Here is a 72,089-nt window from a genome sequence, read left to right as displayed (position 1 = left end):
CTGAAACTTCCAAATTCAATAAAACTCTGCTGGAATTGACAAATTCAGATACATCTTTCTGTATTGGAGCACAGAGAAAGAAACATGTGAAATCTTTCAATGAGAACTTGGTTAGCATGGCATAAGAGAGTACTCTGGATAAATACAGCATGCCTGGCTTCCTAGCCTACATGAGTGGGTGCATTTACATACACAAATGCTTCCTAGAAGGCTCCTCAACTTTTTATTTATTTACAGCTAATATATGTTGCATATGCCCTTTTCAGAAACAAATTTCTCTTCCAAAATCCTTTCTGAGTGTAAAAATATATTAATATTCTGCTATATTAGCACAGCTGTGACCACTGGTAAGCCAAATATATGATACAAGTCCTTTTTTTTTTTTCTTTTTTTTTTTTCTGCTATATACTTGAAGCTCTGAAGAAGCAATTTTTACTCAAAGAAAAGAATTTTTAAATAACTATTGCCAAAGAGAGTGAGTCCTGTGAGAATAATGCTAAGTGCTAAAACTTGTTTCGCATGACTAATACCACAAACAGTACAGAGATCTCTTAATCATGCAGTCATATTGTTGGTGCTGTCCAGAGGAAAAAAAAAAGAAGCCACAGTAATATTATCCTGATCGTTTTGAAACCCTGCAGCTTGAATACATTGATTAGTAAGTGTGAGCAGTAACTCCTGAAAACGAACATTGTGCCTCTCTGGCTTTCTGAATGTTTGCTCCTACCTGACGGAGAAAAAAGGAAAGCCCAACAATTTTCTTTGCAGTGGAAATCAATGTATTCAACAAATAAAAGCGGTTACACCAGAAGATTTGCACCACACTGCCGGACACGCGGGCTTAGTTTGGCTTCGCCTCTGCGGCAGTCCCTCTGTTTCAGAGCTCATCCTGCAGACTGGCTGGTGACATCTGAGGAAATTTGTTACTAGACCATCATAGTGCCAATACCCATCTGCCATCACTCTGGTTTCCACATGACTAAAACCACAGTGGACTGAAGTGAGTAATGTCCACTTGTTAGAGGTTAATGCAGCTGATGTGATCGTAATTATCCTGATAGATTCTCATCAGAGTAGCACTAGCATGTGAGTTGTACCAAATAGACCTACAGAGATCAATATGAAAATCTTAACAAACATTATATAGTTGCCTCATTCCATTGCAGTACAGTGTAAGGATTCGTCTGCTCTTATAATATAAATATATATTGTCCTTTTTTCTTACAATAGTAAAACACATTGATTGGCTCAGTTGGAGCTGCCGTACAGTATCCAGTATTGTAAATATTTAAGGAAAGACTGGAAAGATTAATCAACCTGTCAATATTGACACATTTATAGTTGATATTGCCTGGAAGAATAAAAGGAGACTTACTGAGATCTCTACCAGTCCTTTTTTTTTGTGTGTGTGATTCTAGGGCATTTCTTAAATCAATTAGTTTCCTGATAATTTGTTTGAAATGTAACACTGAAAAATATCTTAAAGGCATGATACAAGAGTGTGTAAACAAAAAGTCTAAGAGATTAAGGAGCACATAGCTCAGTTTCAAAAGTGTTTTCTCTTATCCAGGGACTACGGATTTTCAGGAGGACATGAGAAATTGAAATGTAACTCCCCCTCTATTTAAATAAAAAAATGCATAAAATCCTTTCAGGTTTTCTACTGCCTGTATAGGTAATGGAAATGCAAGAGGGCAAAAAGACCTAACAGACTTTTCTCCTCTCCCATATAACCATAGAATAGTTTGAGTTGGAAGGGACCTTTCAAAGGTCATCTAGTCCAACCCTCCTGCAGTGAGCAGGGGCATCTTCAACTAGATCATGTGGCTGAAAGCCTCATCCAACCTGACTTTGAATGTTCCCAGGTATGGGGCATCTACCGCCTCTCCTTGCAACCTGTGCCAGTGTTTCACCACCCTCAGTGGGAAAAATCTCGTCCTTATATCTAGTCTAAATCTGCCCTCTTTCACTTTAAAACCATTACCCCTTGTCCTGTTACTACAGGCCCAGCTAAAAAGTCTGTCCCCCCTCTTTAGTACTGGAAGGCTGCAGTAGGGTCCCTCTGGAGCCTTCTCTTCTCCAGGCTGAACAACCCCAACTGTCTCTGCCTGTCCCCATAGGAGAGGTAATTCCATCCCTCTGATCTTTTTTGTGGCCTCCTCTGACCCTCTCCAACAGGTCCATGTCTTTCCTGTGCTGAGGGCTCCAGAGCTGGATGCAGGACTCCAGGTCGGGTCTCACCAGAGCGGAGTAGAGAGGCAGAATCACCTCCCTTGACCTGCTGGCCATGCTTCTTTGGATGCAGCCCAGGATATGTTTGGCCTTCTGGGCTGCAAGCGCATGTTGCCGGCTCATGCCCAGCTTTTCATCCAGCAGTACCCACAAGTCCTCCTTGGCAGGGCTGCTCTTGAGCCCTTCATCCCCAGCCTGTACTGATACCAGGGGTTGCCCCGACCCAGGTGCAGGACCCTGCACTTGGCCTTGTTGAACTTCATGGGGTTCACATGGGCCCATTCCTCGAGCTTGTCCAGGTCCCTGTGGATGGCATCCCATCCCTCAGGCTTGTCAACCTAGCTAAGCAGAACATAACTCAAACTAAGTTTATTATAAGTAAATTTAAATGAGACTTTTTTGTTTGTCGAAGGAAGATAACCTTTCTGGAAATTGTAAATTTTTTCTCTGAAGTCTTCTTTTTTAAATCTTATACACTAAAAAGCAGTTGTCTCTTAATATAAATTGCGGTCTTGGTTTATAAACAATATTGCTCAATAGTGAAGTATTTTTAAAACATGATTTAAGAAACAATCCAAACTATAGTGGCACATAATTCATCGCAACTTTCCAAAGCAGTCTAGCAGTTCTCTATATGGGGAGGGAATCTTCCTGCAACAGAATTTCTCCACTTTTTAGAAATTTTTTTTCTACATCCTTTTCCTCATTTTTATACTGTTAAGACCTGACATCTGTCCCTGTTGCTGTCTCCTTACATTTGGAGTTTTGCATGCTGCCACAGGGAAATTCCATTCCAGGTGATGCCCCCTTTCATGTTACATGATATGCAGAAGCTACATACTTTGTTCCTGTAATTTCATTGCTGAAATAAAAACCCTGCAAGGTTCTGCCTGCAGTATGTTTTTTCCCCTATCATGAGTAACACAGAATCAATATATCATCTATAGCTAGTGACACAGCTCCAGGTTGGCATTGTGTTGCAATCAGCATGTTGTATTACATTTTCATGTATTACAGGAAGAGTAATTTGCCTGGAATATTTAATTCAGCCAAACAAGGATGCTGTGCAAGTCTTCACAAAGGCTGAGCTTGATCTTCATTTCTCTTTTCATTTAATTTTTGAAAATCCACATAATAATCGGTGATGGCTACCTGAAATAAATTTGACATCTAAAACGCTCTGAATATTTAATTTTTTATGATGGGTATGTTTAGCAATTTCTTAGCTTTTCTGACAGCATAACAGTGAAAAAAACAAAATGAGGAATCGTATACAAATATTTCAGTGTCTCGATAAGCCTTAAATGTAGAGGCAAATGTTTAGCAAAATAAAGCATCTTTCTTACTTCTTTCATAAACATCTCTCCACATTTTTCTCAATTACTATTCCCCCTTCTGTAGCTGTTTCTGTGCCTCTGAGCGGTGCTTTCCTGGCACACACACACGCGCTACCAAGGAACTACATTGTCCACTGATGTAAACTTGCCTTGCTCCACTGATTTTAGTAGCACAAGGCTGATTTACACCATTTGATGAGCTTACCCGTAGATCCTTACCTTTTTTTACTACTGCATGCCAGATAGTTTTTCTTTGCACTGTTATTTTTTGACAGTACAGTCTGACTTAATTGCTTCAGTTTCATACCTGAGGAATCTTTAATATGAGAACATTTTTATTAAAATAGTATCAAACATGTTTAGCACACCCTCTCCTCCTGTTAGTAGCTCACACTACCAAAATGGTAGTCATTCATCCCACTTTAGAACACAGGCACTTAATTATTATTTTACTTGGAAAATTAAAAATTGAATGTCCTGTCATGTTTGCTTGTTAATGATGTTAACACTGGTAGAAATGTAAATCCCCGTGGTTTTATTGTTTTTTTTTCCAGATTGTGAACAGTGACCACTATTATTGTTACAACTTGAAGATGTTGCACACTGTCCTGCTAATGTAGAAGAAACACAGTGTTGGTAAGATTCAGGTTTCAAAACTGAACCACAGGAGAACTAAAAGGACAAAAATTGTACAAGGCCCAGTTGCACCACTTGTAACTCAAACTGCAATCCAGACAGTGAGGCAGACTTAAAGTTTTCTCTAACTTTTCTCTTGCTTTACACACTTTTTCTCCTGTTCCATCACCCAATGATTTATACAGGATATATGAACAAGGAATTGATTCCAAATCAATTGATATTTAGACTGGATGCCTCCACAAGTATATTACTTTCATGAATTAAATTATAGAACTCCATGATTGATTTTTTTAGGGACACAATGAATATGGATAAATCAGAATATGGGTCCTCGGTTCAGGTTAGGCAAGTTCATTATATCATGAGAAAATGGATCCTAGTTTCATAATATGTAAAGAAACAGTCTCATATTTAAGTCTGTTGTCTATTTTTTGTGAGAACAAGGTACGAACTTTGTCCTTAATGAAGGCCCACAGTAACAATCACAGTCATGAAATGTTTCCTGGCCACTCAAAAGCATATAGAAAAAGACAGAAGTCTTTAGATACAAGTTTTCATTGTAAAAAACCACTGAGAGCAGAGCAGGAAGAAAAACATCTTATTTAATGGCCGTTTGGGAGCCAGCTTACTCATATTAAGATTATGAGCTCTTCACTGGTTTCTTTACCTGATTCATTGGCACCCTAAGTATTTCACAACTCTTTTCTTATCAGTATCTCAGAAGATGTCACAAATTCACCAGGTAATTTGTCTCAGATCTGTAACTGATTTTGGAACTCATCCCATTTGAAAATGAAAGGACAATGAACTCAGCTTTGTTTCTTGACTTAACAGAAAGCAGTTTTCAAAGGTTGCGTTTATGCCTTTTGACCAGACAAATTAGCCATTATATCTTAAACAATTCATTAGTTACTAATGGCTGCAGTGACATCTGCTGATGACAGTGAAGCTGATCAAGTAATGCTTTCAGTGCTGTTAAATTCATCCACTCATAAACTCCTGGGTTTGCAAAGAGCATAGAGGAGCAGGCAGAGATTTAGTCTTGAACAATTATTTATTTATCCAGAGTTGAAACCTCTAACTGTTTTACCACAACTTGAATCCAGCCGTGTACATGCATGTGAGCTCTGTGGCCAACAGCTAAAGGGGAAGGAGAATTTAATTTGCATTGCCCACTTATCTTTATATACTCCATTGATGTTTGAGAAGTCACTCTTTCCATTAAAATTTGTGGACGCTGAGAGACCAGAAAAGCGGACAGTCTGTTTGGACAGTTAGTTCTTCTCCACAGGGCAAGGACTCTGCTCAAGTATTGCAACCACCCAAAAGCCTGAAAGACACTAGCCACATCTATACAGCTTTGTTAGATTGCCCTTATGTTTATTTTTTAACCTACACATGCAAATCCCTACACCACAATCAGAACCCTAGGTAAGAAACATTGCCTAATTCTCTAAAAGCTGACCAGTACTGAGCCTTCCCCTCTGGAGAGAAGGGTGAGCAACCTGCTTGCATGACACATGCTGTCCCAGCCTGGGTATGTCTGGGAAATGGCTAGTAGCGAGGGGCCAGAAATACGCTGGGCAGATTGCTAGTCATGAAAGCTCATGGAAGAGTGCTCTGACCCTGTTTAACTAACAGAGGCACGAGTACCACTGGGGACAGCGTGGTGAACCATTCAAGGTGTACATGTTCATAAAATAACCCTAACATTATAGGCCTGGTCTCTGCTGTACAAACAGGGTAGGAGCCAAGAGCAGGTCTGAGCGTTCATACTGTTTTACAAGATTCACACAAATTATTTCTTTACCACTGGTGACAGTTCTGGTAAGAAATTGTTATTAACTTCTATTGTTTCTTAGGACTCCAAGCCACCATACTAGCTTATCCTGATCTACAGGACCTTCTGCAAATGATGGAAAAACTTGCTTCTGAAAAAAAATACTGGAAGGTGAGGGAAGATATTTTTTCTTGTAACATGTAAATGTATATTTGCATGTAAAGCCAATAGCTGCATCCTGTTGCTTTGTTTCCCAAGTTCATGACCATTCCCACTCCTCTAATAAAGCTTTTTTTGTTTGTTTGCAGATGGCCTCAGAGTACTTGAGAGTGTCAAACTTCTGACTGTAACAGGTACTGGGACAGACTATGTTTAGTTTCTGTATGCTTCAAGCTGGTAAAGTTATGTTTCAGGAGAGAACTGAGACATACTGAAACCAGCCCTTTTGCTGCCATTAACCAACTGGCAGAAGGGCTATGGGTAGATTGCAGACCCATGCAGAGATTCTCTGAGCATCCTGAAAGGATAGCACATAATTTACCGTGTCCAGCAAAGGCACAGTGGACCAAATATAGCTTTTAGGTATATCTAAGCAAACCAACTGATTCTGGGTTTATTTATAGTAGGATTACTTCACTCCTAACTGGTAAAACACAACCATATACCCTCAAATTATCAGAGGGATAAAACAGTCTTTGTGCCCTCTGTGAACAAGGAGATTGCATTTTCAAGACAATAATCCAGCATATGCCATTCTGGGAACTTTTTATTGCAGCATTTTATATTTATGTGAACAATTTAGTCTGTGTTCCCAACTCCAAGAATTTGTTCACATGTAAATATAGAGATGGAAATGGAGCACAATTACAGGCCCAGATCCTGACATCTGTCCTGCACAAGCATCACTTTGTCTTCTATAATTTGAGCCTCATGCCAAAGTGTCTGTGATCTCAGTGCTTTGGGTCTCCTGATACAGTCATTAACACTTCAAACATTCATAATTTTCAATCATTTTACGTAAATGTTTAAAAAAATTTAAATTTAATTTTATTTTAAGGTGTTTTATTAAAATAAAAACATCAGTGGTCAAGTCCAATATCTACATCAGGAAAAACTTGCATGAAAGATCTTGATAAAACCCTGCTTTAGCATTTCCAGGAACTGAGGGGTTTTATTCCTTGAAAGTACTTTCAAAAAGTAAATTTCTGTTTTCAAACAGAAATTCATGAGCATTGTGGAAATTTCAATATTTTAAAACTTTTTTTCAACCTGTGCAAATTCTCATGAAATAGAAAATCATCTCCCATTCAGCTGAATTACAAAGTATTCATAGGATAATTCCACTAAGAAAATGATTGAAAACACAGTAAGTGACCTCAGAGAATCACTCAGCATACTGAATTTCCTCTTGATATAGCAGAGAGCAATTAGATTTTTAGAAGAAAGAAAATATCTATTACCTGTTCATGCTGTTAATAGTCACATCCACAATCCAATGCATTTAAACAGTTCCTAGTGATTTAATAATTGCCATTCTCTTACAAAAATAGCAATTTTCTCATACCTCTACGATACAGAAGTAGTTTTCTAGTGTGAATGTCTGCATCTGCAATTATTCATATTCAGTGACTTGAATTTTTATAAAAGGTTTTTCTGGCAAATCATTTTAACTCAGCTTGTAATCCTGCTTTGCAATTTAAAAGTTGAATCAATGTCTCTAAACTCCATTTATAACATGGGAATTACAACGGGAATTACTTCCTAGCCCACTGAATTTAGTAGTAGATTTTTCCTTTGCTTGTCTGTGTCTAAACTCCTAGTCCACAGTGCTGGATTAACCTTTCTTCATGAAAATCGCTCTGGTATGGAGACAGCCTTCACACACAAGGGAGTGCCACACGTCCCTGTGGCAGCCTATTACGTACACAACCGTGTTGCCAAACTACCACCTCTTTGCACGTTCTTTGAAGTTAGAACAACACCAAGTGACTCAGCTCCAGAACAGCTGATTTTGTATTTTCTTTCTATATTCTGACAAAAAGAAACTGCATTATCCTGTTTTCAGCTCAAGTGCAGGCATGAGGGCAAATCCTTAATTGCAGACACAGCTGTTGCGTTGCTCATAAAACACTTTTTCACAGAAATCTCTACGCATGTGGGATTTTACTGTGGCCACATAATACACTTCACTTAAAGAAGGTGACTTAAAGTCAGCATTTTTTATATCTGAGTGACAGCGGCAGAAAATCAGCTGTTGTTCGAAATACATAATGATACATATTTCATTCACTTCACTTTATCAAATATTCAAATTATCCTATTCTGATCCTGGTTTAGTCCTGATTAACTCATTATTTTAAAATCCAGTAGCCTCATTTTGCCTAAAATCCCACTCATCTTGCTCTCCGTTTTGGATTCCCAATTCCAAATCCTATTCATGAACTGGAATTACTATTATCATGTGTCCTGCAGATTCTGTAGGGATGGAAAACCGGGATCAGGAAGAGTTCCTGATCTCCCTCTCCCACAGACGGCAATGCTTGATGCACTGCTGTAATCGCCTTCCTGGCATGTCCCTTGGGACAAGATTCCCCTTGCCCAAGCGCTCCGCAAGACCGGCGTTTGGCTCAGTAGCGTTCCTGCACAGGAGGAGGCTCTTAGCTTGCCTACGCAGCACTATTTGTGGCTGTTTAAGGGCAAAATCATTCTGTTTGTTAGATTTGTGCACTGATCTAGACAGATAAACAGAGCCCGTGGTACTGAGGCTGTCGCCGTCCCAGCGCAGTCCCTACGGCCCTCGGTAGCCGAGCAAGGTCAAACCAGCAAACTGAAACTGTGTCAGGATCAGGTTTTAAGCTATCCCTAAGGCACAAGCTTCATCCATCTCTTCCATCCACTGAAAAAGTAGGTGAAACACATAGAGGATGTTGCTGAGGGTTGCTTGAGAGAAAAGAGCATTTGTTTTTGTATTGCTGAAGGTTGAAACATTTCAGTATTTCCGGTCTTATTAAAGAAGATAATCAGAAACGCTTACTGTTACACTAATGCTAATCATATGTTTCCTTTTGATTCTGTTGAGCTTTGGATGATTTTTGTAATACCTTAAGTAATACAGTATGTGTTGTTTGATTGTATTTTAAGATTATAGTGTTTACAATACTTTATACAAACACACAGCTGTCTCATTTATGTTTTAATGTCTAGATCTCATACCAAACTAGCTATCTCATAACGCGTGCAATATTTTGGAACAGTTCTTGGTCCTGGGCTATTTAAGGAGGAAAAAAAAATAATCATTGCAAGTAAGGAGGAGAAAGTGTCTCTGGTGCAGAATGACCCGGATCACTTGCTAAGCTGGACATGAGTAAACGGTGTGTGTTGGAACATATGAAAATGCAGCATTCAGGAGAGTGACAATTCTGGAAGTGCTTTGGAATCGTGCTCACTAATGGGCTGAACACGAGCTTGTTGTCTGATCTCCTGACCGTATGACCACAGTCATCTTTAAGTGAGTAAGCAACAGAGTGAGAGAATAATTAATGTTCATATTTGATCAGAAGTGTATGTTAGAAAAACAAGGTTCATTTTATGATAACCTGAAGGATCCACACAGAGAACAGAAACCTGATAAATAACAAACTGCTCAGTCTAGTTGGTAAAAATAACTGAAAGTTGAAGCAAAATAAATTCAGACATTTTTATGTATCTTGATTAGCAAGAGTAATCAGCTTACTGATGACTGTGAAGTAGTTTCTCTCAAAAATTTGTAAGTTAGCACTGGTAGCTTACTTTATAAAATTTGGGTTCTACTTCAGATACAAATTAAGAGAATCTTGTAGCCTCAGGTTTATAGGAAACCAGGAAAAAGGATTAGTCAACTCTCCTGTTCTTGAATTTTAGAATCTAAAGCTTCTCCCATTGAAATCAACAGGAAGCGTGCCATAGACTCTAGTAGGCACAAGATGAGGCACCATGGCTCACTGATGTTTGTGCTAAAATGTTTCTTTCAAAGGGAAGCTTTTATCAGTTTCCTTTTTTTTTCCCCCCCTTTTTTAATTGATGGGGAAAAAAGAAGCGCTAAATTCTCAACTGGTGTAAACTGGCCTGTTGACTTTATTGGAGCTCTACCAAGTTATACCTACTGATCATTTGGCCCTTGAGTCTTAAGCTGTGGGATAAAACAGGAATTCTCAAAATGTAGAGGTAAACAAAATCATTTTTAGTTAGTAATTAGCCTTCTAAACTTCAAGAACCTTAATGAGATACAAGCAACTGAACTTTCCTTCATTTCAATGTGTTGCTTCTCATGTTTCATGGTACTTTATTAGATTAGCTTGCAAATTACCTTTACATTAATGAAAAATGATTAAACTTAAACCAATGGAAATTAAATGGCTTAACTGTAAAGACATTTGAAATTGCTTTTAAAATTAACAACGAGTCTATTCATTGATCTTTCCATGTTTAAAGTTTAGCAACAACTTCTTTCTGTGGATGGATTCTGTCTACAAAGCAGTTAAGGGCACCTTTGTAAAGTGACATCTCAAGTCTCCTCTCTCCAGGATTTTCCCTGCAAACTCTGCATTGTTCAAAGCAGGCTTGGAGACATTAAAGCAGCACAGCACAGAAATGTGAAAAAGTACATAGCTACTCTATGAGTGACTCAGACCCAGCCAACTGACAAACAATTTTCTCTGTATATATGATGCACGTCTGCTTAAAATAGTAAGTCAGAGGATAATTTCAGAAGAAATTATGTGTGTGTATCTTATGTCTGTGTACTTGTGCAATTTGTTTGGTGATATGCTAGAAAAGGTAGAACTCTCAACTTTTTTTGAATGACTGAGTGTTTGGATCCATTTAGTAAATTACATTATTCTTACATGGAAAAAAATAAACAGTATTGAATAGTATGCTTTTAGTATGCACTAGAAACACAGCCAAAATTGCTGGAGTTTGTTTTTCTTACGTATTTTGAATTTTTTCAATTCTATGTTAAGTACATCCACCTGTTACTAGTAAAACACCGCAGACAAATCGCAGCTTAATTTAATTTATGGTATGGAAGGACCACACATTCATTTTTCAGCTGATTTATAGGACCCCAAGAGAAATTTGAAATATGTCTGCTAAAAACTCTGAGCTTCCAAAAAGAAGTAAACTAAAACGTGAAGTCCCCATATCCTGTACAGGCATAGAAAAACCTAAGAGAATCCTAAACACCTAACCACCATGTAGGGATGAAAAAGTTGGGATAAAAGCTGGGGGGAGTTCACAGGCTCTTTGCAGTTGAGAAAATTTCTCAGTGGCTCCCTGAACCCAGGTGTGCTTTGGATGAACAGGTCATTCAATATCTGCAATGAAAGAGGCTGCTGGAAGAGCTGCAGGGGGGCTGGGGAGGAAGGGACTAGTGCTCCCCCGTACCAGCACCCTTTGGGCACCATGGAACCAGCCCTCTGATTTCAGCAGTCTCCTAAGGACTTCAGCACATATTATATCAAAACATTCCTTTGTTGAAAGCTAGGCCTTTCCATTATACAGCACTCTAAAAAGAAAGATTAAGTAAAATCTGAGCAATGCCTTATGGTGCTCTTCTGCAAGGGAGTGAATTTCATCCAGACTATGACATAGACCTATGAATACCAAGTCTTTCATGAACAAGCATACAAAGAAAGAAAGAGGTTACTATTTTGTATTGTCATTTTCTATTTACTCTTTGGAAATAAGTGGTCTACAAAGAAACAACGTGTTTTGAAAACTCAGTATTAGAGGAAAAAATACACAGAGTTTAAATAATGATTAAAGAAAGAATCATGCTTTTATTAAGTATCTAGATTTCATAAGACTTTAAAGATATCAATTTCATTATCTCTGAGGTCTAGAAGATTGTATTTTTGTTCCCTTGAATAGCTGAGAAAAGAAGATATGAACTATGAGAATTGTTAAAGCTACAAAAAGTCTCTTTGTGTTTTCTTTTGAGGGTAAAGGTAATTTGTTAAGAAACCTCCTTGACAGGATGATGAAGCATAGTTCTTTTGCTTTTTTCCCCACAGTGTATAGCCATGAGAGTCAAAAGAAAGCTAGGCTTACTGTAACACATTGACTGACAATTAGATTTTAAAAAAAAAAAAAAAAAAAAGAAAAACAAACCCCAACCTAGGAAATCAGATCTTATAATGGTACCTAATGGGATTCTGAAATAAAGTCTACTGCTCTCAGGTATCACCAGGTAGTGAAATAAAAAGAAAAGCACAGAAACTCAATTATTGGCAAAACTGGCTCTTAAAGGATGCTGTCACAAGTAGAAATTTCTTTGGCTCCACAGTTGTATTGAAAATTTTAGATTTCCTGTATCATTATAGATTATTATGCCTCATAAAATTAATAGCTGTGTTTCAAATGTTTGGCATACTCTACACATCAAAGCCTTCAGAATTTTATTCCATGCTTTTAAAATATACATGATAATGAAATTAAGCAGCTGAATAGAAAGAATTTATTTGACTCAGCTTTACACTAAAAATTATGCAGGGTATTGGCTTGATAGTTGATACTGCATGGAGGCAAGAGCTTTCCAAAAGCCATGAGGCCATCACAGCTCTCATTATTTTCAATAGATTCAATTCTTCTTCTACTTAAATTATTAGTCATGCTCTCATTTCCCTGCTCCCCAGCACTGACGTCATGGGATGTAGGTAAAGTGGAATGGTATTTCATAGTGCTTTTACTCCTTCAAGATAAGGTTAGATGGCTATTTTAAGTGTTCCATATGAAAATTATTTAATCTTTTTTTCTGAAATTATGTATTGCCTCCATTCTGCACAAAATTCCATTCATTGGAAGAATAGCGATGGCAAAGATTCAAATATTTTTATCTTTTAAAAAAACCTAATTGGTAACTTAGTCCATAACTAACTGCTCCAAAATAAATATGAATTTAACTGCAGAACACAGAATAAAAACAAATTTCCTCTAATAGCTGTAATAGCAATTTTAATGCATAGAGACTGCTTTTCAGTGTTCAAAAACTCTTCTGAAGTTTTCAGAAGTGCAAGGTAATTGTATCATGTTAAGTGATGTTACTTTGTGTAAAAATATGTAACATAATTATGAGATGATGAAAATATTTGGTTTTCCCTGTAACAAAAGAATAAATCTGTCATAAGAACCTTACAAGTTCTAATATTTTACATTTCGGGACAGAGTAAAAACTTGCTTTATAAAGCAGACCCTCTCAAAAGTGATTCAGTTCAGTGAAACACTGTGCTTCCACCATTGATGGAAAACTTTCTGCCAGCCTCATTAAAACATGCAACCAGTACCTGGCTTCACGACTGAATGCTTTGAAGTAAATCATCAGCCATGGGCTGGAGTGTTCACTTGTATAGCACTTTCATACTTAGTATTTTAAGAGTGTTTCATCTTCATACAGCTCCTAGAGATAACAGAAGTTAATATATTCCCCCCCCACCCTACAGAGCTTCTGGGAGTTAGGGTGATATTATCCCCATTATATGGATAAAAGTGGAAAAGGTAGGGATTACAATTCACAAAGGAGTAGAATAAGGTGCTTAACACCAACTACTGAGCAGCTGAGCATTTCTTTTTGCCCAGCATACGGTGCATGATTAGCCCTAGAAAAAGGTGGCTTAACGACATCAATCTTGCTTTGCCCCCAACAACTTTGTGAGAGATTGCTCTCTTTGAAGACATAATTCCCACTGCTTTTCTTGGGACAGTGCAGCCTCCCAAATATAGTTACATGTCAGTGCTAATAGCTCTTAAAGATGACTGTGAGCACGGTTTGTATTTAAGTCTCTAGCTTAGCTGGTTAAATTAAGAGGCAAGGCTTCCAAGGACACTTCAGAGCTGCCCAAAACTTTCTATCAGCTATAAAAGTAGCTTGAAGTCTAGGCATCTAGAAGGAGACAGTTTAAATATTTTCTTGTATAATCTAGCTTTTCATCACAGAAGCGCTCTGGAAAATTCTATTCAGTAAATTCTATCCACTGAAGTTCCAAGCCTTTATAAAAATGTCCCAAAGATCTTATGAGTGCATTTGTAGATTTATTTTTCTAGGTCCTTCTCCTTCACTTTGTTTCCCCTATAAATATCACTGGGCTCATAAGTATCTACTGTTTCACTCAATGTAGACATATTAAAGATATGTGTTTGCAACTAATCATAATGTTCACGTGTCTTCCTGATAAGGATATAGTCTTTCTGTCCATGAGCATGGCTTAAGTGAGGCAACAATTATTAATGAACCTTAGTGAGCACATGGAGTAAGAGTTCATAACAAAACACCAAATGTCTTCAGCTCTGGTCCACAGACACTCAAGACAAGTTACTAGAAAGTTCATTTATCAGACACTTGCAGTCCACAAGTGAACTTCAGTTAGTTGAGTCATGAAGAGGGAGCTGTACACCCAGATGCCAAATTTCACTGGCTTAAGTTGTTATTTTATCCTGCTGCCTTACAACCTTTCTTCTGCTGCTTGTCATCAACACATACAGTGACTCAGATTTTCCTGTCATTTGCACTCCCTTAAATGAACATGTACTTACCCACAGCACCGGCACAAAGACAGATGAAAGCTGTTTCTGCAGAAAACAACAATCAAACCATGTCCTTCTCCCTCAGTTTAGCAAAGCAAAGGCGGATAAAGAAACTTAAATCTTCTTTGGGGGAGTCTCAGCTGGAGTACAGGTGCCTTCATCAACTTTTCTCACAATAAATATGCAGCACCTGGCACAAAAGTCATGTCACAGATGGAAATGAATCTCACTAAACGATGCTCTGTGTTTTGGCTCTCTTGGTGCATAGACTGACCCTTAGTAGATGCTGGCAATTAAATAAATTAGAGGAGCCACACAGTCCAGGAGAGACTTGCATCTTCTTTGTAAACATCCCTCCAGGCTGCACACAATAAATCTGGCTGGAACTGAGAACTTGGCCCATTAGTCTGAATCTAGTTCCACATTCCTTCCCTTTTTCTTTCATCTGAGATGTATGTTTCAGATGTGTCCACATGGAAGGGATTATACTCAGACTTCCTTCTCGTATTTTCCAAACGTGCTTGGAAAGCCGGCTGTGAGCTATTCCAATTGAGCAGCGTGTGTTTGGAGGACAAAGCGGAGGAGAATCCCAATGTGACGCTGCTGGGGCATGCACACGGACAGCTTGAGCTGGCCAAAGGGAAAGGCTGTAAATCATACTCAGAAGGAGATTGATGATGTTTGTGGAACATGCTCTCAGGGTGCCAAAGAGGTGTTTGTTCCTGAGGCTTAAGAATTATTTTTGTGGAAGGCTTTTATCATTAAAGTTGATGATGTGCCTACAACCAAGAAAATAAAAGAGCAGTGCTTGCAACAGCGGAGTGATTTGTATTCTTTTGCATGACAAAAACTTTCATCATCCATCCCTTTGACAGTTATGATTTGTTAAAGTTTTCTCCAGGGTGTTTGTAACAAAGATTTGAATTTATTGTTATGTGATTTGCATCTTTATTTCCACTATGTATGAAAACTGTAGTATTTAGCAGATCAAGCTCATAGTTCATATCTAATTTACATACAGTGGAGACCTCTTAAACATGTAGCCTTTATGTATAATAAATTCATTCATCGTAAGAGGCTGATTTGTTTTATGAGGTGTTAATTAAAGTTGTTCTCAACATAAGATAATGTAGGCAAAAAAACTAGTATGCAGTAGTCCTATTAATTGAACAACTTAAATTAGAGTTAGTTATATATTGCACCATTAATGTTTTTATATTTGCTGGACAATTACTGAGAATTCATAAAGAGTGAATAAGCACAGATAAAAATAGACACCTGTTTGTGATATATATATATATATGAACACTCAAGTACATGTTTTGCATGTATTTCTGAATAATGATAAGAAGAATGGAGGACTAATTAAATGCTTATCTTCCGTTCCTACAGATTTCTTGAATCTCATTTAACATTTAAATTGTTATGCTAATGTATGGCAAGAGTAATATACGGTTAATCAATATCTTCTGCAACAACTACTGTCTAAATATAAGTAAAGTGCAGGAAAGTCAGTGTTAGTGTAAAAGACTGCTTTATTATACAATCAGATATCCATTGTGGTGGGTCATGGTGGTGTTTATTTTATGTACACACTTACTGTCCTGGTTTCAGCCAGGATAGAGCTGGTTTTCCTCACAGAAGCTAGTGTGAGACTGTGTTTTGGATTTGGGATGAGGAACTGTTGATAATGTGCTGATGTTTTGGGTTGTTGCTGAGCCGTCAAGGACAGTCCAGCTTCTTGTGCTGGGCTGCAGCGAGCAGGCTGGGGGTGCATGGGGAGCTGGAAGGGGACACAGCCGGGACAGCTGACCCAGACTGGCCAAAGAGATATTCCCTACCATACGACGTCATGCCCAGTACATAAACTGGAGTTGGCCGGGGGGGCGGAAATCGCTGCTCGGGGACGGGCTGTCGATCACGGGGTGGTGAGCAATTGCTGTATTGGGCATCACTTGTTCTTATACATTCCTTTGTTGGTATTATCATTATTGTTCCCTTCTTTCTTTCTGTCCTATTAAACCGTGTTTATCTCAACCCACGAGGTTTTTCCTAATTCTCTCCCCCGTCCCGCTGTGGGAGGGAGAGTGAGCGAGCGGCTGCGTGGTGCTTAGTTGCCGGCTGGGGCTAAACCACGACAGTCCTTTTTGGCGCCCAACGTGGGGCCCGAGGCTTGAGATAATAACGGTTGCAGGTCACCACGACACTTACTAATGTGTTTGCAGGTCTGACTAAAAGTATATATCATAATAAAGCATTAAGAAGTATATGGCATTTTCCAGTGTAAGCAACTTCAATAGTCTTCACCCATACCACAGAGTTTATATATGGTAACACATTAATCATAGTCACTGCGATATTTAATAACCTGAAACTGTGTAAAAATCCAAAATAATTGGGCAAATTGTTACTTCATTATTGCCATTTACTAAACTCAAAATGTACAGATAGCTCAACTGTACTTTTCAAAAACCTCATGCTGATTGAACGTTGGGTGACATGACTGAGCTAAAGTTCATAGGAGAGTTTCCACTAGCAAATGTGTCGGCACAATTTTAGCCTGTCATTTTGTCTGTAGTTGTCCAGACTAGCCTTACCCTCCAAAACTTTCTAAATCTTGCAGGACTAAAAAGAAACTGAACTTTGCAGAAATCTAGCTGCAGCTCTGAAGCATACTTGTTCACCTTACTGAAGTTATGCTTTGTATTTACAGATTCCCATGAAACTGGGTTTTAGAGCATGGTAGGATGAACACCAGTAACACCGCAAATACGTGTAAGACACCATTCATCGTCTCATACATAGTAACAGACCATGCACGTACGTCTAGCAGTGACAATGTGAAGTAAAACAAGCTGACTTAAATCACTGTGGCTGGGAGAGAAGGCAAGTGCTACCTTATTAAACCAAGCCAGATGACTCCTTTGTGCAGCTTCATTTTTCCTTAGCACATATGACAACTTTTTGTTGTTACCACTGAAAACTGTCATTCAAAGGACAGAAAAAAAATTTAATAAAGTGGTCACCCTGAGCCAAATATGGGATCCCATCATGTTCAACATTGCAAAAATTTAAAATATAGCCTAAGCTTGATATTACAAGGAATGAGACACATACATAACATAATGCATATAAACGCACCGTTAGGTGATTACTCACCTATTTTACACAGATCTCTTTGTAAGGTAAGGATCAAAATTCCTAAATGCTATGAAACAGTAATGTTTTTCTCTGTGTTAGAAAGCATCAAAGGACAAACTGATTTAGAAAATTGTTCCTTTCTAGAGCCTGCTGATATCTCTTAGCATTTTCATAATGTTTAAACACGTGGAGCAGTAAAGATTTGAATTTAAAAAAACTTGGTGGGACGCATCACTGTGGTTATATGAACACATTTTCATCTTCCTATCAGCCTATAGCACACTATAAAAAAATTAAAATATTTAACATGGTAAGTCTTTGACATAATCTCAAAGATCCAGTAGAGCTTCTGTTCAGAGGACAGAAAGGGTCATTGAATGTGCATTGTGTTCGATTCCATACAAATACTACACTACATAGGCACCATCAGCTGATTAAGAAGTTTTCCAGGGAAAAACAAAAGCACAGCAAAGAAGCACTTTTATTTGTAAAATAGTTCAGATTGTCTCAAAAACTTGAAAAAAAAAGAAATAATTTCATCATACGCAAAATCTTGAACTAGAGTAATGATAAATATATGCATATAATGATATACACAGTATTGTCTTTTTTGCCATCACAAGCGGTGTTCCCCAGGGCTCGGTTCTGGGGCTGGTCTTGTTCAATGTCTTTATAGATGATCTGGATGAGGGAATTGAGTGCTCCCTCAGAAAGTTTGCAGATGACACCAAGTTGGGTGGGAGTGTTGATCTGCTGGAGGGTAGGAGGGCTCTGCAGAGGGATCTGGGCAGGCTGGATCGATGGGCAGAGGCCAACTGTATGAGGTTTAATAAGGCCAAGTGCCGGGTCCTGCACTTTGGCCACAACAACCCCATGCAATGCTACAGGCTTGGGGAGGAGTGGCTGGAGATCTGCCCGGCGGAAAGGGACCTGGGGGTGCTGGTTGACAGCCGGCTGAACATGAGCCGGCAGTATGCCCAGGTGGCCAAGAAGGCCAACAGCGTCCTGGCCTGTATCAGCAATAGTGTGGCCAGCAGGAGTAGGGAAGTGATCGTGCCCCTGTACTCGGCACTGGTGAGGCCGCACCTTGAATATTGTGCTCAGTTTTGGGCCCCTCACTACAAGAAGGATGTTGAGGTGCTGGAGCGTGTCCAGAGAAGGGCAACGAAGCTGGTGAGGGGTCTGGAGCACAAGTCTTATGAGGAGCGGCTGAAGGAACTGGGGTTGTTCAGTCTGGAGAAGAGGAGGCTGAGGGGAGACCTTATCGCTCTCTACAACTACCTGAAAGGGGGTTGTGGCGTCGAGGGTGTCAGTCTCTTCTCCCAAGTAACTAGTGATAGGACAAGAGGAAATGGCCTCAAGTTGCGCCAGGGGAGGTTTAGATTGGATATTAGGAAAAATTTCTTCACTGAGAGGGTGGTCAGGCATTGGAACAGGCTGCCCAGGGAGGTGGTGGAGTCGCCATCTCTGGAAGTGTTCAAAAAACGTGTGGATGTGGCGCTTCAGGACATGGTTTAGGGGACATGGTGGCGCTGGATTAATGGTTGGACTTGATGATCTTGAAGGTCCTTTCCAACCTAGTGATTCTGTGATTCAAGATTTTATATTCAAATAAGCATAATCTTTGTCATGTGTTCCTTTTCACTTCAGATTAATTCCACAACTATTTAGATATTACTAAATCACTTTCAGCCTCCACATAGTAACTGTAAATACTTAATCTTAAAGCTGTTAACAACTTCTTTAAAATAACTAAGGAACAACCATAAGAAGTGCAATGGTAAAATAAGTTCAGTTTTGCTCATGCAAAGAAATACTGTCATTTCATTTCTCATTTTCTGTTCACGTCAAGTAGTTTTCTGGTACGAGGGTACCATATTCCTCAGATTCATAAGAACCTAGGTAACTTATTAATCTCAAATATTAGCTGAATATTAGTTGAATACTGTTCTTTAGCCATGCCAAATTTTTATTGCCAAGAAAATCTTTTTATAAGAAATATGCAGAAATTACTTTAGCAACTGCTGAATTCCACGTATGTCTACAGAAGATTACACTTTTCTTACCCACTTGGTGTAACTGAGGATTAGGGCCACAGAAAGAGCATCACAACAGTCCTCTACGGCACCATTTTTACAAACACCTGTTTCAGCTCCAGGATCACAAGTTCCTGGATGGGAAAGACAGTGGGATGTCACCTACCCCTTCAGCCACCCGTTTTGTCAGACACATCATTTTGCTTGTTTCTGTCTTCTCATCTCATTTCCAATGTCCTTTCCCTTCTAGTGTCTTCAGCCTGGCTTTTGAAAGTGTAGATAGATAGCAGGTAACAGTTTATGCATTGAAACATAAATTACATACAAAATAAAAAGACTGACTGTGAAAGTAGGTTTCTGAAGCTTTCCGCTAAATACTGGTATTCTCCCACGAGTGAAAAAAAATGTTTGAAGTATTTCCATAGTTACCCCCGCTAAGAAGACTTTCTCTTTTTAACTGCTCAAGAACTTGTTGATTTAATAGATAACTTGAAAAAAATTGACCAGTTGTTAAGAATTTCTGAAATATATTCTCTTTTAGTACGAGTTATATTTTCATCTATGGAAATAATTAATTATTCCAACCAGGAGACAAATTGTTTGTAAAATGTTTGATTCGAAGTTATAGATTATTTGGACATCCCATAATTCTTCATTTCAAACCACAGTTTTAGTATTTAACTTCTGCTCTGAAAATACTTACTAATAATTAATTTGTCTGGGGTGAAACTTTTCCCCAATTCATCTCATCCATCTGCTTGCACATACTGTGAAATTATAATCAGCTGTAATTTGTGACAGAGACGTGCCAAACATTTCTAAAACAATTTGGAAAGTGGCAGACTGGAATTCTTGCCAACTTGCAATCCATGCAGATGCTACTTGTTCTTCTTGCTTCCCTCACCAAAGCTGAGTTTAAAAAAGAAATCTTGAAGTTCTGTTAAAGCAATATTTGTGGAAACCACTTCATACTATTTTGCTCTCCTTCCGAGTTGTAATAATTTAGGGACTGAGTCCAAAGCTCATGGGAACCAGAGGAAAAATTCCCATTGACTTGGCTGGAGATAGCTTAGATGTTAGGTAGTTCTTCCACAGCTTCCATCTAAACCTACTAATTACAGACACAAATTAGACAGTGTATCTCCTCAGAACTTGCTTATTTATTCATTTACCTCAGACTCAGAGAGTTAAAGATGGATTTACAAATATTAATGACCATTACTCTTAGGGTAAATAATTAGAATTACTTTGGTAGTAAAATGAATGCAATAGGTATTTGCAACAGGGTAACTAGCAATTATTTCCTGTTGCTACTCCTAATTTCTCTTGAATTTCAAAACATAATACACACCTTCATTAAGGGAAATAGATTATGAAAAGATTAAACAAGTGATTAAATAAGATCATCAAACACCAATGAAAGATTAAACAAGTGATTAAATAAGATCATCAAACACCAATGACAGTTGTGGATTACAGAAACTATGTTAAATTCCTCTCATGTGATCACATTATTTTGAAGTTTCCAGTTCAGAAAAATGTAGATCACTTGAGGTCACCAGTTTCATATTACTTTAAGCTATAAAGTTGTGAAGGGTGAGCAACATCAGTAGTTAAGCAGCTTGTTTCAGAGCCCCAAACTTGCAAACCCTGGTTCATGTACATTGATTATTGTGAGACTGGAACTCAAGTCTTCTATGAGATCAGCATAACAAACCATTCCTGCGTCTGAGATGGTTACACTCTTTGTAGCACAACGGGTGACACAGAAGTTCCACTTTATGACAGACTTGCAGACAGTGTAACAGAGACCCTAAAAACCAGTATTTATAACGAGTCCTAAATTTTTTTCTACAGGCAGAATTTCTGAAATTAGTTTCTTATTTGGAACATAAAATACATTTTAAGGTTTTCTGAGGGTTACGTATGTATAAAACAGGAAAAATCTGTAGTAAAACATAGTTTCAGAATGAAAAAAAAAGAAACTTTATCTCGCATTGCTCTTCGGGTAGAACTACGTGTTCAGTTAAATGTTGTTTTCTCAAACTTTCACGTTAAACCGGACTTTATACTTCACAATTCCAAGCAAAACGCACACGTACGGTTACCAGAGGAAAAACACGCGGAGCCCTGGCTGGAAAGGAAGCTGCTGGATGCTGTAATCGGACCGACCCTCGCTCCCCTTCGGCCCCGCACAGCTGTGCTGGCCGGCAGCAGGGCTGGGGGGGGCCGGCGACCCGCAGCTCGGGCCGCCCCGCGCCGCTGCGCCGGCGCTACGCGGCCTGTGCGCGCCTGGGCCCCGCCCGGGCGGCCGCGCCGCGGCTGCCGGCTCGGCCTTTCCCGCGGCGGCCGCCGAGGCCGTCGCGGCGTCTTCAGGGCGGTGTATTTGTCGGGCTTTACCTCGGCTGCCGAGGAGGCTTATCTCAGCTCTCGGGCGCACCGACAGCGAAGGGGAACTCGGGCTCCCTCGTGGCTATCGTCACGTCTGTTTGCTATTAGCGTAACGAACTGCATACCTTTCAAGTCATTCACTGCATGTGGAGCAAATTGTTTCTGCTATATCGGGAAACTTTGTTTATTCAAGATGTACGTAGTCTTTTCAAGGTAAAGCTCACATCTACAGAAAAAAGTGTTCTCAGGCTTACATGTGTGCTCAAGGACCCCTCTAAAATGAGGATTTAATGTACTAACTGCGTTTAGATATGACATTTACTTCCATTTTGTAAGGCTGTACAGTTATTTGAACTAGAGGCACACATATAAGAAACGAATAAATGGAGATTACAGGAGGAAAGCTGGAATACGAGGTTCTTTCTGCCAAGCAGTTTAGCTATAGGACAGTACAAACTTGCCAACATTTTTCAGAATTATTTTCCCTCTAAACCCCACGGACTATGTGGTAGAGTGGGTAAGGGAAAAGTAGGTTTAATACCACATAACATGCCTTTCAGTTGCCAGTACTCAGATGTGTCAATTTTTTCACCATACATGTAAAAACAAAGGTTGTACAAGGAGTACAAGGATGCTGCGTTTATCAGCAGAGCTGACAAATAAAGCTGAAACAAATAGTTGGGAAAAATAATACGGGTTACAAAAGCAGCATAAGAGATGAAGCAAGTGAAACCAGTTCCATTTCTTTCTTTAATTGTTTATAACATAGATCTGAAAGATGTTATTTGCTTAATGTTATTAATTTTTTTCTAGTTCATTTACTCTTCTCTTCACACTTTTAAGCCCAGGCCACCTTTGTCTTGTGAAGACTAAATCTTTATGTGTAGGTAAAAAAGGATGTCCTTAAGTATCATGTGTACCATGTCTCTCATTTCTAAAGCCATAATATTTTTTTATTTTCTTAAAACAAATTACAAATTCTTACCTGAGTCAAAAATAGTCACTGATTTATCACTGGACATCAGAGGATTTAACTGGATACAAACCCAATCAAACTGAAACCTGGGTTCTTTAAGATTTGAGATATATATTATAATGAATAACTGAGTTTATATTAAGAACTGGGGCTTTTTCTTCTAGTTTCTAAAACTTTAATTTTATATTTGCAGGCTTTTCCATAACACTGCAAGGGTTAGACTGTAGTTCCTGTTGGTAAATGAAAGATGCTTCTCACATGACTCCAGAACGTGGGGCTGTTAAATTCAGAAATGTACTGCAAGGCTTAAACTGCATTAAGTTACCTGGACTGCAAAAGCCAACTGTCTCACAGGAAAAATGATGTATGATCGTTACACTAGTGACATCGATCATCCTGTTCCTTATACTAATTTTTTAAAAATACATTTATATTTCATATAGTTTTTGAAATAAAAAGTATCAACCATATCTATACATTCCATCTAGTATTAGTTTTATACCAAATTAAATGAAGGAAGAAAGCAAGAGTAACTTCTTACTGAGACAGCACAGTGTGCTTGTCCTTTAACAACTTCACCGGGTCAGAAAACAAAATGAATACGATTTTCAGGCATAGAAACCCAATGCACTGTACTTCCACAGCCTTATGCATCCCAGCCACTGACGTTACTGGGCCACCTCATGATCCCTTTTTTATATTTGACTTGCATAAATATATCAGCTGTTTCTTAAATAACTGATATATTATTAAACAGATTCACAGGTTTTAGTAATTATACAATCAAAGAAAAGAAGCAATGTTTTGTGGCACGACCTAGTGCTTGTCTTCTTGTGCAAGCTAGTCGTACAGCTTGTGAAGAGAAGGCTTAAAGCTTTCAAAGCGTTGTCTGCTATACTACCAGTATTGCTACCGTCGCCCATACAGTTAATGAAGCTGAAGAAATTCCCCTTTACAATTTCTGTCAAAGAAAAACTCACGGGGTGCCAGGGCGACTGGGAGCAGTGGGGAAGTGCCAGCTGTTTTGCCCGTACCTGCTCCGTGGTAGCTCTGTGCTGGGCAGCAGCAGAACATTTAGTTCAGTGTAAAAGAACTGTGACTTCCTTGTGACATGCCAGAGTGCAAGATTGGGATGGAAATGGAAACTGAATAAGCACAGCATTTAAATTAATTATTAGAAGCAACCTGGCTCTGGTGTGTGAGTAAAAATACTGAGCCAAATTCCAGTCTCACATGCCCTGGTGTAAATCCAGAGTAAATCCATTATATTCAATTCATATTAAGATAAAACTCTCAATGCTAAAACTTTCAAACACAAATTTATAGCTGGTGAAAGTATTCTCACCTCATCAGTCACAAGTTACATGGTTTACTTTCTGTAGTGGATTTTCTACCATTACAATCAGCTTTGTCATTCCTATCACAGTGCTTATAAACTCTGTTTATATGCATAAACAAAAAAGACCATCTGGGCACCTCTCCAACATTTCCTCAACAAAGAATAAAATGCCGGTGGAGCTCGGGCATCATCCTGTACTGAGGGGAGACTGGGCAAACTGGGTATCGCACGTGGCTGGAGACTAATGCACAAAGTTCAGAGAAACAGTTTGTGGAAGGAATAAAAAGTCCGTCTGAGACATCTGACGAGGGGGAAACTCTCTTAGCTGATGCACAATATGGCTGCATGAACAAGTTGCCATGAAGTAACTGAGAGACTTAATTTAGGATTTGACACATGAATGGAGAGGTGAAGCTTTAAACAAAAATCTGGTGCAAATCACATGCTGAAAGCTTCATACAAACAAGCAGACTGTACATTTGAAAGTGTGAGAGGCACTGACAGACAGGCATTTGAAAATGTGATAAATGGAGTCTGGATTCATCCAAGGTGAGACTGACTATTATTGGGCTAAATCAAAGGAGCTGTGAGAGTTTTCCCAGTTCTTAAAGAAAGGGTCGGTTTGGTTTGGTCTGGCCAACCTACTATGGCGTTTAGAACCTTCTCATAATAGATTTTTAATTATTAGATATTTGCAAAGTAACTGCCCATATAAACCCTGTTGCTCGAGGTAAATATAAAGTATCTTGATATACTTTCATTAAGGGACTGGCTTTCTCATACTGTGTAAATATAAAGTTTCTTTAAGGCTATCTCAAATGCACTATGACGTAACTGCATAACTGCGCAGTTATTTAGCTATAGTGGTATCTAACACTATTAAAATACACATCCATTTCAGTCTCTTTGTAAGTTATGTAATCATACACTTCATTAGTAACTGGGTTTGTACAATTTTTATGTCAGTATGAATCATCTATAGAGTTAGAATTCCAATACATGCTTTCTATGGATGAGGGGAAACCCTCATAGGGCAGATCAGCACTGGAGCTGAATGTCACCTACATAGAATAAAGTTAATCTGCGCATGTATGGAGGAAAATGACAGTTCATGAACACTACGCTTCATCATCTTGTGTTTCATGTATTGAGAGGTTAGTAAGAATACATAATCAAGATTAGAAATATCTACAAAAAATAGAAGAATACTTTTTCCTTTTCAATTGTAATATACAAAATACAAGCCTGTGGGCTTGGCAATAACACATGCTCTGTTGTCAAGGGTTAAGCTAAAAATAACTTGTAGTGTAAGGTCTTATATTTGACTAACATAAACGTATTGATTTTCTTTTTACACAAAGGAAAAGAGCAAGTCACTATTTTGCAGTTTTTCTCATTCATATAATTTGTAAGTTGGACCAAAGTTGGTCATGACTTCAGTCACTCAGCAAAGTTTGAATACTCCAGTTCTACATTACACTCACATTATTGTACTTTGTAAGATATGCTAAGAGGAAACTGAACAAGGCAGAATGTATCCCAAGGGTATTTGACACAGCATCTCACCAAAAGCTATTAAGGAAGCTAAGCCACCAAGGGCACATTCTAAGATAGATAAATAACTGGTTAAAATTTAAGTTTTCGTAGGGAGTGAGAGGGGTAGTCCCAAGTGGAAGTTTGTGCTGCTTAGCATGTTCATAAATGATCTGTAAAAGAGTGGGGTAACAACTTTGCTGATGACACTAAAGATATTCAAGACAGAAAATGTGAGATTCAGCTGTGAAAGACTTCAGAAGGTTCTCGTGTGATGAAGAGTCAGGATATTAAAAACAATTAAATAAAACTAAAGTAGACAAATTTAAATTGATTCATAGTGGGCAAAATCCCTGATTTTGCTTATGTACTAGCTATTTCTGAAATGACAGTTACTCTCAGGAATGAGAATATGCATAATGATGGAAAAATGTTTTTAAAAATCAGGTTAATTCTTTTAAAAGTTAGTCAAAAAAGCAAATCAAATATAACAGATTATTAGAAAGGAATATAGAAGAAAATGTAAAACAGCATCCACATCTTGAGTATGTACGGTTCCTTTCTGTCTTCCTCCTCCACCTTCAGAAATTATACAGTGGGACTCAGTATAGAGGAAGGTGAGAAGGATGATCAAAGACGTGGAACAGCTTCTGTACCATTATTACATAGACTAGAAGCCCTTAGCCTGAAAGCCTGTAGAAAGATCACTGAAATCATGGGTAGCACGAAGGTGCAAATTAGTAAATCATTACTTACTCTGCCTTCAAAAAAAAAAGTTACAATAGATAAAATTAGCATGTGGCCGGCCCAGAACAAGCAAGAGGTGCTTCTGCAAAGAATGTGCAATTAAGCTGTGACACTACGTGCCATGAGATATTGCAGATGGAAAAGTTTGCATGGCTTCAGAGGAATTTGTGACAGGACAATCTGCTTAGGACAATTAAACGCAGACACCATTTCTGCGGTTCAGGAACTACCTGAGCTGCAGATGGCTGGAAAGTATTCTGCAGAATATCCCAGCATATCGTATCCCTACATACTTGTCCTGCTCTCGTGTACTTTCATTAGGCATCTGGTACTGGCAAGTGCTGAAGAGAGAATCCCAGCCTTGACAGAGGTGTGGTCTGACTCCATATGGACGTTCTTATGTTCTTATACCAATCTGCATATGATTTGTTAAATGGAAAATATATGTGTTTAATTTCTTTAATTATTAACTCATTCAGAATACACATAAGTTGAGACCTCAGAATGACCATTTCTTTGGAAGGCTTACCCTATGAAACCAGCACGGATATCTGATAAGACCTTAATAACGTCTAGTAATCATATACTTTATTTCCTTCGGGTTCTGCAATAGTAAATAAAATCTCCTCAGTTTTGCTGATTTTTCATATATAAAGACTTCCAGTGATTTTGTTGGTAGCAATGGATCCTATTTGAACAAGTCCAGGTCAGAAATATTGGCTACAGTAATATATGTACTTTTCTATATAAACAAATTAGGTCTTGTTCATGGTTATATTTCCAAAATTGACTGATCAGATAGTCATTTAATTTGTTTTTATCCAAATTAGCTTCTGTGCCATTTTTTTACACTCAAGCTTTCACAGAGGAAATTTTGGATGGAATGCATACAAAGTTCTAAATCAGATTTATTTTCCAAGTGTAATTTTTACACATATCAAAGTTTTGGCATTCATCATTTGTAATGGAAAATGAAATTATACGCAGCTTGAGTTTAAGCATATAAGAACATAAAGACAAACATACGCTGTTGATAAACAGGATTTCCTATTGAAGTCCACAGGATTAGGTTGGACGTCCTTAGATGGTTTTGTAAATCCTAATAAACCTATATACATCTTTAATAGCGCAAATATTTGTAAATCTATGAAAAGTAAATTTGCAAAACTATACGTCTGGCCAATCAGCATAATTTCGGAGGGCAGGCTAGAACTGCTGTTTATCTGTACCTAGCTGCGTATTCCTATAGATATTTGTTTTACATATATTTGTTTTAATTTCAGCAAGAATTGTTATGAGACAGAATTGTGGTGATATCTACTTGAAATTATATCAACCCAATGACTCCCTACCCTTATGACCATGTTTATGATTACAGTTTTCACCTCCAGACTAGGGTGATTTGAAGTCTGATTCGACTGTTGAGAAGCTTGAGCTATCTGATCACCATGCCCCATGGTATAGTCAAAATACCTTCAGGACTGCAAGTCTACATCATACAAGTTTAGACAGCTTTGCATGGCTTGGAGCATTTAATACATAATATTTGTTCTGCTGGCTGATGGGGTACAACTTATACTGGTCTTTCAAGTCCTCAGAATGTCACTGCTGTTTAAGTAAGAAGTTTCAACCCCTGGAGCCTTCCAGAGGCTGAAGATTTTTCATAAAATACTAAATTAATTTCAAAGCACAAAAAGCTTGTGAAATGCCCAGGGGACAAATTAAAAATAAAAGACAAAGGAGTAGCTTCTATCTACAAATAGTTTTCTGGGCTTTCTTTACCCTGCTCTATTAGGAAATGTCTACTAAACATGAAATGTTCCCTGAGAAGAAAAATGCAATCTTCTTGTTTCTGGACTGGCACCTCGTGCATGGCTGCGTGGTATGATGGAGTGGCAGGGAGAGATGTGTGAGCCATCTCCAAATGAGTTCAGTTAGCAATGGAACTGCTTTAGTGTTAGTTATCCGAGGTAAGTGTCTTTGACTGGACAATGGTCTGGTCCAATACAGCTATGAGACTTCTGATACTCAAGCTTACTCATTTATTGTGACTGGTAAATAGCCTTGAGTCATTCAGTTCTAATATGGGAAAGTTCTCATTTTTAATGAACCTGCATTAACTTTGACAAGCGGACAGTCTACAAAATCTAGCGTGTTTTCTCCATTCATTGGTACGACTCCCAGTCCTCAAAGCTCTTCATAATCAGGTAGTGTTTTAGTTTTCACAGCAGTCAGGCTGAGGGTGCAAGCTCATGTCATCACAACAGCATTGTATCATCTTTGAAAGGCTGTTGTGACTGGGGGGAGGCTCCTGCTGAGCGGAAAAAAGCAAACCGTACCTATCTTCAAGGTCAGTCAGCTTAACATAAGTGCCTGGTAAGGTTATGGAGTAGAGTCCTCCTGGAAGCTATTTGCAAACAGATGAAGGACAAAAATGTAATTGGAAGCAGCCAGAGAGGGTTTACAAAGGTCAAATTGTTCCTGACCAGCCTAACTCCCTTCCATGGTGTCCAGTTCTGTGAATGAGATGCTGTGTACTTGACTTTAGCAAAGTCTTCAACACAGTCTCCCACGGTATCCTTACAGTTAAATTGGTGAGACACTGACTAAGTGAACTTTAAAGCAGGTGGAAAATTGGCTGAACTGCAGGGTGAAAATAAGTACAAAGTCCAACAGACAAGCAGCAACTAGTGACATTCTTCAGTGATCAGTACTGGGGCTGTCATTGTTTAACCTGGCAGGTAGCTAAACCAACCACACAGCCGTTTGTTCACCACCACCCCTCAGCAGGATGGGGGAGAGAATCAGAAAAAAGGTAGAACTCATGGGTTGAGAGAAAGACAGTTCAACAGGACGGAGGAAAAAAAAAGAATAATAATGATGATAATAATAAAGATTTTAAAATATACAAAACAAGTGATGCACAGCACAATTGCTCACCACCTGCTGACTGATGCCCAGTTAGTTCCTGAGCCACGGCACCTCCCAGCCAGCTCCCCCTGTTTATATACTAAGCATGATGTCATATGGCATGGAATATACCTTTGGCCAGTTTGGGTCAGCTGTCCTGGCTGTGTCCCCTCCCAACTTCCCACGCACCCCTCTCCTTTTCACTGGCCAGCCAGCATGAGAAGCTGAACAACTTGACTGCTTAGCAACAACTAAAAACATCAGTACATTATCAACATTATTTTCATCCCAAATCCAAAACACAGCACTATACCAGCCATTGTGAAGAAAATGAACTCTATTCCAGCTGAAATTAGGACAGGGACCAACAATTATTGATGACTGTCAATGGTCTGGGCGATGGAATGGGTTGCATTCTCAGCAAGTTTGTAGACGATGTCAAACTGGGGGAGCAGCTCTACTCTTCAACTTTCTTCAGCTTTTGTGAAATTGCTGAGAGAGTAGTACGCCCATTTTGGTCTTTCCTGTACAGTTTGGGCATTGATGTACTTGTTTTGCCATAAGGGCAATCGGAACAGGGGCCCAGAGGGGCTGTGGAATCTCCATCCTGGCAGATACTCAAAACAAGACTGGACAGTGCCCTGGGCAACCTGGTCTACTTTAAGCAGAATTTTGGACAAGACCTCTGGAGGTCCCTTCCAACCTACTTTATTCCATGACTTCATGCACTCTTCCAGGCCCCTCCCTGTGCTCCTCCCCACCCCCACCCCCACAAGAGAAATCATATAGACCATAATGATCCACAAGAATTTTTTAAAACTGGTTTTTTGTTGTATGACATATTGAATTTTCATCCACTGATGAATTAGTATGGCAATGTATTGTCCTAGCTGATCAAAGAGGCTAAAAAAAGTATGTCTGACCCTGGATGATTTGATTAAATAGTGCATTGAACTGAAGAATCTGAAGGGAAAGAATGTTTGTTTCCGCTAAGGCTTACATTTGCCCTGAAGTATTTTTTGCAAAACCTGTTTTATGCAGAGTGGCTTTTTGTTTAATGTCCCGTGAAATTTAAATGTATGATTAATATATTATAATGATTAATAAACTCTGTTATTGTCTGGGGCTGTTCATTGACAATGATTTGATCACATGAACTACTGAAAGAAAGGTGGCAAACCAAGTAATAACTCTTCAGAACTCTCTGCTTGCTCCACATCTTTTCAAAAAAGCCTTCTTTACAGTGCAGTGGAAATTGCATAATGACCAGCAAAGTGAGCAAGTTCCTAAGTCTACCTTGGCTTGTTCACTGGAGAACAAGGGGCAAATCGTTCACATGTAAGGACAGGCTGCACCAAAGGATTCAAGCACAATAGAAGTGACGTGCCCCACAGTAACATTACAGCTTGGGTAAAAATGACAAGAAGTATGCTTGATAGCTGCACTTAGAAGTCAATGAAAGCTCAGCAGCCACTAATGCCAACTTCTGACGGGGATGTTGTTGAAAGCAAAAGCTCACTTCCAAGCGGTGCCTGCTTTGTGAGTTGTGTTGGTGGAGCATTCTTGCCACTGCTGCCCATGTGTCTCCTCTTCACCTCCCAGAGTTGTGGATTAAACACAATTGTCATTGCTGTCATTGGTTTGAACTTCCATAGAACTTGTGCCGTTATTATAGAGTATCTGGTAATATCTCCATTCTAATCTCTTTATATGGGTCTATAAAAACTTCATTCATCAGAAAATACCTGCCAATTTACACATCAGTGACACACACAGAGAAAGTGCATATGACTTGTATTAAGATTATAATAATATAAAATCATAATTAAACTATAACCTCTTAGCATTTTAAACAAAGTTCAATATAGCAGTATGTTCTGACTACTACTGACCTTAGTAGTCCTTCCTTCAATGTCACTGCTAGGGTTCACCTCTGCCTTTCCAGACTTCATTCCTCAGCACTGCTGTCCCTCCAGCTCTGAGTTCCCCACTGCTACGCTGGAAAGTCAGAGGTTAAAGAAAAGGATTTCTGTTGAAGATGGATGTTTTTATTGCTCTACAAAATGGGTGAGCCCAGGACCAGGGCTTAGCAGCTTTGACCCAAAGAGTACATCAGTGCTTAGCACAGGATAAGCACAAAGGCCCTTTCCGCTGACCTTCAAGCTGCTTCAGATGAGTAGGACATTCCCATGAGTAGGGCCACTTCTTGTAACTGCCTGGCCGAGTACCCTAGATGGGCAAGGGCAAGGGGAAGCCATGGAGCTGCATGTTCCATGTATTTCCATTAAGGCGATGTACTGTGCAGAAGTTGCAAGCTCCCGCAACTTAGAGGAATCCCTGGGCTAATTCAGACTAGACAACCAGAAAGCAATAGTGGATTAAAGAGACTTTTGTCTCCTCCTCACATTCATCTTGGACGTACCCAGCTCAGCTTTGGTACAACTGTGGGTTTTGTCCATTGAATTTGTATCAGAACAAAAAATGGTTGCCAACTAATCATTTAAAGACTAGGCAGACTCCAGGGTTGAGGCAGACAAAAGCTCTCTAGTGATCTTTATATACCCAGGTACCAGAATCGAACTTCTCATTAATCTTTCTCTAGAACAACCCTGTAGCGTGACCTACATCTTACTTGAGCTAATAAGGTTTCTGTATATTTTGCTTCATTTCATGAATCCTACACTGAAGGCTTCGGTGTTAATAAATTGTATAGTTATATTCCTTTTGACTGCATCATTCATAGTGCATTGTTTTAGAGGCAAGTTACACAAGAGAGAATCATTTCATTACTGATAAAAGTGTTTTGACCTCATTAGCTGAGCAAACAGGAGAGTGTTTGAACCACAGGCCCCTGGGTATAGCAAAATCTTGTCTCAGCCTAAAACTCTCTACTGCGAGAATGGACTCTGCAGCATAGAGGTGTTCTTGAGACCTTGGGTGTCCTTTTAAGCCTCTGGCTGAATAGCAAGTGCTGAATGGACACAGGACTGAAATACCAAAAATGAATGTAAAGCCATGTTAACATATAAATGTAAAAATGCTGCAAATGAAATTAGGTCTCTCCTTGAACCGCAACCGATTTGCAAACAAATGGAGAAAATGTCCACCTAATTTTGGTGCAGAGGCCTCCCTGCATGAATTTCATTGAAAGCAAGTTTTGCAGGGATGAATTTGTCAAATGAAATTGCAAATGCTTTTCAAAAGTCTTTACAATTTGCTCAACCCTGCATATTACATGATCTGTAAACCGGAAAACTAACACATCAAATCATAATGTTTATACATAAAATTAGTCTCTATTAAAATTTTGTAGACTACTTAAGTTCCTATCACTTTTTACAAATTGTTGGAATCTTTCCTCCTATGGTACTAACTAACTTCTTGTCTATTTTGTGTCTTTGACAGATGAGACACATTTACAGTTATCCATTTCTCTTAGACTGAAAACATTATATTTAAATCTAAACACAGTTTGGCACTAGCTCTCTTCAGACATTATTAAAAACATTATTGCTATTGTAACTTCACTCAGGAAACAGGTTGATTCATTCAAGCAAACTGTGGGGCGTGGGGTTTTACATCCCACTGAGCTATTAAGTTGTAAGATTGCCTATACATAGATTTTATTTTATTCATAATGTATGACATCAACACTTTTTAAAAGGTTTTGGGGATTAAAATAAATAATCTTATGGTAGCACCAGAGGAAACCATGTTATATTCACTGTTAGGGTCTTATTCTGCAGAGTGCTCACAGCCTCGACTCCCATGATGTGCCATACAAAAGGCATTCAGCTCTTTGAAGGGTCTGACCCTCAATTAGGGGAAAGGAATTACTCTCTTTTCCCACTGAAGTAATTAGTCTTTGGTTGTTGACTGTAGGGGGATCCGGAATTTTATCAACAATCTACTGTTAAGATGCTATGTATTTTAGGGAGGTGTTCCCAGAAGTAAGACTTAATCAAACAGTTAGGAGGAATACAATGACTACCAGATTGATATCAACTAGCAATTTGTATCATTACATGTTTTTATGATGGCCACTGACCAATGAATTTATAAAGGAAAGCTATAGGGAAAAAAATACGGAATTATCTATCTATAATGGACTTTTTTCATTCCTCATCAGTTAATGAGTGCATTATGACCTGAAACCTGTGTCTATCTCTTACTGTTTTCATCCAGCTAAACTGTGTGTGTTTTTGTAATCAATGTACACAATTAAGCTTTTATGCCAAAAGGAATGATTCAGCATATGAAGTCTGTTCAAGCTACAGTATAAAGAGGTCTGTCAAGCACAGATTTACTCAGGAGGATTAGGGTGGATGTACTGGATAATGCCACATGACTGCTCCTGCTCACGAGATCTGCACTCTCTGTGGTGTAATAGCACTCTTCAGAGTGTCTGAATCTGGCCATAAGGGTCTGTGCTTTCTTAGTATAGCTGCTGCCATAGTGTTACAGTTATGGACAAGCAACAAGAGCTGAAAAAACATGGCATACGTATGACTCATCTGGCAGTGGGCACCATAGTGGGCAGGTGTCTTCTTTGCTCACCTCTATCCATTGCCTGGGTCTGCCAGTAACCCCTCTTCTGAATCCAGGTCTGGCTCTTTTTATACTTTTCTTTCAAAGGAGGACAAAAGGAATAGAAAAAATAGTCTTGCCTCATGTCTTTATCAAATTTTAGAAACTCTAAATCCTTTCCCCAGCCTTTTCAGAAAAAAAGATGTCAACAAGTGCTCTCAGTTTCATCTGATGCATCAGACAGGTATCAACCAAGAATCTGAAACTAATTTGTACATCTGTGGCCTCTGCTAGGGGAAGGACAAAATAATGATCTCAAACTGGCCTGTGGTTATACGGAGAAAAGAGGATTTCCAGTCCCACCAGATGACGGGGCACAATGAACTCATTCCTAGAATGAGGGAAGGTTCTGCTGAGTAGGATAAGGGAAGTATGCTCAGGCACTGATTGTGAAGGAACCAAAATCCTACTAAAGCCCTTTTTGCCTAAATATTGCCTCACTCCGTATGCTTCCCAAATGAAAGAAAGGAGTCCTTGAAGGTAATTATGCCTGACTAGACACAGCATACCAGCCCTGAATTTACAGGACTGCATTCTGTAAATGGCACATTCTGATTTCTAGTAAATGTCTCAGCCACATATGAGCGAGTTAAATTGCAGCAGAAAACCAACCAAGAATTGCAGGCCAGCTGTGAAGAGTAAATGGAGTGATAAGATTATTACTGCATTGAGGAAGCAGAACAGAAAATCGAAACAAGAATTTCTCTGTGACCAGAAGCTGCAGAGACCCTGGTGTCTGTCCATTGACTAATATTATGTTTCCTCATAAGCTTCATTTATTTCCACTGTTCATTGAGTTGGTTCTTACTAAGATTTTGAAATAGAAACTTTTTGTAGTGTATTGCTGCAGCACCTGAAGCTGTGGCAGCCACAATGCAGCTGCCCTTCACTTTGCAACACACTGGGCACACTAAAGTATGGTAACACTTCTGTTCTGTTATCATTACTGCTCTCACATCATAGACTGTTGTTTTAAAAAAATTTTAAAAATCTTTCAGGTGTTTATCTATCACATTTTAACTGACGGTTGCCTTTTATAATATTTGAATGAGGCTAGGAAACCAAAAATGTTTGTGATCTGCCCAAGTGGGGAGGACAAGGTAAGACAAAAAAATATTATAGGCATCAAATTTTCATTTTTGCTACTTATTTTAGTTTATACTCTCAAAGTCATACAGATGGGATCACAGAGACAAGTTGCTTAGAGGAAATCCAGGACATCATGAACTCAGCTTTGCATATTCCACAGTAATTCATTAACGTGCCAGTGACCTGTAAAAACATTGTTTAAGTAAGAATTCACCATTACTGATTAAAAAGGCAATTTCTTGGTGCTCTGTGCAGGAAACCCAAGTCTACTTCGCAACGCCATGTGTTTTCATGCCTTTCTCTTAAGATCTCAACAGCTACATTTTTAAGCACATATTTTACCATTCCTTTCATGTTTTGTAAACATTTGCATGATACCACTTGTGAACATCTTTGATGGTGCTTTTTAGTTTTGCTGCAAAATGCTTAAGAATTGGAAACCATGCTGTCTGCTGAACTCAATTCACAACTTACATCTCCATGTGTTATTGTTAGTGCTTGGTAGCAAGTAGAATTATCCCCATCTCGTAGGTGTAACATGGCATCTGTTGAGTCCATCGCCCTCAGAGAGAAGCTAGCATGGGGATTTTCATAGCCAGAAAATTTGTACTTAAATAAGGCACAGCATTAATTCTCTCTTAAATCTATGCACATGCTTTTTGTGGAAATGAACAAGATGTGTGGAGAGACAGGTTTTCTCAATTACCAGGGTTAATATTCATGTGCAAATACAGACTCAGCTAAACCCCACACATATGTCGTAATGTCTACATTCGTCATCCTTTTTTTCAACGGGCTATACAATATTCATCCAAAATACCCGTGAAAGACTGACTGCAAAAATCACATTTTATAGCCTGCCCCAGGAATGTTTGCATTAAATTGCTTTAGACTGAGAAAGTTTCAATGTGATCAGGACCCAAGAGATATAAAAGGACCATAAAGTAAGGGTCAGAGTGTGAGTTTATAAGCTAGGCTTCTACTTAATTTAAATTATAGTGGCAGTGTACGAAGTTGTGGTTTACCAATAGTACTGTTATGCCTTGAGTTAAATGCTTTCTTTCCACTGGCAGCTTCAAGTACCTGCCTCTTGTGGAAGAGTTAAATGCCTTACGTGTATGTGTCCTGTAATTCATCATTTGAGAAAAATAAAACTTCATTATCAGACATAAGAACAAGTGCTGCTGACATCTCGTCTGAAGAAGCTGTGTGTGTATTTCAGTAGCAGCTCCATTTCAAGCTCCTCTTTGTTCCTGGATCAGTGCCAGTGTTCAAATCTCTGCCTGAAGCTGGCACATGCTGCTTCTAAGAGGAGCAAGGGTTTAACATCTCTATAGAAAATTAAAGTGTGCCTTGTGATTGGATCAGATTGGCTAAGTATAATTCTATGATTTATAATTTCTTTAGTTGGACATCACAAATCACAATTAGAAATACCATAAGATTAATCTTTTTTTAAGTTCTGAGATATATCTGCTCAACTTCTGAAGCGTAAGGGTATCTTAACAAAAGAGGATAGACTATAACAGATAAACTAGGTTCCATAATCTTTTGCCATATCTGTTTGGTGGTGTTTTTAAAAGATTAAAATGACAGAAAAAGCCTTGATCAAATCCAGTAATCTCTAGAGTTTAACCCAGATGTCTAACACCACAGTACACTATCCTGGCAGGAATATCAAGTGGAAAAACAAAGCAAAAAGCATTTTATTTTACCTGTTTGTAGGTAAAACTCAAGTACTACTGATTTTACTGATGCTTACAATATTTGCTTTCCTATGTTTTTTTTAGTTTTGCCTATTGGTTTACATGGTACCTCAGTCTACATTTCTCTGTCAGTGGGTTAGACTTTTTCAAATAAAACACCTATCACAAATACGTTGAATTTGACAGGGAATAATTTTGAACATGTGTGCTCTAATATGGTTGAAATTCTCTGATCAGGACATTCTTGAGAGAATATTTCTGTTTTCCAATTCCAGTATGTCTTATCAGAAAATACAAAATGTCAAAGCCTGAATGAAAGGTTTTGAATCAAATCAAAATAATTTTTCATAAGATGAGTCTTTTGGTTTTCCTTTTTATTGTATGTTGCAAAAATCTTGAAGAATACGTGCGAATCGGAGAATTAGGTTACTGTTTATCCCCAGTCCCTGTAGAAGTTAAAATACTTTTAGCTGGTTAAAATGCACAAAGGTGGTAAGCGTGGCTCTTCGTTTACACGAATCCCAGATCTGTGTTGCCCTCTGTAGAAGTTGTGAACATGAACCATATGGGGTGGGGGAATCAGGGCGGAGGCCATGTCTCTGTATTATTGGTTTCAAGGTGTACTATGGCTCAGTTACTCTTTGGAGTAAGGTAAATTCCAGCCATCTTGGAATTAACTGTAGTTATGCCACTTATCATATACCGCACATTGATATTTAATTCCAAACATTACGCTGATTAGTCTTTAATGTGGATTAGATATTCTTAAGTATTTTCTCCGGAGTTTTCATAAAAGACTTTATAAAAAGTCTTTACATTCAGGTAATATTTGCGTAATTGTCCTTTCCTCCACACTGCTTTTTTGTCTGTGCCACTCTGCTGAATTTAGTGTGATAATCCCGATTTGTGTTACAGCTAAGCCTCTCCTAGCTCTTTCAACTCTAATTGCTCAGAAGTGGAAGGATCTGACAGACTGTGTCCAGCCTCCTCTCGCTGATAACACTGTTCCTTTCCTTCCCTTCCCTTCCCCCTTCTCTTCCTCCTTTAAAAAACAAGAGTCGCAGGGTAAGGTGACCCTGGCATAATAGCTGTTACAGATCTGAGAGTACTTTTACAAGGTGCTGCCCATTTACAAAAGTAAACCATAAGCATCAATAGGAGATGAAGGGTCTTACATTACAGCAGCAGCTTGTCCTACACCAGCATTAACGTGTGGTTTCTGAAACGCCCACTGCAGCATTCCAGCATTCTCAGCGTTGTACGGGCTTTGACACTGCACTGTTGTACTTCCTGGAAGAAAAGAGAGAGGTTATAGAAAATAAAGGGAATGTAACACAGAAATGACCTGACAAAAACTGAATGTACAGCTCGCTCTGGTTCTCAAATGAACAAATTTTGTACTTGCTGCCCATCTGTAGCAGGTTTCTCTGCCTGTGAGATCACATTAAAGTTAAACCTGGAAATGAAATTTCATGCCTAAATGCTTGGAAACATTGAAAATAAGGGCCTTAAATTTGTCCCCAGTTGATCCAAGTACAGCCACACTGCATACTTCATCAGGATCATTATCCTACCCTATACTTTGCAGATGCCTAATAAAATATTTCTAGCATTGTCCTCCCACAGCTATGCAATCCACACAAAACGATCTCACTACATCATGCTGAAAAGAGTCTTGTCTGATTTTGTGTCATAATCCTCTGTGTTTGTAGCAAACAGAGATTGACTTCATCAAGAGATCTGTCTTCTAAGCTATGGCCTTTTTCCATAATTTCCCCCAGGGTCTTTGGACCATATTTGGAAGCCCAGAAAGGGCATGAAGAACATGTTTGTCCTTAGGACCCAGCCACCTGAATGCCTGAACAGAACAGGACCATGCCTCTTCCCCTAAACTTAAGGCATACTTGAGAAGATTGTGGGCTCCTTCCATGAGACAGTTGTCTCATAGACACTATACATGGAGGGCACCTACAAGCAGCAGAAACCTCCACTGATTTGTTTATGTGCTGATGTGAGAGAGGGGGTGATTTTTAAACATAAAGGAAACATTTCAAGAGGCAAATAACATAAACTTTTTGCTTAGCAAAGACCAAAGCTTTTACTAATGTCCAAGACAAAACACCCTTATAGAGGTAAGTTGAAAGCAGATATCTAATTCTCTAGGCAGGCTCCTGAGATCAGGTATTAGTGTCGTGTGGCCTTGGAACAATCTGAGATATTTGGCTTCTCTCTTGGACCATGTGGATGTTGTAGGGTACCTGATGGAGAGCTGGGATAGACCTAATAAGAACCCTTGAGGCAAAAAGTTAGGAGACCAAACTCAACCTGCCATAACCCCTCACAAAGGCCTGCAAAGCAACATCAGTTTTTGCCTGAAACAACAGAAACCGCACTACAGCAAGACCCAGAATGTTACTATTCAGTCAGACAGATTTCTGTAGGACGCATTCCTCACTTCCCAAAGTTGTCTTACTATTCTCTGCCAAGGTCCTTATAAATTCCCATGAAATATGTAGCAAATAGGCTGGTTACTACATACAAGCTGGCTCAGCAAGTGCAGAGTGCTGTCCCAGAACAATGCTTACCTCTCTGAAAGTGTACTTCTGAGACATTCCCACAGATCAGGCTACTAGCACTTGATGTGGGAAAGATACCTTGCCTCACTTCTCCATGCAGGCATTACAATTTCAGGCTAGACAACTGTGAGTAGGAAGGGATACAGATGAGGAGAGAAGGTGTGCAGGGGAGCCACACACTGCAAAGGTTGGTTTGCATTCACATTCAGCCCCATTTCTCTGTTTGGATGGGGTTTTCCATGTCAGTTGTGGGCAATGCTGTTATCTTTTCAAACCAGTTCAGCTGGCTGGTGGGTGAGGGAGGAAAATGCAAACCAAAACAGCTGCGGGACACTATGTACAGACTGCCAGGAGGCTGGGTATGTAGCAGTGTTGGGTAACCTAGAACACCTTGGCATCAGCTCTCTGGACAGGAATAGGGTGTCCCAGACAAGGAACTGCTCAGCAAGGTGCTCTGCAGTCCGCTTTCTGACCTAACAAAGCTCAAAGCTGTACCAAAGAGCAACATGGAACAGTGCTCCCTTTGTTTGTGTGCCTATATCAAAGGAAAAATCCTTTCAGCAATGAGATAGAGTGAATAATCCAGAAAAGGAAAACCCTTTGACTACAAGGCATTCAGATTGCACAGGGTACCTTCAAGGATCACTAATCTTTGGCAGTTGGCTATCTTTATGTATTTAGGAATTAGTTTTCCTGTTCATGCCACCTTTATTTTTTTCATAAGCTGTCAACAGCATATGATGACACGGTCACCTTGGATATGGAAAGATTGATTAAAAGCATTTCTGAAGTCAGAGCTATTTTAGTATTTCAAAAAGTGGAATAAATCTGTTTCCTGGATGCATGAAAAGTCAGATGAAAGCCGGTTTTCATATTATTTCTATACTGTCAATGCATATTCAAAGTATTCAGGTTACCACAGTATCTTGACTCTGAAGCTAACACAACAACCACCAGTCTTTAAGGGAGAAAAGATGTATTTTTATGTGCTGTGACATTTTTAAACCTGTACAACATTGCAAATATAGGTGTTAGTTCTCACAGTCTGGTGTATTTTTAGCCTTCTAAAAATTTTGGGTTCAGGAATTGACTTCTTTCAACACCTTGCCATGTCATGGCCTCTTCTCTGTAACTGCAAATGTTTAAAAAACAAATTTTATATTCTCTGATTACTTCTTCCTGATATTTCTGTTGAAAAGATAAAATGAAAAGTAATGGAGAGAGGGAAAAGACCAAAACTGTGAATGTACACATTAATAAATGCAAGAAAAAACCCTGCGTGTTCTTTTTTCATCAGGGATTGCCTTGATTAAAGTTTGTTCCTGAATTTCTGCTAGCGTTTCTAATTCAAACTATGACTTTCTGTGACCTGCAATGCTAGCAAGCCTGCAGACAACTTCAAACTGTGAATTACTTTTCAATCCAGTGATGAGACTTTACATTTACACTTAAATATGATTGTTATGTAGTTGGATATTCCAAATGAAATTATGAATGTTGCATGAATTTGTGTTGTGTGTGAACATCCAGGACATATTTCTTGCCCTATTATCATTTCAGTAACCTGTTAAAATAGCTAAAGAAATACATTGTCCCAGCATATTTTGAGAAAGCAACAGAAAAGCAAAAAATCTTAGCATTTTAGAGATTAATATATTTTAATGTTTTAAATCAATATTTATGGTAAATATTTTCAGATGGTCTGCCTTCACTTCAACAGCTAGTTAAAAGAAGGTCACCAACTGAGCCTTTATTAAGCACGTTTTTGTTTGTAGTCAGATTTCTTCCGATTTCGTATTGCAACTGAAATTGCTTTATATCTTTCATTGTCTGTGACTGAATATAATTTTGAAGATAAGCTTTCATATTTGTTTTAAAAGAAAGGAGGGATTCCGGTGATAGTCTGGGGACTGGAGGGTGCAGATGAAAGAAGGCAGGGAGGGACATGAGGGAAGATTTTATTTTCAGAATTTATTTTTAATGTCTCCGGCATAGTTAGCTTGATTTTTCCTCTAGTGTTCCAGACCACAGGTGTTTCCCATTAAGACAAGTGAACTGACTTTAATGGTATCCTGCAGAGCTGTGGGCACAGAATACCTTCTGTGAACTGCCAATAATTATTTGTCCTGGCTTTGTTTCTGGAGATTCTACTTAAATTGGTTCAAAAGCTGGTAATCTGTTTCATCCCTGAAGATTAACCCCCATGAAAAAAAAAAAAAGGAGAAAAAGTTAGTGTGCTTCCACATAATTGAACAGAATAAAAGAGCACTGGTAGTATCTTTGTTAAATTAAGGAATGATTTTCAAAGTGTGATAAAAGGAGACTTTGGAAGAGAACTCAATATGTAGCACCAGTAATAATATAGCTTTACCAATTCCCTCAACAGCCTACACCACAGACAATGGGACTGGTGATAAACCTAAACCTGCTAGGACCTAAAACTTTCATTATTTACAAATGCTTATGTTATAAAACATGCTGACTGCAATATCAGCTCCAAGTAGTTACTTAAACTATAATTAGATTTATAAACCTCATGTGGCCTGCCATCTCAGGCAAGACCACATGGACATTTGTCCACTTATTTCATGGGTCTTTGGATCATACCTTTTATGAACTTCAAATGCCAAGTTCTTGCACTGCAGTTCTTGTATCCGTGTTACAAAATGAAAAATCTTTCCTATTTTCACCATTCTCTGACCACAATCCAAATTGCCTCCAATTTCCTCTGAAAGCTTCAGTTCAGCAAAACACTTGAATGCTTTGCAATGTCAGGGCCTATGAGAAGTGCTGCTTCATAGGAAATTCTCAGAACCTTCCAGGATAGTTGTCAGAAGACCAAAGAGGACAAAAATTGATCGCCTTTATAAAATGCATATTTATGTCTGTGTAAAGGGCTAAATCTTTTAATTTAACACCATGTAATATTTGTCTGTGACATCTCATACCACCATATAATTGAACTTGGAAGATGAAGCCACATTGTGAGCTAGCCATTTAAAAATCCTATTCACAATGTTCTCAGCTGTAATTTCACTTCGAGTTTGGCATGATCTTGCACAGATAATGCATCTGACCAATACCCCACAGTCATTCAGTCTCCTACTATAACATGGGCGACTGTGCATGGACATGCAAATTCCTTTGTCATCTCTATGATTTGCAATGAATAGATTAAAGAGGGAAATTCAGCCAAATCCTGATCCCATTGACATTGAATTCAATAGGAAAATAGGTTGAAGAAAAATGCTATTAGCTGATATCTATTGATATGTAAAAACTAATTCAGTCCATCTCTGCTTTGATGTTTCTCCTAATAAATTTGAATGCACTTTCCATAGGCATAAAAACAGAGTGTATTTTATCTTAGAATTAACTATTGTGCAGTCACTTTGTTCATATATTGCATATTTTTGACACTTCTAAGAAGTTCTGCAATAGCATAACTTCAGAAGAGTACACCACAACAGAAGCCACCAGTGGTATTACCTTGTCGGTCCCCAGAGAACATTAAATGAGTGGTTAACAAGCTCATTGATTTTTAAAAAGCAAAACTAGTAATAAGACATCATTTAATAACAATGTGTTGAAAATGTAAAATGATATCAAAAGTGTGATTTATTTCCTCTTTTCTCTTCTACAATCAAAGAGACACAGGTTATGGATACGCTGCAGTCAGTTTTCAAGAGTAAGACAGCTTCAACCACAGGCTCAGACACAGCAGTGGGTCTCACAAGACCAAGGACAAGGCTGTTTCCGTGCTGTTGGCGGTGGAAATATTAAGATAAGATGCTGAGGTAAGACTTGGACAGAGAATAAATTGTATCACATCATGGCCACTCCAAACCGTACAGATGCAGGCCAGATGGGGCAGGTCATCCTGCAAAGCCTGAGCTATCTGTAATCATGATAATTAAGATATTGCAAATAATGTTGCTGCTAGTAGTGCTAGTACTACTGGCCACAGCAGTGTCGAGCCTGTTATGAGCACTTAAACTCATTGAAGCAGCTGGGTAAATGCCCAGATGGTTTGCCCAGAAGAATACATGTGTCATCATTCTTCTCCAGACTAGTGTCTTTAAAGGTACTCCAAATACACATACACAGTCCCCAGCCGTCACTATCAGTACAGTTTAATCATACCAATATATTCCACTGCTAAGATCCTCTTCTAAGGTAGAAGTAGTTCTTGAAGAACACACTGTGTGCAGTACCTACTTTGCAGAAAAAGAAAGCTTTTTCAACTAAGCATCAGACATTTTTTATGAGGACCTGAAACACAAATTAGAGAGGCCTATAAGGACATGACTATAAATTATATCCAATTATTAAATGCTTTTTCTGCAGGTTGAGTGCACTTTCATTGAATGATTTCATACATTCCAGTCCATCCAGCCATAAATTTATCATATCTGAGGTAGATTACAGTTAACACATTTTTAAATGGTACAGCAAAGACAGCTAGTATCGCTATATGGTAACAAGAATAGATTCTGTCAAGCCATAAACATACTGATATGAGCTCCTGCAGCAAATAGTCCCTCTGTGTAGCACTAGGTTCCTTTCAGAGTCACATCAGCTTCCACTAATTTCATGGTGAATACTGCAATTCTAAGAGGAAAGCGTCAAGTCCCTAATGGAGTCAGCTGTCTTTCTAAATAGAGTACAATTGTGTTTTTTAAAATCATGATAATGAGACAAAAGGAAGGGGAGAATAAAGGAAAAGGAACAAAGCAATGGCTGGGGTTTTAGCATGAGTCTACGCTGCCATTTTAGCTTAGATGAGCTTAGGCAGCACACATCTCCCTCAGCCCCAGCCACCATGCTTTTGTTCACTTCGCAGAGCGGTCTCACAATGTGCAAAGTGGATCTCTTTCAGGGGAAACTCCACTGGAAGAGAAGATCCAAGACTGCAGCAAATGTGATCCACGTGCTCAAGTCAGTGCACAGGGGCGGACTAGACCTAGTCCAAAAACAGTTTCCTGAACCACATTCCTGAGTTTTGAAGGAACTCCTGCTGGGCTGCACTACCTGCTACTACTCGCTGACCTCTCTGACTTCTCCCGTGAAGGAGAAGTCAGTCAATTGCTCTGTAAATTTTCTGATTTTCATTTTCATGGGTACTAGTCCATTCAGCCCATGAAAAAATGTTTCTGAATCTAAAGAAGACAAAATATGATACACCAACGGGTGAGTGAACAGAAAGCAAGAGGATACCTACAGCAAGCTGGGTCTTCTGCTGCTGTAAATCAACTTCCCCAGGTTGACTTTAGTGGGGTTACGCTGATTTACATTATCTGAGGATATAATGCAGCATATTCCAGTAATTCAGATGCTGATTTTAGCTAGAAGTATGCATATTATAAACACATGTTAGGGCCCTGAGGGTACTTCTGGTGACATTATTGATTCTTTGAGAAAAGCATGCTGGGGTCACCATAGTTTGCACACACGTACATTTACATTATTGGAATTTAAGGTAGCTCATCTGGAGCTGAATGCCTTTTCATATCTTGACATGTGTCAATAACAAGCAACAAACTTCGAAGTAGCATCTAGCAGCTTATAACAACTGATAAACAGAAAAGTAATAAAGAATGAGACACAAGGAAATTAAAATCAAATCGTTTTTACTACTATGCAGACTATTTTTATTACAGCAGCAACATCCCCAACTGCTTGCCATCACCTTTTGCTTCTGCTTTTCTATTCACCTACAACCAATTTAACACGTTTTAAAGTGATATATCTGCAGAGGATTTATATAGAGACTAAACTACTAGAGCTTTAACTCCTCAGTCAAAATCCACTGAAGTACTTGAAATTTCTCTTAACTTCTCTGGGCTTTGAATGACTTACAGTATTTTACTACATTTAACCACAGTTGAAGAGCTTTAAAACTGATGAGGAGACCTCATCTTGGTATTATAAATATGCCGATATAACATTTTTAAAGGGTAGACCTATACCAATAAAAACTAGGATATAAATACAGTTGTATTATGTGAAAGATTATAGCTGTATAGTTATTTCTCTTCTCATATAACTCAGGTTGATATTAAATACCTTTACTTTGACATGATAGTGCCTGCAGTGGCGGAGGACCATGTTGTCCCCTGTGCCTCTCTGCTCCTTACCGCCATCCAGGCTGGGGGTACCTGCTGCCTCTGGCTGCCGGGTACCCCGCTCCGCAACACAGACACACCTGCAAGTGGAGAAAACATGCCTAGAGGATTGTGTTTTTTAAGATGGCGGTTAAATAGCATTACAAGAAGATGAATGCTTCATTTGAGTCCATAGGTTAAGGAGTGTATTTGAAGGATTTTGGGAGAATCAGTTACTGTGATAAAAGAGCTATTTAACATAACTTTATCACTATTCCGTTATCAAAAGACCAGGAGTGTGATGAAATAACTCACAGTATGATTTAAACCAGAAGTGAGAAATCTGATATAAAATGAACAGAATAACTATTAGAGCTTTGCTAGCATGCAAAGTTTCTGTCACTTAAGTGACTGATTTCCCAGGGCTTTCTGCTCTTAAAAGTTGGTAGAGACATTATAGTTTTATTCATTTAACTATCCATCAGCAGTTGGCAAATTTCAAAGTGACACTTATTTTGGATCCTATTGATCACATTCTTTTCACAGCTGTTACTTGAATTTCCTTTACAGATTTTATTAAATTTATATGAACATTGAATCTGTGTCGAATGTGACCTGGGAATGACCCTAAACATAATGAAAATGAAAACCATTTCCCTGTTTTCATTACTAGATTTTAACCAATTACTTCAAAATGAGCTTCCTCCTAATGTTGGGGTTTTTTTTCAGAGTTTAAAAAAAAACCTCTTCGTGTCATAAATGATGAAATGGACACACAGTGAAAATGAAAAGGGCACAAAGTGCCAATAGTAAACAGAAAGCAGGCAGCATATTAATTTTGTCCCCAATAATATTTTTCAAGTACTTTTTTATCGATTATATAACTTAAAGGGCAAACTTGTACTTTTTGTATATGGAGCTCGTTACATAAATTGACTATCATCTGGCTTGTAGATTTTAAATAAGCTAGCAGAGAGGAGGGAGCAAGGAAAGAACAAGGGAGGAGGAAAGGGAGACTTGCAGAAGCATGCATATTTTCAGAGCCAAACATTTGAAGGAGTGTTTTTTATAGTCCAGCTGGGACAATACTGGTCTGTACACTTCCTCTGGTGTTTGTTTTTGGGTTGGTTTTTTTTATCTTCAAGATTTACATTCTCAAACAAAATATTTATAAATGGAGTCCCTCTTGTCTGGTTTGAAAAAGAAATGTGCTAAGAGCTCGCTTACCAGAGAACAGTGTAATGAGTTCAGAAAACATATGCTTGAAATTTACTTTAGGTTTGCAAATTTTACAGAGATTTTTACCCTCTGGGAGTAATGTAAGTACTTTACCTTCTGAATTAAAAGGAGAAAAAGGTTGCAAATTTAAACTATACAAGCCAATAAAAATTGTTCTTACAGGAGCCTGACGGATGGTGTCTTGGATCCATGGATACAGTTATAGATATCCAAACAACAGATCAACATTTAAAGTTTTTAATCTCTACACAAAATATGTTTTTTTAAATAATCCACCAGTCCAGTTTTCTACTTGGATGATGTTCTCACTAACATTTGCATATAACTGAGCAAGGCAACCAAACCTGTTTTCTTTCCTGAGTTAGTACAGCACCTCAAGCTCATGCTCAAACCATCTACTACTCAACTTGACTGGTACTAAAGCAAGGGCAGGTCCCAACTACCGTACTTTGTCTTGGCAGAACTCATGCAGGTATGCCAGGCACGGCTTTACACCCACTGGGTTCCCAGTGGTCAATTACTATCGGTCCAGAACTCAGACTGTGCCACAGCCTCTTCTCCCCAGCCCTCCAGGAGCTGAAAACACCCTCACATCGTTAGCTTGAGCTCAGTTCAGCTGAAGTGCCCTGCTGGTAGTTCCCAAGATAACTAATTTAAAACATTTTCAGCTATAACATGCAACCAGCAGCCTCTTCCATGTCTGCATGATGCAAATATTCAATAAAAATTCATCTAGCTTAAGCATATGCATGTAATATTTGCAATTAATTCAGATGTAAAAATCTTATTTTGTGTCCTTAGGTCAATAAACAGCAATGATATGGTGTTTGCCTTCACCTTTAGAGCAGGAGGAAGCTCTTAGAAGGACGGTAATTAGAAAAAATTGAAAGGCACCCCCAGCTGGAGTTACAATGACTGTTCAATCTACTGCTGCATGTTCCTAAGAGCGGAGAACAAATTTCACATCTAAAGGTTGGGTGTATCGTCTAATTGTTTTCAGTCTATTTTATACCTTTCATCAGTTGAAAAGAGAAAACCTGGAGGAGTCAAATGGAAGAAGAAATGAAAATTACTATGTGAGAACAACTAATACGAGGATAAAATGGAGTATTCACAATGCAGGGTCAGCTATCTATTTTTGGGAACAGACCTCAGGCATATGCTAGCAAAAATTTGTTTGCAAATTATGGACTTTGAAAAAAACAGAGCAGTTTAAATGTACAGGTGATAATTTCTAGTGTGACTATCTGTGAGGAAAAAAAAAGGCAGAATTTTGCACAACTGGTAGGTGTTGTATTTGCCCATGGGGCGACCAGCAGTTGAGAGAGAATTACAGTAGTCTAGCTTGAAAAAAAATCCAAGTGAGCTGTTTGCTGCTCTTGGCATTTTAGGTTCATTGGAAATGTTTCATACCTCATCACCAATAATGACAGCAGCAGAAAACAAGTTCATGTTATAAGCCTTGCTAATGACTTTGTTGTTGCTGGAAAATAAGGAAAAACTGATTTTTATAAATTGGCACAGGCAAAGCTGGACAGAGAGAAAGAAAAATGAAAAATCAACAAATGGATAAATTAATTTTTTAAATACTAAGAGTTTACAGCTATGCATACGCATTATTTTCATTTATGTTAAGCAAATTAAATATTCAGAAAATATCTGAATAGTGTATAAAGAGCTCCTATGGTCAAATGCCAATGTTCCCCCGATCATCCTTGTAAGGATATTTGTCCCTTTAAGGCTTTGGCTGAAATCAAATACCCCTGAAGCCTTCTGACAAGCTTTTTTCCAATCAGCTGGATATGTGTTAATCAGCCTTAGTGTAAGCATGGCTTCACTCTCACACAGCCTCTTTCCTCTGATGTTTGTTAGCTAACCTGTGGTTTAATTAAGGACTTGTCTTAGTTATAAGCTCAAACACTGACTTCTCATTAATGACCAGCTAAGGTAATGCAAATCTCTAATCATTCAGTCTTGATTCTTTGTCATCAAAGGACCTCACTCTGTTATGATAATGAGTTTTTAAATAACTTGGAGCTCTAATACCAAGGCTAAGCTAAAGACCACCCGAATGGTCCCAGAACTGTCAGATGGTAGGAGCATTGGGTCTCAATAGTAATCAAATTACCATTAACATTTTTATTTGTATTTGCATTTTTGTCCATTCAGAAGAGTGTAATTTTTTCAATGTGGCAACTAATATTTTAAGCCAGTTACACACTCCCCATCCTGGGCTAAAATCATCTATAACATGTCCAGGATTTCAGCTCAGTTATTTTGCTTCTGATTCTCCTGAGACACTCGCAATTTCCAAAAAAGAGTAACTTTTTTATAAGTGGTTAGAAGAATCACTGCTTCTCAGGGTAATCCTATCTTTTTGACATAGCACAAAAATGCCCTCCATCCTTTTATATGTAGGCTTGTTAATCACAGAGGTTTTTAATATTCCTTCGTGATATTTCTAATATTTTGAGTACAGTAACTTTCTTGTTTAAAAACTTAAAGAGAATTCAGAATACAAGACATTTATTAATGCCAGCATAAAAATAAAACATAATCAGAGAAATAGGAGCAAGACAGAGAGTTGTCTAGTATAGCAAAAATCCATCATGTATAGTAAAACTTAAATGCTGGTGTTACCCATAAGCTATCAAACCTAGTTCCAAGGCATGTATTATTATCACAGGAGCTGTTATAGAATACAGACCAAAAAGAGACTGCACTACAAGATAATTCAGAAAATGTATCATTAGGATGAGCTAGTGCTATATTTATGGCCTGGAACTGCTATGGTCCTGCAACCCTGGTTGATCACCGAGAATTTTGATGCTAAGATGCAATACTTCAGATCAAGACTTATCTAATCTTTATGCAACTTTTATTCCTAAATTTTCCTTAAATAAAGGAGGTATTTTGCTATAGCATATGTGACTGTATTAGACGATGTGAAATTATTTTATTTTGTTAATTTAATTAACAGAAAAAAAGATTAGGTCCTGAGGCCTCTTGAAGCTGTAGGACAGTATCAACTCAAGTCTATACATGTGGTGTTAGCAAATGATACATTTTTATGCTGTCTTGTGAAACAGCACAGATAAAGAATGAATATTACATGTTTCTTAGCACTACAGATTTGTAAGATCTGTAATTTCTCAGAACTGAAGGTCAGTTCCTCTTTACATTATAAAACTCATAATTTAGGAATTTATAATAGTTGTGTTTTAATTTATCTTGAACTGCAATTTTGCAATCAACTTCTCAGAGATGTTGTAATCTTTGGGAGTTTTGTAATTCTTCAGACTACTTTTCTCACGATATGGAACAGTTAGGATACAAGGCTGAAAGCATTGCTTTGAAGGCCTTCAGTAACACAGTTGCGCAAAATTTATGTAATCACGAGAACTGCTGGTTCTGTTTCCAATTTATAAAAGAAAAATAATAAAAAGAGCAGAATACCGTCTCTCTAAATTACAGACCTGCCTATGTCAAGTAGATGCTTTTCAGTACATGTTAATCTAAGAGGTGAATGGTAACAGTGCATCATACAGGCTCATGATTGTATTCACTGAACAGAAGTAATAGTCTATAGCCATTTGAACTAGGAGATTAAAGCTGGAAATAATGACCACAGAACCTCACAATACCTTCTTCACATCAAAGGTAGATAACAGTGAACAAATCCCTTTTCTTTCCCAAGCCTTGAGGTAAATGTAGGATGCCATCCTCCAAGCCATGCCCTCAGGATTGCCGTGGGCAGGGTTAGCTGCATGGGCACAGAACTGCCAAGAGAAAGGTGTTTCAGTAGAACAGGACTTGGGGCTTGAAGGCCACAGCTGCTCTTCCTTTGTCTGACTGCAGAATTCAACCATACACTATTGAAATGAAGGTAATGTAATACATAGGTTAACAAGTAACTCACACTCAACACTCTGCTTTGGTGATGGTAAAGGAAACTTTGACCTACACACATATGTAGTGCTCACATGACATGAAAATCTTCAGGCACCTTTAAAAAGTTATAAACAATATATAATTTTTTAAGCCTTCAGACAGTTCAGTAGACAGAGGCACAATAACTACCTTTACAATAAGTTCCTAGCGGTGTTTGATTTCCTTTACTGAACAAGATTTCCCATTCCCACGTGAACACAAGAGATGCATGTACATTTAATGAATGACTTTGTTCACTCCTACAGCTGTTGGCATCTACTCTTCCTGTTGTAAAATCAGAATAGAAATGGGATAAAGGGACTTGAACTGAAGTATTAAATGCACTTTTTCATGGGATGTTTTGTTGGCTTCAGTTGTATCTCCATATACCCTGATGTTTGGAAAACTTGGTTCATATTATTGCAAAGAGTATTTGTTCCCCTTCAATGGGGTTCAGATAGAGGTTGTGTATCCTCTTAAGTACAATAAATGTCATGATGCTCTTGGGTGGTTTTCCATTGTATGTGGTCCTGTACACCTCTTGCCAAGATTTGACTGAACAGTCAAGATTTTTGGACAGGGTGACTGGGAGGAGACTGACTGGATCACTTTCTTCTGCTGTGTGTTTTAGGAAATCATTTCTAACTTGTTCAGTTCAGGCAGTAGAAGGGTAATCTCTCTACTGTATTTGTAGCTAGAAAACATAGTCTCAGATTACTGAGCATGACTGATTTTCCACTGGGCAGTTGTAGTTCCTTTACCTACCTCAAACACTTTTGATAAAAGACTGCATGTCATGTTTCAAGACTAACTCATTCCATTATTAGCAAGAAGATTGCCCTGTAGAATGTATGTACCATTTGCCACTTCTAATGAGGGCCTAAAATGAATTAATTTGTCTGTCTATATCCTGTAATTACAGAAATGTGTAGAGTTTTTACCAAAACTAATAATTTTGGAGCAAACTGATTGCTCCAAACTAATTGATTTTGGAGTATAACAATACTTTCCTCTCTTTACTCATGTATGAAAAGTAGCTGTTCTCCTTAAAGTGTACTTGTATGGATCTGCTGACTTCATATTCCCATCCTAAATTTTGATAGCTCTGATTTGTCTTCACTTCCAAATTTAGTCTGTAGTAATATGATATGGTTATGTGCTACTGATCATACACAACATCATTATGTCTAAATTCACACTCTCAAGATTTTAATGAAAAAGCATCCTTAATCTCTTCTATTTTGTGCTAAAATATTTCCCTAATGATTGCAGTATATGCAGAATGTAGTGTAGATACACATGTAGCCAATTGCTTAACCATGAATGATGTAAATAGGTTGGTAGTATTCACGAAATGTGATGCAGGAAATTTGTTTATGCCAGACTAAACAGAAACAAGGAGTCCCAACTTACTCCCATATACATACAAACACGTACAGATGTAGAATAACTTGAGGGAATGCACATCAAAGAAAGGGCTTTTTTTCTTGTTATGTTTTATGTGCTATTAGGATTGAGTTATAAAACTATGTATTAATGTTCCGTATCTCATGAAAGCATATAAAAGAAGTTCAACGTACATCATATTCACCATAAAATACACAGAACATAGAAACACACATTCAAAATATGAAAACACAATGGGAACATAACATAACAACGTGAAAACATCTGAAAATAATTATAACATTAGCAAGCAGGGAAATGTGTCATTCCTGTCTCAGCACTTCTAGTGGGGACTTTTTGGTTAGTATTTGAAGATCCACAGGCACATCTGTGTGCAACATTCTGTTCAGAATCTACTGCTGAAGTGTTCAGGAACGCTTTTGCATAGGCACGTGTTTACACCTGTCTGAATAATATCTGAACTTCATCCCAGTATGCCCACCTTTAATTATGCTACAAACATATAATTAGGCTTTTGGTGATAGTATACATCTCTAAAACACTGTTTCAAAGTCTTTGGAAAAAGCCCCTACGTTCAGAAAGGCCAAATAATAGGAAATCCCACATATGTGATGGTTTAGTTTATTCAAGTAAGTGCTGAAGTCCCGTTTTATAATACTGCTCTCTACTTTCTCCACGTTCAGTTGCCCTTCAGCATCCAACCCCCCAGCTCTGCTTCAGGCCATTGTTTCGATTCCTGCTGCTTCTTGCATGCACCCTCCCTGTTCTGGGCATGTTCTTCAAGAACAGGAAAGCCAAACAGCTCACAAACTCAGAAAACAGTGCGTAGCCAAGGGCCTTCCTTGTAGTGAACCTTGCTGAACAGATCTGTGTGTTTTTACCCTTTATGTATTTTGACTAAGATGTTCTAAGCCACCACGTGGCCACACAATATTGGCAATGAGAGGGAGGATTTATTAGGTACTAGACATGATCTCAGTTTCAGGTAATCAGAAAACAGTGCAGTCATAGTTCTCTTGCTATTAAAATCCAGGTCATACAAAATAAGCGATGGAAGGAAGGGCAGCAATTTAGGTGACGGGGACTGAAAGAAAAACCCATAAAGTAGAAACAAGAGCCTAACTTGCAGATTCCAGCTGGAAACTTATTTCAGAAATCCTGCTACACAAACACTGATGCTTTCCAACACTTGCTAGTCACAGAGCACTTTAAAAGTGATTTTTTTTCCCTCTCTTTGCTTATCTGAAGTAATATTAACTTTAATTATATAATACCAATGGTGAACCATCATTTATATTTTAAAATTGTAATTTTAAAGCATATTATTTAACATCTATTTATCTGTACTTTTGAAACATACTTCAAAATATATTTTAAGTTAAATTCATCTTCCCAAATCACAGTGTCAGAGTTGTCTATAAAAAGAGAGTCATGCTCATGTTCTCATACAGGGCTTGCATACATAAGGATACTAGGGAAGTTAATATGAAATTACCATGTTATAAATTTAGAGTGTGAGAAGAACAATGTCTTATTTGGACTTCATTGTTCCAAAGCGAACTGCCTTTTTGCAGATTAGGGTAATCCACTTCTAAAATCCACACAATAAGGTAAAGAAAAATAGCTTTTGCTGAATAACTATTCCACACTAACCATACTGTATTTTTCCTCACATTTGTAAGCCCTCAGAAGTCTGACCCATGCTTCTGTTATAAGGAACATTAGCAGAAGTGGTATTCACCAGCAGTGCAGTCTGACAACATCACAATATTGCATTAAATTAATTCAGAAGTGAATTAATTATGAAAAAGGATTTCACAATGTTCTTGAATGATGCTTGTTAGCCATCCAGGTGCAGAAATGCCTTTAAAAATCTCTGTCTTAAAAATATTTACTGCTGGTTCCTCTGTAGTAGTCATAATGTTGTAAAAAATTGCTACTGAATTAGCCTTCAGAGCTAATAAAGGAGAATATAGCCCTAGTGGAACACTGTCACATGAAAAGGGGTCTACATCTCATAAATATATATATACTCTTCACCCTCAGTACAACAGCGTCCTTGAGAGTGATACTATTGCTGTGTTATTAGCAGGTGTTTTGCATGAAAAGTGAGCATAATAGGCATTAAAGTAATTGGATCCCAAGCAATCTCATATTATGAAGAATACTCTCCCAGGGAAACTTTCATGCACATCCACACCTGATGATGAGCTCTTTTTAACACTCTGTTGCATTCAAAGCATTCAAGTCAGATGCAGTATAATGGCTCCATGTGATGAACTTCTTAATGACTTCCATGCTCCAACTTCTCTTCGATATCATCTGGAGCTGGAAATTTTCAGCCTCAACCTGAGCTGTAATCGTGTATCTGTCCCTCTACAGACATAGCGTTACCGCACCCCGCTTGTACCCACAGAACCCAGTTATTGCTAAACTTGCAGGAAGGCACTGATCTTATCTTGAAATGTTTCAGATACATTTAAAAAAATCCAGAAGATCTACGGGTATGGGACTCAATGTTTACTTCAAATTCAAGTATTTGAATCTTTCCAAGGATGATTGACAATGATGTCAAAGAGTGTGCTCATATTTAAGCTTTTCCTCCAAAGTAAACTTTTTAAGAGATTTCTTTCTGCATGCATCTTGCACTGTGGGATCATACTGCAACCTTTCCACTCAGTCAAAACATACAAAGCCCTTATCCCATCTTAGCTTATTTGCTTTCATAAAAGTTGTAAGAATTTAATTTTTGATTCTCGTTTCTCTTCTTAAAGGGCTTGAAATTGGCTAGTGATCAAAAAAGTTAGTAAGGGATCTTACATAGACATACAAATCAAGTGACTGTGGATCCATAGAAAAAGAGAATAAAAGAAAAGCAAAGATAAAGGCATACAATGTACGGATGTACTCAATGGAGAAATACAATCTACCTTTCTACATACAGATTTTGACTTTCCCTTTTAGAGCAAAGAGCAAGCAGTACTTAGGAGACTAATGACGGATCTCTAGAAAAGAAATGTATCTATCTCATCTTGAATGACAAACAGATAACCTGGGCAGAAGAATAGATGTTTCTACTGACCATACTTGCATTAAACTGAAAACATTTCTAGGCATCACAAAAATTAGATAACAGTCTGCTAGTAGTAGCAAAGGGATTAAACTGTAAGAACTGCAAGAAAAAAAAACAGCATTAATGAGGACGCCATTAGTAAAAGAAGTTCACAAAGGAAGAGACAAATAAAATGAGGATGAGGAAGGAAGTGGCTTGGAAAGTCTCAAGTCCTATTTAATGAAACTGAATAACGACAAAGAAGAAAACGTTGAGAGTGATGGAAAAGTCATAGCAATGGAAATAACAGAAAGGAAGTGAGCAATATTGTCCAGGTGAAACTGCGGCTGGAGAAAGTGAAGTGCTTCAGGAGGACAAGTTTAGGAGCATGGAGAGATTCTGACTACAAAAACTGGCCCAATGCTGAATGGAAACTAAAGGAAGGGAATGTGTGAGATTTCTGAGTGAGGATTAATAGACATGCACAAGACAAGTTTTTCAGCTGCTATAAATCCACAGAAGTTCAAACACACATTTTAGGCCAGCTCATAGCTGAAGCTCCAACAGCACTGCTTGCAAAGAGTTCCATTCACACTATGAATCTACAGTTACCACCTGGAATGGCAGGTAGCTGAATGCATGAGAACAACCTTAACCCAGGGAGAATAAATATAACAAGTTCCTAAGTGACTCTAGTGACTCTTCTTCCACACTGAGTTTCATGAAGCATTTTTCAGCCGAGAATCTGGGACATTATTCCGAATTGCATATAACATGGAATTTTGTAAATAAACGAACACTTTTCAAAATCCATAGCCCCTGAAGTTTAAAACAGAAATATGCTTGACTTACCAAATCATTAAGAAAGCTTGTGAAAAATTAAGCTAGTTTTTATTTTTATAGTATCATAACTACAGTCTAGTTTTTATTGCAATAAAATATAATAAACATAAAACGAAATCCCTGTCCAGAAGAACTTACGATGTAAATAACAAATACAATAACTAGTGAAACATACCAATTTTTCATGCTTAGATATTTCAGTAAAACAGCCAAAAGTAATTTTATAAACTTCACAAAACAATCCACCTCTGGGATTAAGAACAAGCATGAGAAATTTCAGCTGAAAGAATAATTGTTTCAGAAAGTTAGTGGCAGCTGAAAATAGAAACCAATAATGGAAATGCCTTGTCGACCATAACTATTATAATGGTAGCACAATGTTATAATGAGAAAACAGCTAATTGTTTCCTTGTTTATTTGTTTCTTAAGAGTTCTTTTCAAGATAGATGAAAGACAAGAATCCAGCATCTTGCCTTGCATAAACCAACACAGAATCATTTTAAATAAGGCTGTTTGAAAATCATATTGCAGCTTTAGTACTCAGCTTTAGTACTCCTACTAAATATTTCCTGTCCCATTTTAGATAGTCCAAGCTTTCAAATCAACATGCTGAAATTAACTCAATTTTTAACTTGCCTTATAGGACTTAGTGAATTAATCAGATAAACACTTGCTAAAGAGGAACACCAAAGTGATGAAGTCATATCGCCCAGAATCCCAACCGACAAGCTTCTCGGTGCTTCCCAGATCTGGTCTCCTTGAACTCTCTTTAAGATGGCTAAGTTTCTCCACGTTTTAAAGTTTGAAGAATTTGCATACAAAAGATGCCCAGTTAGCGAGCTAGCCACCCAGATTGTACTGTTAGCACAAGATCGCTTGTAAGCAGAATGACACGGTGGAATATCTTTCCTCAATATGCCAAGGTTTATTCCCCAATTTTAAGGTTGCCTTAACTGCTTTGTTTTTGCATAAAATGCACACTTATTTTCTTTTATTAATCTGTGGACGTTCTGTTCTGTAAAGGCTAAAAACAACCTGAGATTCTTCAGACTGTGAGCTCTTGAGACACAGACTTCCATTTGCAAAGAATCTAACTCAAAATTATTATCTGTTGCCTTCAGGGCCTCATAGAATAACAACAACAACAACAACAACAAAAATAATAGCAACATTGACAATCAATCTGAAATCTAGGGTAGGATATATAAAATGATTATAAATGGTTTTGACACCGGGCTTTAAGTAACATTGTTTTCAAGGGTATTATTGTACATCAGCTGATGCATATATTTTTGTACCTATATCCTATATCTCTACTGCAGTGGGCAGTCACAACCATTTGCTCTCATCATCTCCCCAGCTGAAATAAAATTAGATAGAAAATATTTCTTCGGGGAAATAACAGAGATACAACATCGTATGTATAATTGCATAAAGTTCATACGGAATTTGGTCTGCTAAGGGTTGCTTAAAGAATGGATGGTCGTTTTATGTAAATCTAACCTTTTACAGAGTTCAACCAGTAAATTTCATAAAGAAAGATGTGTACTTACAGGTGTGAAGGACTGACTATATGAGCACAAGGTCGAAGAGAGGACAAGGTTCATAATACTACGTTAGTGTCACGGTTTAACCCCAGCTGCAACTAAGCCCCTCACAGCCGCTCGTTCGCATCTGCCCCTGCAGCAGGATGGGGGGAAGAGAATTAGAGGGGTAAAAGTGAGAAAACTCGTGGGTTGGGATAAAAATAGTTTATTAGGTAAAACAAGAGCTGTGCATGCAAGCAAAGCAAAACAAGGAATTCATTCACCGCTCCCCATGGGCAGGCAGGAGTTCAGCCATCTCCAGGAAGGCAGGGCTCCATCACGTGTAAAAGTTACTTTGGAAGACAAATGCTGAACTTCCCCCGCTTCCTTCTTCTTCCCCCAGCTTTTACTGCTGAGCATGATGCCATATGGTATGGATTATCCCTTTGGTCAGCTGGGGTCAGCTGTCCCAGCTTCTTGTGCAGCCCCAGCCTACTCGCTGGTGGTGCAGCGTGAGGAGCAGAAAAGGCCTTGGCCGTGTGCAAGCGCTGCTCAGCAGTAACTAAAACATGCCTGTCTCATCAGCGCTGTTTTCAGCACAAATCCAAAACACAGCCCCAGACTAGCTACTACAAAGAAATTAAACTCTATCCCAGCCAAAACCAGTGCAGGTGGTAGTAGTTGCTTCATACTGGCAAATGACCTCTGCCTAGCAACAACAGTGAATTGTAAAAGTAAAATACAGCACGTTAATGGGATGAAGTTTACGTTTTCACCACATCGAACAGCTTCATTAACAATTTTTTTCACTGTTTGTATCTGAAGGAAGAAAGCAATTAGAAAGCTTCAGATCTTATGGTAGAGTGGGGAGTATTTGATCAATGGTTTTACTCATTGAATAATGCAGATTTATCCTAGCCCAAACTATTTAAGAAATTTATGTCAAATTCGGTTAATACCTTCAACAAAAGCATAATAATTAGTGAAAAAGTTACATTTTGTTTCAAAACAGTGTTTTATGAGAAGATAAAATTTTTATTTAAAAATGCAAATTAAACAGGATATTACATTCAAGCCATTTTCTCTGCTTTTTTTCAAAGAGAAATCTGGAAAAATGTTTTGTTTTAAATGTTCGATTCAGTCAGCAAAGTGAAAAAATCAATTATTCACACAACTCTATTTACTAATACCCTATGTGGAAGAGTAGATTGGATGACTAATCTTGTTTGTTCCCACATGCTGCCTCCACTTGCTTATATATCTGCTGAGAAGTAGCAACCTTGAACTTCCAAAGGCCCATAGGTTTTGACCTGACTGTCTTGCAGTAGCAGTATGGACTTTGTAGAGAATGTGGTTGTACTAAAATGAATATGTACTCTTCTCACATGCTGTAAATACTGTTAGAAAGGAGGGTTTCCATAGTAATGAAGATAAGCATTTGGAAAGACACATCACCATTTCTGAGGAACAACACTGAGTTTGACTTTTTAAGTTACGTTGAAAGCCAGTTTTCTCCACAAATATTTCTCATCATGAAATACTATGAAGGCATCTGAAATTTAATTATTTTTGTGGGGAAGAAAATTCCTGTTTGTGCAGTTTCTGTGTGACTTCGCACAGACATGAACATTGTATGACAAGAAAAAATAGAAGATCAGAGAAATCCAGCTGTAGCCCAGGAGCATGGATACAGATTTGAAGTAAATGACTGGGATGTAATATAGTGTACCGGCACAGTGAAACATCAGACAGAGTAACTAGATAGTAATACAAATGTGAAGACTATACAGAATTGTCAGAATTAATGAATGAACTTCATTAATAATAAATAACTATTAGAAATCCAGAGGAGATCTATATGGGGGGCAAATTAGCCTATGACAGATTTTCTAACCTTTACTTTACTCTGCTTCTGCTCTTGGCCACTGCTGTATTTTGGATGACATAGTCCTTGGACCAGAGTCTATATTCCTATTTTACTCCCATCATACAAACCATGTTTCATAAAGTGAAACAATAAAATAGAATTGACTGCTCAGTATGGTACCATAAAGTCTATATAGCTTAAAACCTAACAAAGATCTCAAGATGTCATAACTTTAGTTGTTTACCCAAATATAGTCCCTTTGAGGACACATTTAATTTTTATACCTTATTTTTCCTCTGTCATGAAAAGGTTTTAAAATTACCTAAACCTAGGGAGATGGTGTGAACATAAACACACACCCTAGTCAAAATGTGCCATAGAGCAGAGGTACTTTGTGGGAGTACAGAGAAGCAGGACATTTCTTTTACTCATTTTTTTATATAAGTGTTTGTGTAGTTGCTTATTATCCACTGATAGGTACACAGTACCTGAGCAACTGCACATGAGAGTGTCCAAGAGGTATCACTGATTATTTAAGGCAGGTACCCTTGTAAGGAAGATATTGAAAAGCCAAACCACTGGTAACTACGGTACAGTTAACTTGTGAGCCCAAATAATTCCATTACACTTCTTAACATCCATTATACATAATATGGGTAATCACATGAATGTTTGCAGGCTTAGTAATCCTGATTGCTAGAGACTGCCTGTCTATATTATGACTCTTCGAGCTGTAGCAAAGAGTGGTTTTAGTCTTAATGAGTAATTGTAGCTCCACACACAGAACAGAAAAGCATGTTTTCTTATTTGTTCCTCAGACTATCTGGCAGGTTAGACAGGCTCCACACACTGCTTTTGCACTAAATTTTCTGTTGAATAAACAAGTACGATATCCAATTGTCCTGGAAAAGTCATTCTTATGTTTTTACAGTCTTACTGAAAAAGCCCAAAGGTAGGACAGATGAGATCTTACAAATGCAGGTCCCTGCACCCTTTCTGTGCCACTATATTTTTACACATGAATAAAAATGTGTATAAAAATAAGAGGAAGCACATGAAGAAACAAAATACTCTCTGGATAATTATACCAACAGTGAAGACATAAGAAATGAAGACTCAGAGAGGCAAAAAAGTGAAGTGATTGTTCCTAAATCACATTGCAGGTCTTTGTCCGAGGCAGGATGGTGAGTTCTAACTACTGAACTACCTCTCACTCTTTCTTTTCCATTTTAAAGCCATTAGTATTAGGAATGTTTCCCACAGTTATCAGATGAGTCTCTGCTCATCTTCATAAGACCTGTTCTAATTTCCCAGTCTCAGGAATACTTTTGGATGGCTGCTACTTTTCCAAAAATCATCCTTTTAGGAAACCGTGTCTTTCTTTGCTACCTGAGAGTAATATTAATATTTTCTCCTTCACCCTGGATGCACCTGTGGTAAAAACCATGGGTATCCTAGTCAGACAGATTTTTCCCCATGACCTCAAAGCCCATAGTTTCATGAGCCATGGTTTTTCAAATGACACCTTGTACCGCTGAAAAAAAGTTAATGTTCAGCACTTGCTTTCAGCTCTGGAATGTCCCAAACTAAGGCTTTAAAACCGTGACAAGTTTATGCCCAAAGAAGTATGGATTAGCGTGCCATTTTTTACAGCTCCCTCTGAGCCCTGCCCTGGTGGGCTCATTGTAACTAAGGCACCTGGCCTCCCAAGCAAGGGGAAATGAAAAATAAGTCTCTGCAAGAATAAAAATCTAAATAATACCTTTAAAATATTTTTTTTCTGGATTGGAAGTGTTGTATCTGGAATATTCAATGGCATGTTGCTGTAAAAAGCTTTTACAAACTTAAGTTTGAGAAAAGCTACACAAATGTGCATGCCTTCACCACAGAGAGAAAAATCCCTGGATTCTTCCATACTCCTCATTTGCAATGTTTGGCAAATATTTACTTAAAACTTTTAATTTCTGGGTATACTTTGGGACATATCTACATTGAAACTTTAATTCCCACTGAAATCGCTTCAGGCACATAAGAACCTTGAAAAAAATATTGTCCCTATTTTGCAAAAGAGGCAGGGGAAATATTTTACTAAGATCCAGGAAGATTTGATGGTTGACACCAAAGACAGTCAGGGATTGTGTGCAGCACTGGTATGAAAGGAAGATGGACACAGAAGAGAAGCAAACATAAACCCAGGAAAACTCAAAGAGAACTAAAAGAGAGCTTATAGAAGAACAGAACCTAGAAAATTAAGGCTAAGTGGAAAGCTACAGCAAAGTGGATCAGGGAAGGATAACGATGGTGCTCCTGGCAGAGAAAATATCCTTGCCTCCACAGTTTGAGAGATGAACAACAAAATCATTTCCCAGTAGCCTTCAGAGTCCTATGCAATAATACAACATTTTCACAACAATACATTTCAGGATGCAGTAAGAATTAACGTTCAACTCGCTTTAAAAATACAAAATTGAGGGTTGGGAGCATGGGGAGAATTGTAAGCTACTGGACCCAACTAGCTATTCCTTTATTGCCTTTGGTATTCAGATGACATTTACTCTTACCCTTTTTTAAAATCCTGGGGGAATCACGGAATTATATATGCACATATATATCCAGTACAGAGAGCTGAAAAGTACAGTTTGCCTTCAGGGCCCGCAATTAGGGATTTGCTAAGTCAGCTATATGCTGCCGGGGAATCAAGGAAATCTCCATTAGAATGCCGTTAGGACCTGCAGAAAAGCTCTGCGTTTCTTAGCCCCCTTGCTCTACAGACACTCTATTATACTCCAGAAAATGTCCATATTTTTGCAGAAATATTCCTCCTTAATGAATATTATTGCAAGTTCTAATAGGTTTGTTTATATCAGCATAAATGCCCTTCATTCATCCTACCTAAGGTGGCCCGAAGTGGGCAGTTATCTGATGGGTCTGGCAGCCTTCCCTTTTGGCATGTTGAGCCTTTGGGTTGAGCACAGTTCACACAGAACTGCTGAAACAACCATTTGATAACAGCAATTTTTAAAAAATTGCCAGTGAACAGTCAAATCAACATTAACACTCATGCTAGATTTGCCTGGTTTGCTCTCTGACCTTCAAATAGAAATGTTTGTTCATAAACAGCTGGTTCTTTTAGTCTCCACATCATTGTTTTGTGAACATTTATACAAAAGGCATAAAGGGAGCAGGAGGAAAAGAACAGAGCTTGATCATTTCTTGAGAATTTTTATAGTGATATTCTTGGTAATTGTAATCTGCACTTGGTTTTATTTCACATTAAGGTCTAGGAACCAATAGGAAAGATTGAAATTACCACCATAAAGTATAAAAGGAGCTTTTCATTAACTTGTAAAATAAATTTGCAAAATGCGTTATGTAATTTTTTTACTCACTTTGTACTCATTTTGGCAGCACAAATCGGTAGTGTGAAGTCCATGCGTGGTTACATGCATGCCAAACGACACGTGCACATGTGTTCTATGTACTTGTTACATCTGCACAAGTGAAAGTTCCCATGTGATCAGAAAGTGTTTGGTCAACTGAAACTGGGGAGAGTACTGCTAAACTTGCAGAATGAACTACAGCGGCTAGAAACCCCTTCTGTTGGAGGAATATCCTGTAGGAGGAAATATCTTGACAAACCAAACTTGGTATTCCATCTATATGAACATTTTTTTCCCACGGCATTATTTCGATTCATTTACTAGAAATTGTTATAAAACACATTTGTACCCCATTTAGCATTACTGTGTGTAACACACGGCACTGTCCAGGGACCTCCAGCTATTCCTGCAACTTGGATCTGGCTGCTCTGGCTGATTTAGGAAGCATGCCCCTTGTTACAAGTAAACCATGAAAAGCATCTGGCATAATCTAGGAGGATTCCATGGCATAATCGAGGTCTTCCATGACCTGACACTTCCAGAGTTCTTAGGAAAGATACAGAATAAAGGAGTCAGCATTTCCTGCTCACCCACCAACCGCTTTCCCTTTAGGGTGAATCTAACCTTTAATATATAATATATATTGTGCAATCTGCAGAGTTTTTTCCTTGATAACTTTAAACATTCCCTTCAGTACTTGCATACCTGCCAAGATCTTTAAGAATGTGTAAGGTTTGTGGAAAGGTAGATGATGGATTTCATGTAAATCGTAGAACAGATTCAAGTGGCTCACCTGAATCATGTAAAATGTATGAAAGTGAGAGCTGTCTTACGTAAGTGATGGCAGACCAGGGCACTGAATCTTGAAGAAAGTTTGGCTGAAGGAATGGAGTGTACCTAGAGATCAAACGTCATTATAAAGAGGTAAGAAATCACGCATTTTTACATCTCTTTTTCCAAGTTTCCCAAATGCACTAATCCACAATTCAGAATAACGGCTTGTAAAGTTTCCCCTTAAAAAAACAAAGCATTTTTGAGTTGTAGCAGCATAAAATAGTGTCTGAAACCAATACATTCCATTTTTATACTTGCATAAGTTAGAGACAGTTAAACTAACTTTTTTCCCCACAACCTAATTTAAAAAAAAAAACAGTCTCAGTTTAAAATATTTGTCTGCAAAATGCAGATCAGAATTTTTTTAGGATTGAGTTATGAATCCATGAAAATAAGATATATAACAGAAACCTTCACAGACCTACAACTACAGAAGTGCTAAAGAGGCACTGGTTGGAATACAAAACCTCATCAGCTAACTTAACTTCTTCATTCATATCTCTTGCTAAGTGTTTGATTACTGTAAATGCCTTAGATTTTTTATAATTTATGTAACTTATTAAACACCTGTTCTCTTCCCATAAAAGAAGGATATGGAACAATCTTTTCAGTTTATTTGATTCTTGGCTTGAGTTGTCATTATTTTCTCAGCAACTACAAAGAAACTGTAGTTCCCTAACAGTCAGATTTTGTTGGCAAAACACAGATGTTCAGGGTCCACCATTCTAAAACTGATCTATTTTTGGTGATTGTGTTGAGAAAATATCATTAAAATAAAATCAGTGATTTGGTTATGAAAAACAATGACAGATAAGTTCTCACTGTTTGCATTCCCCTTCCTTGCAGATGTGATACTGTTGGATGATGCAGTTTGGTTGTTTGTGTCCTACCTACCTGAGTTTTCTGATGCATCTATCATTAAATCGCTTTAACGTGTCTCTGCCATAACCTGCTATCTATCTGCTCTGTTTCCATCAGGACACTACTTTTGGAAAACCGCTTAGGAGGAGGGAAGCCCCTAGGAGAAAGTAAACTGGGTGCATCTACTAAATTGGTGTCATGGTCTTAGTTAAGAAAGAACATGACATGTTTCATATACAACTACTTTTGCCCTTTCTTTGTCAATGAGAGAAATCACGATTTTGTTCATATTACTTTGCAAGCTAGAGTAGTGGTATGCGCTACTCTCCCAGCCAATTTTGAGACCCTAGTTTTCAGCAGTGCATAGCTGCCATTTGCCGCTCGGCAATGGGAAAAGAGGGCACATTGCCCAGTAATCATAACTTGTTTACCAATGGGGCCAATGCAGGTGATCATGACCTCTAATAAAACTCATCCTGCCTGCTTACTGGAGCCCTGTCTTTCATTGTGTTCAGCAACATTGCCTGAGATGAGCTGAAACAACTGAACCAAAAGACACAACTTGCCGCCAAATCGCCCTCGTAGAATCACCGAGCGGGGAGCTACTGTTTCTCAACGCTCTGCATGGAGCTGGCATGGGATTTGCATTGGACTTCCCGTAACTCTAAAACACAAAACACACAGAATAATAAACACAACTTATTGGAGGAATTAGATCCATTCACCTTCTAAGAACTATGATATTCATAATCATTCTTACAACTTTTTTGCTTTATGGCTTCTCAAGGATGAGCTCAATTTCTTATTTAATTGCTCAACCAGTTTGTTCTGGTTTTTATTTCTGCATACTGACATGGGTTTTGTTCAATTTTCTAAATTTGCCATAAGACATGAAATGCTATAGTTTCACTAATAGGAAAATAATGAATATTCACATTAAATTATATTTTTATTACATTTGCAACATCCTCATTTGGGGGTTTTTAAGTTTGAAGATTTGCACCAGCTTGTAAATGTCTGACCATTTGTTGATTCTGGCCTCCCACACCGTTAAGTACTCTGTGGGAATGTACAATCTGGAGTTCAGATGAAAAGGGGTAATTTTCATACCCATACATTACACTTGTCTAACAAACAAATCAAACTGAATGCACTGCACTCAGTGAGAGGAAGAACAGCAATTCAGCAATGATGAAGGCTGGCACATGCTAGTAGGCTCAGTTATTAGAATTAACCTGATGTAGGGGAGAACTTGGCCTGCCTTACTAGAGCGTTGCCAGACCTTATGTTGAATACAGAGGGTAAGGGACGACTAATTTGAGCTTTATCGAAGTTTCATTCTGCTCTAGCTGAAGTGGACTGAACGAGGGTAAGGCAGAGAGATTTAAATGAAACAGAAACCACTATATTTCTTGAAGTAAGCCAAATTTAAATTTTCAAGTGTTGTCACTTCTATAACCTCATGGCCACTTCTTAATTTCCTGAGTCCCAGGTGGGACTACACTAAGAATCACAATATTGTAAGAAATTTATTTTACTGTGTCAAAACTGTGGTAGACATCTGAAATTTTGCATTAAATGTAGAGAGCAGAGTCTTGATCTCCTAGCACTGTGTGGCATTCATTCTCAGGGACACTAGTTTATTTTCCTACAGCTGTGCTTTTACAAGTCACTGTGTCCTGAGCAGAGTCTAATACAGGAATTTCTACTCTTTGCACAGCACAAAGTATATGTTCAGATCTCAGCACACATGTGTACACTCTTTTAAACCTTCCCCCATGCCAGCTTGATTGTCTTCAGTTTGACGGTGATCCCCTTCCCTGGGACATAATTCCTGTCTTTAATGTGGAATGAACAATATCCCAATAATTATTAAATATAATAAATGTAAATATTGTTCCATCAGAAAAGACTCAAGGCACAATATCACATATGTAGCACAATACAGCGGGTAACAGAAGACAAATAAAATATTCAAGAAAAAAGAAAAATAAAAACCACAAATGTAATAACTTGTGTTGCAAAAACTAAGTTAATAAGTAAAATTAGGAAGGACTCATTTTGATGCAAGTTTTAGCTCTAGTTCTTGCAAAGAAACCTCTTTGCTCTTGCTATATGACTGGTATTTTTCAATGTAACTCCACTCTATGCAATTTTATTACTGACTTCTTCCAGGCTCAGAAAAGGAGTGAGACAAAAAAAGGCCCTTGCTGGTATTTCTAGTATACAAAAACTGCTCCTGGCTAGCGGCCTCTCGCATCAAACGGCACCTAAAAGGACATTGCCAAAGCAACATCTTTTCTCCTGTCTGGACATGTGAGCCTGTGACCCAAAAATTAAAATTGTGCTAAACAAAATGCATTATTTGTTGTAATGAAAATTATTATCTTTCTTCATATCTGGGTAGCATGGGCCATATTATCACTTGGTAGGCAGAAATGTTTCCTACTTTTCCAAATGAGTTTGTCTGGTTCTGCATTAGTCCTTAGTTTGAGACTGTAGGAGGACGTGCTCCGGGCAAACATATATGAATCACTTTGAAGCAATCTCAACCGAAACACAGAAACTGTTTAACAGAGCGCACTGTCCACTCCCTCTGACTGAAAGAATTAATTTTATATTCATATCTCTCTGAAAAAAGCTCTCACACATACATGCAGCCACGTGTGTTGTGTGTGTGTGTACACAGACAGCTCTGCACGTGATCTTAACAAGAATCTTTTTAACACACTCAGAGTTTGAACCAGAACCTGTCTGGTTCTCAGCTACACTAGAAATACCCAAAGCGCTAGCAAATTAGCACAGTATGCCTTGTAATTAGTTTAATCATTGTCAGCATGTAACTATAACCAAATACCAATTACTCATCTTAGTATATTGATGGTATTTTTCTTAGCTGTCTTTTGAGTTAAGTTTTCTGTGGATGTAAGCTGAGGTTCCCTGTGAGAAGCATGAAGGCATCTTTCAACATTTTAAGATGTGCAAATACAGGAACTATGAGGTGCCTGTTGTCAAAAAGCAGGCTTGGCATCATTTACAAATCAGCAAGGATTAAGACATTTATAAGAGCAATTCTGCAAATGTTTGACAGCAGCGAGTCAGAGATAAAGCTGACTGCAGCACTTGCTGCAGGATCCAGGGCTGGAGTTGCTCCAAAGCTCAGGGGTCTTCTGATCCATGGATCTGGTTCAGATCCTTCTCTTTTTTTAAGTGTCTGAAGGTGATGTTAATATTCAGTTAGATTCTCTGTGTAGAACAGAATAGCAAGTGCTTAAAAGGGTGAGAGAAAGAAAGATTGAGTCATCTTCTTACACTACTGTGACGTATGGTTGGAAGCACTTACCATTCATTTCCAGCCTGAGACTGTCTCCTCGGGTACTGTCACATCTTTCTTTTCTCAGGGTAGTAAAAGATTATTACAGTCTGCTAAGATAACCAATGCAAAGAGATTTACCAAAAGAGGATTTGACCCAGCGTAGTCGCAGTCTTTGGTAGCACTGCCAGTAACATCCAGGCACAGCACAGCTCTTCAGATGTGAGAACACGTCCCAGACGCAGCAGCCCAGTGAACCTTTGGGAGGGTTAAGCAGCCTCCAACGCCTCTGGGAAGATCAGCCAAGCAGTGGAAGCGGTGTCAGTGCTTGAAAAACTGTACAGCTGTCTTTCAAGGGACAAGGGAGCTAGAGGAAAAGCTGCAAATAGAATAACTATTCAGGGATAGATTGATGGGGAGTGAAGGTCACAGAACGGTTATTAAGAATGGAAGTGGTAACAGCAGCAGCAGAAGCAATTTTACCTGACCAGAACAGATCCAAAGATTGGCCTCTATTTGTACCAGCCCAAGAAATTGTTTTTATCTCCTTCTCATTTGATGGGCAGAAGTTAGGAAAAAGAAATGGAAGGGATTTCCCCAGAGACCAAGTGTTCCTTCTCCTCCTACAGCAAAGGGAAAGTAGTTCGTTTCATTTTGTTGTGGTGCAATAGTGCTTAAAAGGACCAGTTTTAGGAGGAAAAAAAAAAGTCATCTACAGTCATTTATGATTTATGCTGAGACAGTACAATGCCAGCATTTCCAGATGTTCAGAAGCCTGCTGGAAAACAAAACATATTTTCAAAAATTCCTGGAGCTAGAAGTGCAAATCTCCTTCAGCCTCATGGGATCTTACATGAGCAGTACCTTGGTGCCACCACAGGGCTGTTCATAAGCACTCATGCAAATGGGGGAAGCTGAAGACCTGCATGTCCTGTAAGGCTCTTCAGGCTTTGTAAATCTACAGACCAGGTATGCAGCCTCTATCAGTGAGCTGTAGTTCTCACACTGCTCTAAATCTGCTTGGCTCTAATTTATCCTCAGTTCAGCTGTTCCCCAGTTCAACTGTTGCCACTTACACCCACTAAGGATCCATCCTTGTTCATCAATGAGGAGAAATTCCTTGGGCCCATCTGTGCTGCAGGTTTTATAATCAGCTTCCCATGTGTGTTCACTTTTCCATCTGTAGGGAATTTTGTCTGTGTCCTGCTTTATTCCAGGAAAACTACACGTTGGTGCCTAAATTTTGTCATGCAAAATCAACTTGCCACAGGAAATTTGAGACTTCAGATGACAGTTTGGCCCTGACTTGATTTAAAAACACTACTAGGTAAATTTATATTTCCCAGTGGGCAAATTCACTGGGCAGAGATATTTCTTGTAGTATGTATGCATGTGCATTCACACGTACACATTCATGGCTATATATAAACTTATACATGAGGTCAGAGTAAGGAACACAGAGCACCTACCGTGTGGGTTAAACCATAAAGTGAAATTAACCTTAAGATAGAGTTTATAACCTCTTACAGTGTGGACATTTATTTAGGTCCACATGAAGGCCCAACTCTGAAAATTTGTCACCAATATATTTTTTTTTAATGCTGCCATCTTTATTCTAAAATATTTAGATGCATATTTGAATGTGGCTTCAGTGACCACAGAGGGAACAGGAGTAATGAAGTGGCTTGAAGATTATTAGAAGCACTGCTAGAAGGTAGAGAGATGACAGGACTACTCATAATCATGCCCTTGTATGAAGCCATTTGAGTTTGTCATATGAAAGCTACAGATAGTGTTTGTGAACAAGACATCCTCAAATTTGGCACAAGAATATGTTTGTTATTCCCTGTAAGACCCCATTATGAGTGATGATGTGTCAAAAGTCACAAAAATGTTGAAATTCTACTGCAGCTGAAAAAAGTAGTGCACAGTGAATCTATGTGTGAAATGTATTAAATCCAGACTAGAATACTATTTCTGTCTCCATTAGCAACAAGCACCCCAGAGGATGCAGTGACTGACTTACTTAAAGAAAAGATTGTGCTGTGAATGACAATTCCCAGAGACACACCAAAGCGGTGGCACAAATATTCAACCTGAGTCTCCTCCCCAATTCCCAGTTCAAGTGATGTTTCAAACCAATGAGGCAAGCACTACCAGCCAATCATCTTCATGTTATTTATTTCTCTATTTTCACATACAGAACCTTTGCTTTAGCTATTAGCAGTGATTCAGTAGCACTGCAGGCTCTAAGTGTATACGGGAAAGTTTACTCCAGAGACCTCACTTTACCAGCAGTTCCTCTGCATTTTTTCTCTTCTCTGGTAGCTGTCCCACCTATGATCCTTTTCACTATATTTGTCTCTTTAATGAAATTTTACACAGTCGCCTGACAACTGGGTTATCCAAGGATTTATTTTCAATGAACAGTCATTTGAATGGGTGCAGGTTATCTGAGAAATGAAAGTATAGTTCTCTCGAGGAAAGGAAAAAAAATATAGGTGAAGTTTCCAGCTGTGATAATGTTATTACTTAGAAGGGAAGCATAAGAAATCAAAAGTTTCACCATACATAGAGATCATTGATTCCCTGTGCCTACACATACATGAATTACTTTTCATGGTAATGAAGTTCACTAACACAGATATAGGTCACCTGAATAAGTAAACAGTCCTCTAATAACTCTTTTGAAGGATTAAAACCTCTGCTTCATTTAGGACCAAGCAGTTTTCATGTACTTTTAAAGCTAGCATTAAATGTGCTTATCTCTATATATCAGAAAGCAGTCACGTTATTAATAAAGGATGTCTACAACATTAGCTTATTTGTTCACTTATGTTCTATGCATACATGTTAAACAACTTCATTGATTTCCGTTTCTCATTTCTGTTTCCTCATTTCAGTTAGTTTTATAGCCATAACAAATTACACTTCCAGTTCAAAGTCAGAGTCCCTTTTCTTTTTTTCCCCCTGCTATTCTTTTCCCTTAGGTTTCCAAAAGTTTGATTGTGATTTTGCAGATAAGCATTCCTAACATGTAAGACCCTATTAACAGAAGTTCAGAACCAGAACACAAAAAACTTTTTGTGAAAAGGTGCACTATAAATATGAACAGAGGTTTGACAGTTTATTTTGTAGGGAAAAAACCCCCCAGATTGCAACTATCTAATATTTCGGATGCATAACTGTGGTAATGACTACATTTGCTTCTATAAATTGGAGTCAAATGATAATTTCCATTTTCATGTGATCAATCTTTTCAAATTTGAAAGTCCGAGGTTAGATAACTGCTTCAGTTCTCCAGAGTGAGCAAAGTAAATTACAAGAGAAGACTCCAAAATTGGGCTTAAGAACAACAGCCCTATAGTCACAGAGTAGCACTGAGGGATGTCCTCTGAGGTACTTAACTTTTGGCATAGGTGTGTGTATAGCAAAGGAACGGGGCTTTTGTCTAAGCCACAGCATATATTTTATTTGCGGCTGATCCCTTTACTCCCTGTAATAGGAGCTAAATCTCAACACCTGACAGACCCTGACAAGGGCCTGGGGACTGAGCAACGTGCAGACTTAGCCCCCTCCATCATGGCCTGAAACAGCCCTGCCAATCTAGTGTTTTCACATTAAACCTTCGCAAAGGAGTCCACCTCGAAAACCACGGGCAGTTTTTAGTCTCCGTCTCCCTTTCCACAGCTGGACCTAACTCTGCTGTTGCCCCAGGACTCTGCGTCTTCGGGACTCCTTCACAGGCCTTTGCATCAAACCAGGTTGAAATGGGCCCCCTTACAAGCTCGCAGCAACTGGGAACCTGAGCCAGAGAAGAACGGCAGTTAGTTATTAGCAAGTTCTTCCAAGGCAGCCTAAAGGGGATTGTCCACCAGTGTTTGAATATCTAGCTATCAATTCACTGCAGTTCTAGCAAGAAAAGGGGGAAAAAATCTAGTAAATGACTAACACATGTGCATAGAGCAGGACCTTAGCTCTAGATGTACTAATAACTGTGACTTTTTGTACAATTTTTTTTGGAAGAGGTCAGAGGAATTTAACAAACAAGGTACTACCAGGCTTCCTGTTACTTGTAATTACAAGAATGAGCAATCTTTCATTTTAATAGGTCACATACTTTTTTTTGCCTTGCTAGCATTTCTTATAAGCAGA

This window comes from Phaethon aethereus (genome assembly GCF_964289735.1).
Source record: "Phaethon aethereus genome assembly, chromosome: 8".
In the NCBI taxonomy this organism is placed as follows: Eukaryota; Metazoa; Chordata; class Aves; order Phaethontiformes; family Phaethontidae; genus Phaethon; species Phaethon aethereus.
This window is presented reverse-complemented; position numbering follows the sequence as displayed.